The sequence below is a fragment of the Centruroides sculpturatus genome, unplaced genomic scaffold, assembly GCF_000671375.1.
Source record: "Centruroides sculpturatus isolate CEXI.00-Female unplaced genomic scaffold, Cexi_2.0 scaffold113, whole genome shotgun sequence".
Lineage (NCBI taxonomy): Eukaryota > Metazoa > Arthropoda > Arachnida > Scorpiones > Buthidae > Centruroides > Centruroides sculpturatus.
This window is the reverse complement of record NW_019385770.1, coordinates 817,985-890,073: the sequence shown is the minus strand read 5'-3', so window position 1 is coordinate 890,073 and position 72,089 is coordinate 817,985. Positions and strand designations below refer to the sequence as shown.

The 72,089-nt window shown below is 30.7% G+C and overlaps 4 protein-coding genes across 4 annotated transcripts; 3 read left to right on the top strand and 1 right to left on the bottom strand.

Moving 5' to 3' along the window:
- Positions 1 to 24,365: 24,365 nt before the first annotated feature.
- On the bottom strand, positions 24,366 to 29,277 carry LOC111641995. Its single transcript, XM_023388254.1, has 9 exons — positions 29,141 to 29,277; positions 27,273 to 27,296; positions 27,092 to 27,199; positions 26,915 to 27,012; positions 25,801 to 25,924; positions 25,563 to 25,733; positions 24,766 to 24,929; positions 24,568 to 24,695; positions 24,366 to 24,472 (listed from the first exon to the last, which is right to left on the bottom strand). The coding sequence occupies exons 1-8, from the start codon at positions 29,190 to 29,192 to the stop codon at positions 24,585 to 24,587; spliced, it is 852 nt and encodes a 283-aa protein (XP_023244022.1). The 5' UTR covers positions 29,193 to 29,277; the 3' UTR covers positions 24,366 to 24,472; positions 24,568 to 24,584.
- Positions 29,278 to 35,077: 5,800 nt separating this feature from the next.
- Positions 35,078 to 42,816, top strand: LOC111641990. Its single transcript, XM_023388249.1, has 6 exons — positions 35,078 to 35,098; positions 41,950 to 42,013; positions 42,094 to 42,179; positions 42,247 to 42,339; positions 42,629 to 42,701; positions 42,761 to 42,816. Exons 1-6 carry the CDS (start codon positions 35,096 to 35,098, stop codon positions 42,814 to 42,816), a joined length of 375 nt encoding a protein of 124 aa, XP_023244017.1. The 5' UTR covers positions 35,078 to 35,095.
- A 2,708-nt stretch (positions 42,817 to 45,524) lies between these two features.
- LOC111641989 lies at positions 45,525 to 53,444 on the top strand. The gene is made up of 6 exons (XM_023388248.1): positions 45,525 to 45,708; positions 52,578 to 52,641; positions 52,722 to 52,807; positions 52,875 to 52,967; positions 53,257 to 53,329; positions 53,389 to 53,444. Exons 1-6 carry the CDS (start codon positions 45,631 to 45,633, stop codon positions 53,442 to 53,444), a joined length of 450 nt encoding a protein of 149 aa, XP_023244016.1. The 5' UTR covers positions 45,525 to 45,630.
- Positions 53,445 to 62,695: 9,251 nt separating this feature from the next.
- LOC111641988 (organic cation transporter protein-like) lies at positions 62,696 to 68,055 on the top strand. The gene is made up of 9 exons (XM_023388247.1): positions 62,696 to 62,715; positions 64,935 to 65,297; positions 65,364 to 65,467; positions 65,549 to 65,703; positions 65,929 to 66,097; positions 67,117 to 67,331; positions 67,446 to 67,627; positions 67,702 to 67,823; positions 67,936 to 68,055. The coding sequence occupies exons 1-9, from the start codon at positions 62,710 to 62,712 to the stop codon at positions 68,003 to 68,005; spliced, it is 1,386 nt and encodes a 461-aa protein (XP_023244015.1). The 5' UTR covers positions 62,696 to 62,709; the 3' UTR covers positions 68,006 to 68,055.
- The last annotated feature ends 4,034 nt before the right edge of the window (positions 68,056 to 72,089 follow it).

Genomic DNA, 72,089 nt, shown 5'->3' with positions numbered 1-72,089 from the left:
TTCGCGAAATAATTGAAGGTTTACACGCGAAATTATTTAATAAATCGGTTCTGCGGTGGATATACTGAATGATAACCGACTATTCGAAGAGTTTATGTTTGATCGTGTTAAATGGAGATCTGCTCTACCCCCATGAGATAGGTCCGTTGTAGAGATCTCTGTCACAAACGTTACACAGTGAGATTTTCTAACTTTAGCCTGTGAAATTATGCGTGGAATGGTAATTGTGCAGTCATCTTCAAATTCTACACACAACAATCGTCTAAAAGTCTGAATAAATGCTCACTTTTATTGTCCTCTTGCCGGATTTTATAGTGTTTTGTAACTGAAAGATGAAGTCGAGCTTCCAATTTAATAGTTAAAAAAAAAAAAAAAGAAAATGTTAGAGATTCGTCTGTTAAATTTTCTGATTTTAATCTGCCGGAGTTTAGTTTTATTCAACGAAACCTCTGTAAGACGGACACTGAAAGAAACGTAATGCTTGGCCGTTATTCGGAGATTTCTTTTGCACGCATTCAGAAAATAAACGTCTTTAATAAAAGTTGATAGTTTAAAGACGGTCGTTATTCGCAGGTGGCCGTTGTTGGAAGGTTTATTTTGTTTGCATTTCGAAAAGAAACGTTCCTGTAAAAAACGGACAATGTTTTTAGGTGGACTTTGTATTGACTTAGTAAAGAAAGACTCCCCAAAAAGTTAGTGCTATTTACAGGTGGACGTTATTCGGAGGTGTTCGTTGTTTGGAGGTTGTCGACAGTTATTGTTATTTTTGTAATTAACTATATTCAAATAAAATTATTATCAACCGCCCTTTCACTAAACACTAACGAACGTCAATACATTCAAATCCCAATTTAGCGCCTCATTTTGTTTAAAATTGAGGCGCTAAACTGAAGAACTTCGAACATTAAAGAATGGCATTTTATAGAGGTAATGTTATATCGAGATTTGATTATATTAATAGAGCTCATTAACATATATAAAATTTTCATTTAAGTCGGTTTTAGTGTTAGTTTCGGGATCGAACGAACTGTAACGGTATATCGGGGTATGGATATAACATTTAAAATGCTAAATACGACAAATAAACGAGAAAAATAGAAAGATTGTTAATGGTTAAAGCTTGAAGCAATGCAGGAAAGAAAAACGAACGAAAAATGCGGAATTTTTCTTTTTTTTTATGCGGGAAAATACTGAAAAAATTTGCACGTAGTTGGCAACAGAATGCACATTGAAAATGTCAAAGTAGTTTACATTTAAAAGGAGATGAAATCTATCAAGTTGCATGAAGATTGATTTTAGTGTTTAAGGAGAAGTTTCAAAGAAGATTATTCGAAAGACGAGTACATTTCTCTCCCCCCTTTTTCCTGTTCGAAAATTTTTCAAGTGTTGTTAAAATGTAATATAATATAAAAAGTGCGATATTTTATTATAAAAGTTTTATTTAACTTTAACAAAATTCTATCCGAATACATTAGAATAATATCTGTCGACTTTCAAATGGCGACTTTAAGAATTAAAAAAACAGTATTAAAATAATACTACAGTCCTCCATTTAGCGAATGTCAAGTAATACAAAGAAATTAGAAGTATTTTTTTATTAGAAGCAAACTTTATTTGTTATAATTTTGAATTTATTATTGAAATTTGAAGTTTTACAGTTGTAAAGATAGCAGTATACTGTTTAGAACAGTAGGTAGGCTACATTAGTTCGTAAGATAGTCTTATCCTGTCGTGTATCTGCTTATGTTCTCTATTAGATAGTGTATTTGGTAGTGTACTTTATTGCAAAATGTTACGATGCTTTTAGAACAGAATTAGAGTAAACAAAACGTCCCATCTTATCTCACAGAAACTTCATAAGGCCATGTGTTGTATAGCTGTTTTATAGTATAAATATATAAGCTACAAATATGCACATAAATTGATCCACAAAAAAAACAAGTGTTTCTTGAAGGTTACGGTTAAAACTTTATATCTTTTTAAGTAAAACACGTAAAAAATATTTTAAAAATTTTAACAAGAATTTAATAAACTGCATTTAAATACAGCGCCTTCCTGTATATCGCCGCCCTTGTAAAGCACTGACGAACGTCAATACACTCAAATCCCGATTTAGCGCCTCAATTTGTTTTCTTATGAAATTGGCGCTATATCAAGTATGGCGCTAAACTGAAGAACTCCTAACATTAAAGAATGGATATTTATAAATGTAGTGTTATATTGAGGTTCGACTGTATTAATACAGACCCTTTCAGAAATCCTGCGTGCCAATTTCATTACAGTATAGTAGATACTATAATGCTGGATTTCAGAGTACTTTAGTGTAATATAACACGTCATTAGGAAACTGCATGGTAAAGTCTATGCTTTTACTGTTCTACTAGGCACCGGTGATCATTGTATGTAGCATAGTGGAAAACAAGCCTCAGTTTAAAGCCTCACTCTACTAAAATATTACTTAGAACCTCACTCTATGAGGTTACAGTTTAAAACCTCAGTCTACGGGAATGCATTTTAAATGTCAATGATTAATTGACATTTAAAATTGCTGCATTGCTGACATGTCAAATTGCTGCATTAAATAAACATTTACAATGTTCATTGGTGTTCATGTGTTGTTCCAGCCGGATTACCATTCGGTAATCCGGCTATCCCGTATCCGGAATATCCCGTATTATCTATTACCTTTCAGAGAGTGCCGAATTATAGGGTATTACGGGCGCCGGATTAACGAACTTTTACTCCATTTGCATTATTCGTAATAATGAGACAATGTACTGTAGAAATGCGTACAAAATCATTGTCCCTTACGAATAGCGGCCATTTTGTATGTTTCCTTCAGTGGCCGTCGTTTGAAGGTTTGACAGTATAATATTTATCCGCCTTTTCCTTGTTCTTTTCTAAAAGTACATTAAAGATATCGAACTTTTAAGCATTTTTAGTAAGTAATAACATCAATATTTCATTCGCTGCATTTATTCTTACGAGGAATTCAAATTGATCTATATAATTCCGATTTTAAAATACATTTCTCCAACTTTAGCCCTTGTTTTCCCCTCTTTTATTTTCGTAATTATCATTAAGGGAAAGTAAAATGTATTATTTTCTTAACGGTACATTTGAGTTCAGATTAATGTAGCTTATGTTAACTTATGCCAGATGTTAGTTTCTCTGTAATCAATATTCTGCAACGGAATACTTCTCAAGAACTATTCCGTTAAAGAATATTGATTACAGGTTTGGTTTTGCTTATTAAGTACCTTCTAAGAAGAGTTTCTATGAAAACCTGCCCTTATTTACCAGTAGCCGAGTGGAAAAAAACCACTAAAAAATAGTCGTGGGTTCTTACCTTGACAATCCACGTGGAGTTTTCCGTGCTTTCTTTACGTTAGTAACACCTAAATATGGGTCAGTTTCTTATAGTAAGACCTCCTATGTATTATCCCACCCTCAGCACGTGTATCATGGCTGTAAACACAATAAATCAAACCCTATTTAGGTATTACTTACGTAAAGAATACCCGAAAAACTCGTTAGCCAGGCACGAACCCACGACTAGTTCTGAATGGTTTTATCTACTCAGCCACTGGCGAGCACAATATTGATTACAGACCTTCTAAACTCTTCGAACTCTTTGGAGAAAATGGCTATTCTGAATACAAATGCAACCAATCAGCAACTGAAAAACAGAATTTTTCAACTCTCAGACTCATTATAAGTCTCATTAAATTCTCTATAATTTTAATTAGTTAATATACTATAATGACATTTATTTTTCATTATATTCTTAATACTGTAATAAGAGATTCTTTTATAAATTAGTTTTCTTTGAGAACATTTCAATTCTTTGGAGAAAATGACGACTGTTGTGAAGACAAATGCAACCAATCAGCAACTGGAAAAGAGAAGTGTTTGACTCTTCGGTAATGGAAATGGCATTAGGGAGACTCATTATAAGCCTCAATAAATTCTCTAGAATTTTTATTAGTTGCTGTTTTATTATCAAATTTATTATTTAAATAGCAAATAATAGTATTTTCCTCCTTATTTTTTAAAAGTAATTTTCAAGAAAATTTAATGACTTAATACTGTAAAGGCACAATTACTCTGTAATTATATTCTATAAAATTATGTATAAAAATAAAAAAATAAAAAGCTGCAATAAATTTTGTGTATAATTAATCACAATTAACGTCTCAGAACTCGTAATTTTGAAAGTTTGCATTAATATAATTTGTTAAGAATTAAGGAGTTAATTCCTTCATTAATCAAAGTGTAATCGTAATTAAATAAAAATATATATATACTACATTACAGAAGAGTGTATACAGTTAAACTTGTAATAACGGACACCTGTAAAAGGCAGTAATTTTTTAGAAATGGCCGCGTTATACAGGCTGACTGTTAAAGGTTTGATTACTATCGCCTTTCTTTTTGAAATGAATACACGATAACATTTAAAAGCTATTTTTATGTTCTTGTCAGTGTCCGTTGTTTACAAGTTTGACTATATTTTAAATAAGTTTACACTCCTTAACTCTTATATCATCTAAGCAAATTAATTGATTTAGTTAAATGATATCATTAGTGAGTTAATTAATATTTATCTATATAATTGATTTATATAAAGGCATGAATAATTCAGTTGTACTAAATCTAAATTAATGATTAATAATTTAAATTGGTTATGAATTTATATAGAGCTATATAATAAATCCGACATGATTGCATACAAAGGAATGGTGGCATTAATGAGCCAAGCAAGAATAACGTGTGTCTGTCTGTGTCTAATGAAAACTTTACTATGGTTAAATCTAGGTCTATACCTATATTTTTGAAGTGTCTCTATCCGCTTTAGAAACGAAAAAATGATCCAAGATGGCCCCAAAGGAAATTATAAGGGATAAATTTATATGAGAAATCTAGTAGTCGGAAGTCGTGAGTATAGGGTCTTTGTTAATCCAAAATGAAAGTAATACTTATAGAAGGCTGCAAAGAGGTTTATCGGGAGTAATGGCAGATATAACTAGAATAACTAGAAGAGGTTATAGTGTTAACCAACCTTTCTGGGAAACCAGGAATCGAATCCGAATGGTCAAAAATCCACATAAATGTTATTTTGGATGATCTGTCCTTTATATGTCGAGCCTTGTCCCTCTCCATTGAGAACTAAGGTGGAAACATACGATTTTTATACCGTCTTTCCTTCTCATAGGCACGAAAAGACCTAAAAACGTTGTTTTTAGGTCTTTGTCGTGTACATAAAAAGGAAAGACACAAAGGCTCTTAAGGAGGAAAGACACAAGGCCATTTTCGTGCCCATAAGGAGGAAAGATACTAGAAAAATTGGAGAACGTTGTTTATCGTTTGATACGATCTGAAAACTCTTAAGGAGCATTCTAGTATTACCAATGACGTAAACAACAGAAAAGTAAGACTCCGGTGCCAAATCCCACAATCTTCTCGCTGTATTCTTGGGAAATGCTGCAGAGAAATTGCTTCAGGCATTTGAGAGATGGATGAAAGATTATCTTATAATTGCTGACACGGGTGTAGGAAGATATTTGGTTTAATTGGATATGGCAGCGCATCATTTGGGCGATCTGCCAAGGGGAGATGCCACCGGAGAAGATTTTCCACTGTAAACTGTTCCTTATTTACATTTTAGACAGGTAAAAATAACTAGGAAAAATCAACGTAGCCAGCTCGTCAGGCACGAACCCGAAACCTGTGTTTAGCGGTTATATGGAACTTAGTTGCGAGGTATAAAGTAGAGTACATAATGCGTAGATTTAATTTAGAAAATTTACTGCCATACGCAATAAAATTTAACTTATTATACGCACAGGAAGATACCGTCACCACAACATTTACAATTGCTTGCACAGAGACATAACGAGTCGAAATAATGGAAAAATTCTTACAAAAGTTTCTTAAATTTACGAATTTATTATTATAATATTACAGTCAAACCTCCTAACAACGGACACTGACGGGAACGTAAAAAATGGACGTAGTTTGGAGGTGGCAAGTGTTTATCACGTGTAGATGTAAAGTTGAAATCAGTTTATTTTTAAATTAAAAAATGATAAAATTAATATCTTCGAATGGCTTACAAAAACTTATCGATTAAAAAAAATATATATTATTGATTAAAGGAACATAACTATAAAATAATCCTACAAATGCAGATAATATTTTCTCTGATAACGATGCTTTAACGCTAATCGATACACTTATAAATCTTCGATTCTGATAATTTATCTAATTTAAATCAAATGTTATCATTTAAATATAAATTTAGAAGTAATTTTTACTTTAAAATATATAATTAATAAATTTTACATTTAATATAAGAGGTTGCAAATGTACGATAGTGTGTCAGCGTATAAGGCGCATCCCATTTTCTAAAGGCATTTTTTTGATACAAAAATTATATACATTTGCCAGCATGTAAGACACAATCCATTTTCAGATACGATTTTTTGGGAAAAAGTGCGCCTTATACGCCATAAAATGCTGTAGTCTAAGAAATTTGAAGACGTATCATGGTTATCATGGGAATCCCCTTTCAATCTCTTATCGAACCAGATTGGTCATTCTTCCATTCTATCTATCTTTTTATAATATTCATAGGAAAAAAAAATTGGAAAAAAGTAAACATCTTAGTCTTTTTCTATTTTTTCTTCATTTTCCTCTCCTCGTTCACCTCTTTTACTTTTCCTCTCCTCGTTCATCTTTTCCACTTTTTCCCCTCGTTCACCTCTTTCACTTTTTCTTTCCTCATTCACCTCTCACTTTTCCTTTCCTTTTTTATTTCTTTCACTTTCCTTCTTTATCCTTTTCCCTTATCCTTTTCTCATTCATCCCTTCCTTGTTTCATTCATTTCCTTCCTATTCCTTTTTATTTCTTTCACTTTCCTTCTTTATCCTTTTCACTTTTTTTTTCTCATTCATTTCCTCCCTTCCTTTCCTTTTTTATTTCTTTCACTTTCCTTCTTTATCCTTTTCACTTTTCCTTTTCTCATTCATTCCTTTCACTTTTCTTTATCTTCTTTATCCCCGCCACTTATTCCGATTCCTTTACTTGAACGTTTTAATATAAATTAAAATAGTTTAAACTCTTTAATAAGGATAAATAACTTCTAATATCGTTAATTCTTTTGACTTTAAAATATTTAAAATAAAATCGAAAATGTAATAGTATTGAAAATCATGACCCTTTCCTATTCTTTCCTGGTCTTCTTCTATTTACTATCTTTACACTTTCCGAGTCTTCGCGCGGATAAAACCACCGAACACTAATTTAGTAGTGGGTTCGATCCTTGACAATTTTCCGGGTTTCCTCTACTTATCTAACACATAAATAGACACTTTCCTATAGAAAACCTTCTCGTAAAGCACATTTTCTTGGCACGTACTCATCAAACACTGCAATCTTGATTCTTTCCCATACATAATTCATTAAAAAGATTAAAAGAATTATTTAAAAACTTAATTAATTCTTCCAAATTATAATAAATATTTATTATTTTACACAATGGCCACGATTTATAATCATATTTTAATTTAAAATTTTCAGCTATTTTACTCAGTTCTCGAGATTAACGAAAGACAGACACACAGCCGGATGAACAGTAGTGAGAACATCTAGATCTGCAATTTGAATTTCAGTGGCAAAATAAACTAGATATAATTAAAAATAAATAATTTCCTTAATTTAAATTATGCTTTAAACTTAATCAAAATTTTATGTTTATTACCATTTAATTATCTAAACATCATTAAAGATATTTAGTGATACATCCTGTATGCGATATTCATGGAGACAAATGAAAGTACAGTAGAGAAGAATGACGATAATCATTTATTTAATTATTACTCCGAAAGATACATTTTACAATTTTAAGCAAATATTTATACTAAATATTGTAATTCATAATAAATTTTCCATTTGGATAACATTTAATGTTTGTTAATAATTTATTTTTAGAAGGAATATGATTATAATAAATTATTTCTCTTTGTGAATGTTTACAATATCAACACTTCTATAAATTTATTGAAAGAAATTTATATTAATTTTATTTAAATTTTATGAGTAATTTTCACATTTTCTCATTTATCCTATCTGCTTACTATCCTACTGGATCCTTCTCTCTCTTTCTTATCCTCTTTCTCATCCCTTCACTCTCCTCTTTTCTTTAGCCTAGACCAGCGTTTCTCAAAGTGGGCGATAACGCCCCTTTGTGGGCGCTGGAGGCTTTCAAGGGGGCAGTAGAAGGCTCAAAGAGAATTGGGGGCGTTAAGGAAATATAGAGGGGCGACGGCAGACAAATTCTATATATAAAAATTCGACGGAATATTTATAAAATGTTGTCATTTTCTATATTTTTTATTTTTTATTGAAGGTCACAACTTGAATATTTCTAATACATTGACTTTTATTTTAGCTCAGCGTTTCTCAAAGTAAGCAATAACGCCCCCTTNCTTTATTGCAAAATGTTACGATGCTTTTAGAACAGAATTAGAGTAAACAAAACGTCCCATCTTATCTCACAGAAACTTCATAAGGCCATGTGTTGTATAGCTGTTTTATAGTATAAATATATAAGCTACAAATATGCACATAAATTGATCCACAAAAAAAACAAGTGTTTCTTGAAGGTTACGGTTAAAACTTTATATCTTTTTAAGTAAAACACGTAAAAAATATTTTAAAAATTTTAACAAGAATTTAATAAACTGCATTTAAATACAGCGCCTTCCTGTATATCGCCGCCCTTGTAAAGCACTGACGAACGTCAATACACTCAAATCCCGATTTAGCGCCTCAATTTGTTTTCTTATGAAATTGGCGCTATATCAAGTATGGCGCTAAACTGAAGAACTCCTAACATTAAAGAATGGATATTTATAAATGTAGTGTTATATTGAGGTTCGACTGTATTAATACAGACCCTTTCAGAAATCCTGCGTGCCAATTTCATTACAGTATAGTAGATACTATAATGCTGGATTTCAGAGTACTTTAGTGTAATATAACACGTCATTAGGAAACTGCATGGTAAAGTCTATGCTTTTACTGTTCTACTAGGCACCGGTGATCATTGTATGTAGCATAGTGGAAAACAAGCCTCAGTTTAAAGCCTCACTCTACTAAAATATTACTTAGAACCTCACTCTATGAGGTTACAGTTTAAAACCTCAGTCTACGGGAATGCATTTTAAATGTCAATGATTAATTGACATTTAAAATTGCTGCATTGCTGACATGTCAAATTGCTGCATTAAATAAACATTTACAATGTTCATTGGTGTTCATGTGTTGTTCCAGCCGGATTACCATTCGGTAATCCGGCTATCCCGTATCCGGAATATCCCGTATTATCTATTACCTTTCAGAGAGTGCCGAATTATAGGGTATTACGGGCGCCGGATTAACGAACTTTTACTCCATTTGCATTATTCGTAATAATGAGACAATGTACTGTAGAAATGCGTACAAAATCATTGTCCCTTACGAATAGCGGCCATTTTGTATGTTTCCTTCAGTGGCCGTCGTTTGAAGGTTTGACAGTATAATATTTATCCGCCTTTTCCTTGTTCTTTTCTAAAAGTACATTAAAGATATCGAACTTTTAAGCATTTTTAGTAAGTAATAACATCAATATTTCATTCGCTGCATTTATTCTTACGAGGAATTCAAATTGATCTATATAATTCCGATTTTAAAATACATTTCTCCAACTTTAGCCCTTGTTTTCCCCTCTTTTATTTTCGTAATTATCATTAAGGGAAAGTAAAATGTATTATTTTCTTAACGGTACATTTGAGTTCAGATTAATGTAGCTTATGTTAACTTATGCCAGATGTTAGTTTCTCTGTAATCAATATTCTGCAACGGAATACTTCTCAAGAACTATTCCGTTAAAGAATATTGATTACAGGTTTGGTTTTGCTTATTAAGTACCTTCTAAGAAGAGTTTCTATGAAAACCTGCCCTTATTTACCAGTAGCCGAGTGGAAAAAAACCACTAAAAAATAGTCGTGGGTTCTTACCTTGACAATCCACGTGGAGTTTTCCGTGCTTTCTTTACGTTAGTAACACCTAAATATGGGTCAGTTTCTTATAGTAAGACCTCCTATGTATTATCCCACCCTCAGCACGTGTATCATGGCTGTAAACACAATAAATCAAACCCTATTTAGGTATTACTTACGTAAAGAATACCCGAAAAACTCGTTAGCCAGGCACGAACCCACGACTAGTTCTGAATGGTTTTATCTACTCAGCCACTGGCGAGCACAATATTGATTACAGACCTTCTAAACTCTTCGAACTCTTTGGAGAAAATGGCTATTCTGAATACAAATGCAACCAATCAGCAACTGAAAAACAGAATTTTTCAACTCTCAGACTCATTATAAGTCTCATTAAATTCTCTATAATTTTAATTAGTTAATATACTATAATGACATTTATTTTTCATTATATTCTTAATACTGTAATAAGAGATTCTTTTATAAATTAGTTTTCTTTGAGAACATTTCAATTCTTTGGAGAAAATGACGACTGTTGTGAAGACAAATGCAACCAATCAGCAACTGGAAAAGAAAAGTGTTTGACTCTTCGGTAATGGAAATGGCATTAGGGAGACTCATTATAAGCCTCAATAAATTCTCTAGAATTTTTATTAGTTGCTGTTTTATTATCAAATTTATTATTTAAATAGCAAATAATAGTATTTTCCTCCTTATTTTTTAAAAGTAATTTTCAAGAAAATTTAATGACTTAATACTGTAAAGGCACAATTACTCTGTAATTATATTCTATAAAATTATGTATAAAAATAAAAAAATAAAAAGCTGCAATAAATTTTGTGTATAATTAATCACAATTAACGTCTCAGAACTCGTAATTTTGAAAGTTTGCATTAATATAATTTGTTAAGAATTAAGGAGTTAATTCCTTCATTAATCAAAGTGTAATCGTAATTAAATAAAAATATATATATACTACATTACAGAAGAGTGTATACAGTTAAACTTGTAATAACGGACACCTGTAAAAGGCAGTAATTTTTTAGAAATGGCCGCGTTATACAGGCTGACTGTTAAAGGTTTGATTACTATCGCCTTTCTTTTTGAAATGAATACACGATAACATTTAAAAGCTATTTTTATGTTCTTGTCAGTGTCCGTTGTTTACAAGTTTGACTATATTTTAAATAAGTTTACACTCCTTAACTCTTATATCATCTAAGCAAATTAATTGATTTAGTTAAATGATATCATTAGTGAGTTAATTAATATTTATCTATATAATTGATTTATATAAAGGCATGAATAATTCAGTTGTACTAAATCTAAATTAATGATTAATAATTTAAATTGGTTATGAATTTATATAGAGCTATATAATAAATCCGACATGATTGCATACAAAGGAATGGTGGCATTAATGAGCCAAGCAAGAATAACGTGTGTCTGTCTGTGTCTAATGAAAACTTTACTATGGTTAAATCTAGGTCTATACCTATATTTTTGAAGTGTCTCTATCCGCTTTAGAAACGAAAAAATGATCCAAGATGGCCCCAAAGGAAATTATAAGGGATAAATTTATATGAGAAATCTAGTAGTCGGAAGTCGTGAGTATAGGGTCTTTGTTAATCCAAAATGAAAGTAATACTTATAGAAGGCTGCAAAGAGGTTTATCGGGAGTAATGGCAGATATAACTAGAATAACTAGAAGAGGTTATAGTGTTAACCAACCTTTCTGGGAAACCAGGAATCGAATCCGAATGGTCAAAAATCCACATAAATGTTATTTTGGATGATCTGTCCTTTATATGTCGAGCCTTGTCCCTCTCCATTGAGAACTAAGGTGGAAACATACGATTTTTATACCGTCTTTCCTTTTCATAGGCACGAAAAGACCTAAAAACGTTGTTTTTAGGTCTTTGTCGTGTACATAAAAAGGAAAGACACAAAGGCTCTTAAGGAGGAAAGACACAAGGCCATTTTCGTGCCCATAAGGAGGAAAGATACTAGAAAAATTGGAGAACGTTGTTTATCGTTTGATACGATCTGAAAACTCTTAAGGAGCATTCTAGTATTACCAATGACGTAAACAACAGAAAAGTAAGACTCCGGTGCCAAATCCCACAATCTTCTCGCTGTATTCTTGGGAAATGCTGCAGAGAAATTGCTTCAGGCATTTGAGAAATGGATGAAAGATTATCTTATAATTGCTGACACGGGTGTAGGAAGATATTTGGTTTAATTGGATATGGCAGCGCATCATTTGGGCGATCTGCCAAGGGGAGATGCCACCGGAGAAGATTTTCCGCTGTAAACTGTTCCTTATTTACATTTTAGACAGGTAAAAATAACTAGGAAAAATCAACGTAGCCAGCTCGTCAGGCACGAACCCGAAACCTGTGTTTAGCGGTTATATGGAACTTAGTTGCGAGGTATAAAGTAGAGTACATAATGCGTAGATTTAATTTAGAAAATTTACTGCCATACGCAATAAAATTTAACTTATTATACGCACAGGAAGATACCGTCACCACAACATTTACAATTGCTTGCACAGAGACATAACGAGTCGAAATAATGGAAAAATTCTTACAAAAGTTTCTTAAATTTACGAATTTATTATTATAATATTACAGTCAAACCTCCTAACAACGGACACTGACGGGAACGTAAAAAATGGACGTAGTTTGGAGGTGGCAAGTGTTTATCACGTGTAGATGTAAAGTTGAAATCAGTTTATTTTTAAATTAAAAAATGATAAAATTAATATATTCGAATGGCTTACAAAAACTTATCGATTAAAAAAATATATATTATTGATTAAAGGAACATAACTATAAAATAATCCTACAAATGCAGATAATATTTTCTCTGATAACGATGCTTTAACGCTAATCGATACACTTATAAATCTTCGATTCTGATAATTTATCTAATTTAAATCAAATGTTATCATTTAAATATAAATTTAGAAGTAATTTTTACTTTAAAATATATAATTAATAAATTTTACATTTAATATAAGAGGTTGCAAATGTACGATAGTGTGTCAGCGTATAAGGCGCATCCCATTTTCTAAAGGCATTTTTTTGATACAAAAATTATATACATTTGCCAGCATGTAAGACACAATCCATTTTCAGATACGATTTTTTGGGAAAAAGTGCGCCTTATACGCCATAAAATGCTGTAGTCTAAGAAATTTGAAGACGTATCATGGTTATCATGGGAATCCCCTTTCAATCTCTTATCGAACCAGATTGGTCATTCTTCCATTCTATCTATCTTTTTATAATATTCATAGGAAAAAAAAATTGGAAAAAAGTAAACATCTTAGTCTTTTTCTATTTTTTCTTCATTTTCCTCTCCTCGTTCACCTCTTTTACTTTTCCTCTCCTCGTTCATCTTTTCCACTTTTTCCCCTCGTTCACCTCTTTCACTTTTTCTTTCCTCATTCACCTCTCACTTTTCCTTTCCTTTTTTATTTCTTTCACTTTCCTTCTTTATCCTTTTCCCTTATCCTTTTCTCATTCATTTTCTTCCTTCCTTTCCTTTTTCATTTCTTTCACTTTCCTTCTTTATCCTTTTCACTTTTCCTTCTCTCATTCATCCCTTCCTTGTTTCATTCATTTCCTTCCTATTCCTTTTTATTTCTTTCACTTTCCTTCTTTATCCTTTTCACTTTTTTTTTCTCATTCATTTCCTCCCTTCCTTTCCTTTTTTATTTCTTTCACTTTCCTTCTTTATCCTTTTCACTTTTCCTTTTCTCATTCATTCCTTTCACTTTTCTTTATCTTCTTTATCCCCGCCACTTATTCCGATTCCTTTACTTGAACGTTTTAATATAAATTAAAATAGTTTAAACTCTTTAATAAGGATAAATAACTTCTAATATCGTTAATTCTTTTGACTTTAAAATATTTAAAATAAAATCGAAAATGTAATAGTATTGAAAATCATGACCCTTTCCTATTCTTTCCTGGTCTTCTTCTATTTACTATCTTTACACTTTCCGAGTCTTCGCGCGGATAAAACCACCGAACACTAATTTAGTAGTGGGTTCGATCCTTGACAATTTTCCGGGTTTCCTCTACTTATCTAACACATAAATAGACACTTTCCTATAGAAAACCTTCTCGTAAAGCACATTTTCTTGGCACGTACTCATCAAATCACTGCAATCTTGATTCTTTCCCATACATAATTCATTAAAAAGATTAAAAGAATTATTTAAAAACTTAATAAGTAATAAGAAGACAGGATATTAAAACTGTTGCGAAAAGTCTTAAAACTGTATCACTACGTTCAGGTATACCGGAGGGTTGGGTCTATTCATGCATACCTGATAGGTATATTCGAACAGGCGCTTCTGTTTGGTAAAATGAACGTATGATAATAAAAACAATACACCAGCTACATTCAAGTGTCCATAATAGCTCAGCCTATCGAAGAAAATACGAAACTAAAAGAGAACGCTATTCGTTATATACACAGACTTGCAGTATTATAACCACGATCACTAGAATAAGGTTAAAAAAACTCCCGTTAGTAAGTCGGAGCACGTTAGTTACTGCCAAAGCAGGTGTTTGTTAATATAGAAATCGTTTGGTTTTGATATAATAATGATTTCTAAGTGGTGTGTTTCGGGATGTTAAAGTGGCTTTGCCCCTTGTAAAAAAATAAACAAAATACATGGAGAAGGAGGCTTCGAAATCACCAAGAACTCCTTCATTTGGGAACAATTGCAAATGCGAATGACGCTGTTGGGACCTTAACAGAATTGAGAGGATATCCACAAGATTAAAAAAGTCAAAGGATCCATACCTCTAAATGTGACATTTCGCAAGATAGTGACCGGAACGGCTGCCATTAGGTTCCACATTTAGGGTATATTTTGCAAAGATTCAGATGTCAAATTTGTCTTCATTCTTTACCTATAAATGTTGTTAGAATGTTTGCTTACTGTGCTGTACTGTCAGTTAAACATGCGACAGATTTAGCAGAGCACGCAGCGTGATCCCTATAGCGCCTGGGAGTAGGCTTTTGGCTGATTTTGGAGGGAAGGATCACATTTAGAGGTATGATTCCTTTGACTTTTTTGCGCCTATGGGTATACACATGGGTATGCTTTACAGCTCTGTTAATGTCCCGAAAACGAAAACATATGTACTCTTACCTTTATTTCTGAGTTGTATTTTGATAATCGTTGCATTATAAGGACATATGATGTAATTATTAAGAGGTAAANGGAAACATTGCGTTTAATGGTTTCCAGATGATGAGAACAATGTACAGTAAGGGCACAAAGTGTGAGATTCATAGAAAAGTTTTCCTAAGAATATTTCCAATCTTTTTCTCACACAAGAGAAAATGGGTTGGGGGCGTTGGGTATAATTTTATGGAACAAAGGGGGCGGTGGATCGAAAAAGTTTGAGAATCACTGGCCTAGACCCTAGAGTAGGCTCTACTGTATATTCTACTTCACCTAATAATAATAATAATAGTTTTTACATTAATTTAAGATGAAGGAAGATAGCAAAAGCATCCATCATATTCTCACTCTCTACTCTCTTCTTCTGTTATTATTCTTATTAGGAGGAAGAGAGGAAAAGGTAGAACCTGGAGCAGACTCTACCTTCTCCCCCTCCTCCTCCTCCATCTCCTAATAATAATAATAATTTCGATATGAACTGAAAATCAAGGGATGAACAAGAGAATCCACCAGATTCTCATTTTCTTCCTTTTTTTCAGGCTAGATCAGGCTAAATAATAGAGTAGATTCTACATCCTTCTCCTCCTCCTAATAATAATAATAACAATAATATTTTCTATATTGATTTGAAACCAAAGGAGGAAGCAGGAGCACCACCGATACAAAAACTCGGGTGCTCTTGCTTGTCTAAAGGATTACAAAATCCCTTTTCTTTATAAAAATGCTATCCAAAAAATAAAAGACTAAATTGTTCCTCCATGTCAATACTCAATGGTGAAGTGAATGAAACCACTAAACTTGTTCGCACTTGACTAACGGGCTAGACACGTGCAGTTTTGCAGGTGTTCTTCAAGTGTCTAGTAAGTAAATGGGGGTCGATTTCCTATAAAAAGTACATCACTCGTATGTTGCTTGGCCTCATTCCGTCAATTTAATCCCTGCCCCTCCTTGTGAGCGTCTTGCAAAGGATCTCTTTAATTCTTTTAAATGCCAATGGATAATTTCTTAAATCCCTTTCATTTTGATATTTTTACAAATTATAGATTAAAAATAGTAAATTTTAACTTAATAATCTGTATGTAATTAATTATTGATTGAGGCTATAAATCAGCAGTCATGTAATTGAGAGGTTAGTACTTGAAACAACGTGTTAAGTAGATTACTGTATTAATTGTCATTAGTGCATTAACTCAGTTGCCATTAATTATTTTAAATCCAATACTATTGATTTTTCTTTGTAGAAAACTCAGTAAAGTGACCGAAAAAATTGTATAAATGTATAAAAGTTAATTAATATGGTTGCACCTCCATTTAGCGCCATTATTTCTTCGCTTCGGCATCGAGTGTAGCGCTAAACTGAATTATCTCAAACAGTACGAATTATATACAAGTAATTCGCAGAATTTGAAGAGTTCTATATTTAATACAGAAAAACCTCGATATAGCGCTTTTCTGATAGTATAATCCTGGTAACGTAGCAATGAAATTCCGGTAAATACGATCTTATAGGAACAATATTGTTATTACCGAATCACACGACTTTTATACTCCTATACTCGAGTTTGTGTGTGCAGACCTCGCTACTACGCACGATTAAATTCTCATGATTTTAGATAACTCAATTCCACGCCACACTGGCTTTGAAAGCAAAGAAATGGCAACGCTAAATTGAGGTTTGACTATAAAATAGTTAAGTCTGTACCCAACTGTGTGAGTTCGAAAGCCAAACGATTTGACACCCGACAAGATCGTTTGCAATTCATTAACTCATCGATAACGCCGCGCTTTACCGGGGGTGGCGTTATTTAGGGTGGCGCTAAAACGAGGTTCCGCCTTAATTCGCCTTTAATAAGTTTCTACGTAAGTTAAAGAAGTTAAGTAGAATTTTTTCCCAATTAGAACGTTTAATTTTCTTACCGGAAAGGTATAGAAGATGGTAGAGAAATTTCTCTTCCATTTAAAAACTAAGAAGATAATTTATTTTCTTGAAAATGGAGAAATTGCAATCGATATTTGGGATCGATAAGGTCATTTTAGAATAACAAAACTTTCACTGGAGTATCATTTATTTTTCTCTTATTGGTTTCTCTTCCCTACCAAACTAATATTAAGCAAATAAATATTTTTATTGAGGAAATTAGGTTGTCTGGCCTGAATAATTTCTTCAACTTCGATCCATTAGCAACAAATGCTGTAAACGGGAATCTTCTATATCCAACAGCATCAGGTCGAACGTCGTACATAAAGAATAGCCCGCATCTTAACATATATATATTTTAAATAAGATATTTAAATTTTATTCCTCTAAATAAATTTTTTTCCTGAAAAAATCTTAATTTGAATAATATTTTTTATTTCCTTTTTTTTGTATAAATGATCCGCTCTACTGATTTAATTTTTGGATATTTTTTTTAATTAAAAAAATATATATTATTTTACTATAATTTCTTTTTGTGTTTGTCTATCTGTCTACGTGCGTTACGTTAAAAACCTATGCAGACATATACACAGACAAACAGTGGCGTAAAATTAAGTTAAAAATTATATAGATCTATTTTAAGATCAGAGCCTTTTTCTACCCTGCTGGAGCTAAAAGCCTAATGATACTACTACTACAACAAAACTTCGATTTAGCGCTAGTATTTGTTCGCTTCAGAGTGTTAAACCGAAGAACCTTGCACAATATGGATTATAGATACTAATGAGGACACATACTAGTGTGAGTGGAAGTTCCAAAGTCGTATAATTTGGTGATAATTCCATTACAATGCCAAGTCGCAAAACTTCAGACCATTAAATTTTTGTATATTTCAACAGGTGGTTGCCATTTTGAATGCTTTAAACACCGAGAAAACAGGGCAGAAATGGCATTTAAAAGACGTCTGAATATAAATATATTAATTCAATCAAGTTAATTCATTTATTAAAAATTAAATACAGTCAAACCTCGTTATAGCGCCCTCCTATATAGCGCTACCCCCATATAGCACCAACTAATACTCACGAGCATATCTTCTTCTTAAATATTAATCAGACAACGGGCTCTGTGAATTACTAAATGTTCACGGATATTACGTTGCAAGGGAATTGTTACTGCCAAATCGCATAACTTTCAAACTTGCCAAACTTTAAGCTGTTTTATATAATCATTGTCGTCGGTATCCCCCGGTTTATTCATATTCGATTTAGTGCTAATTTCGGCGGCGCTATGTCGAGGTTTTAATGTAGTTTCCACTGTAAGATACATAGTATTGCGATTTACTCGAATCCCTTATCGATTATCTCGATTTAACCCAGCAATGATGTATGAATTAGAACCGGATAATTAGACACTGTATGGCAAAGAACCGGAAGAAGAGGATTTCCATAGGATGTTGGTAAACTAACCTTACATAATATCATAATTTTGGCATTAATAAAGACAATAGAAATGAAACTAATATCAAGTTTTGCCTCTATTACTTACAATACAATTCACTAGCAATTGTATTGTATGTAAGGTGACATCAAAAACAGAGTTCTTAAAATGGATGTTTCTTCTTGAAATCTGCTACAGAAGGTTTATGATCCTCTGAACTTTGACCTGGTCAAACGTCGTACCATAGTTTCCTCTCGTTATACTGTAGTGAAGTCTATTTCTATAGTGAAGTGAACTCTATATTGGAAATTAATAATTTACAGTGTGTCAATTGTTATGCTGGTGAGAGAGGTTTTCTTATATATTACTTTTATATACTGTATAATTCTATACTCTGATGATGCAGCTACGTGTCTAACATATACTATATTTTAAAATAAAGTTATTTTTGTATTCTTACTGATAAGTTTATAAATAATAAAACATTTAAAATGAAATTACTTTTTAACATATTAATATTACAATTGATTATTACATTACACTATACTACATTCAGTACTACAGAATAGATCCAATAAAGTAAAGTTACACGAACAGTACACTAGTGTTAGCCTAGCAGTCATAAATACCTTCAAGAATTTCAATTATCCAATTATATTCATAAAATAATAAAGAATCACACGAGAAAACGGCATAAAAATTCCATTGTGATTATTTATTTCTGATGTGAAAACTTTTATAATCTACGAATTCACAGGTTAAATTTCATCAGTTTAACTTTGTAGTTTCCCATTGTTTAAGTGGATTGCAAAGGATCTACCAATGTTAAATAAATGCTTTCAGCATCGATGTTACAATCAACCTAAACAACATTTAGAGGTGTAAGATGTGCTGATCTCATTTTAACGTTAAATCCTACATTTTCAAATAAATCTTTCTATTTATCAGATGTGCCCAAATGGCTACTCAATATTTTTCTATATTTAAACATTTTTTTTAATTTTTTTTCTTCAGAAGAAAATGGAGAAAATAGATAAGAAGGATTTCCTATTTTTATATCGAATTCCCTGATGAGTACAACTACAAGTAAACAGATAAATAAGTATGTTATATACTTTTGAATTTAAAGTTTCAATGCTTCTTTTCAGCTTTCGTAAGTATTTATTTACAAATTAGGCACCTTAAGTGACATGCAATGCAATAATATTATAAGAGAAACCGTTTCCCTTGCTGATGAATTATTAAATTTTTTTTTAAACTGGACAATATATTGAGGTGTATTCGGTAGCAGTGTAGAAGCATGGATTGGAATAGATGGACTATGTCCTGAGGCACGGAGGACGGCTGCAACATGCTACTGAAGGAAGAGAAAGGATGGGAAACTTTGGTTTAATGAGATACCAAAGAAACAAATGAGCGATTTTTCATGAGGAAATGCAGTCTGGAGGACTTTCTGTGAGAAAATGGCCTTTGTTTAGGTGTTAGAAATGCGAAGTAAATTCCACACAACCAGTACGTTAGGTGATGCACGAACCCACGACTAATTATTGCGTTATATATCCATTTACCACTGGTGGATCATAGACTGCGTAGGACCTATGTATTCCAACATAAAAATACTGCATTAGGTTCGTGTACTGAAATGAAGAATGTAGCTATGAATGGGGTAATGTGACATCTAATAACAGTAGAAAACCAGCCTACAGGCTGAAAATCGATAGAGGAAGAAATATACAGCAGAAAGAATAATAAATAATAATAAAATTTAAAAAAACTTCACACAATATAACGATGGTTTTTGTTAATTAAAGTCTTGGAATAATTTTAAAACAATTCATTCTTTAAAGATTTCCTTGAAGTAAAATTGATTTTAACATTTATTTTAAAAGTATTTTTAGTGTTTAAATATATATACAGATATATATAAATTAAACTTTGGGGCCCTCGCTAGACGTATCCAGAATTAACACGGTTTTCATCTCGTTAGGGGTGGCCCAGAACTCAGTTAACCACTCTCATTAAATTCACTTTTTCTAGATTAACCGACTTTCGAACCATCAACGCTACAGATATTATATTTGTATAGACAAATGGTTTCAGTAAATAGCAATTGTAAATCAAATTCTATACATTTTCATTGTTTACGTTCGAATTCGATCATTTTTCATTTTCTTTTCCTTGCATTCGAGTTGCACGTTTGCTGTAAATTTCATGAAACTTAACGTCCTTTTGTCATGCACAAGACATTCTAGGGCATCAGTGCAGAAAAAAACTGCTTTAATGCTTAGCTAAGAATAATAGAAGTACTGTACTTTAAATTCTCTTGGAACATTTGCATCTGGCTGAATTTTTCCACAGAAAATAAGGAAATCAGCTTAAAAAATATCCGGAAAAAAAAGAAAACCCTTTCCACATTTCAGGAATTAAAGCATTTCCAAAATATCTACGGGATATTTGCTTTAAAAAAACAATTAACACAATGTTTCCTTTATATAATTTTATACTTTATAGTAGAAAAACAAGTTCTACAGAACCAAGTTTTATATTGGAAACCGTGAACTAAAAAAAAACAAAGATAATCAATAAAAATGTCAGCATCTAAAGAAAAGAAAAATCAATAAAAAGTCGTAAAAATAATCAGTAAAAATGCTCATAAGGCTTTAAAAAATAATGTAAAAAAACGAGAAATATAAAATGTGAGGGGTGAAAGACGGGCAAAAATAACTTTGGTGGCACCATCTGTTGCGTATGAAATAAAACAATTTATATATTATTTGTAATTTATTAAAATATTTATTAAATTTAATCGAAAGTAATGTATAAAATTAAAAATAATTTGCGATTTTTTAATATATTTTTATTAACTTATAAAAATAAAATTACTATGTGAAAACGAATGAATTTTTGATGTAACGACAACAATGGTCGCATTCACACGAGACATTGCGCGCAGTTGCAATTGCTCAGCGCCATCTAGAGGTACCCAGAGGAAGTAATGTCAAAAATTTTTTAAAAGACACTCTGTCAGGAATTCCTTTATATCTTATAAAGTATTAGATTTTTATAAATTATAAAAATGTTAGATGGATTTAAAAACTTAATAAGTAATAAGAAGACAGGATATTAAAACTGTTGCGAAAAGTCTTAAAACTGTATCACTACGTTCAGGTATACCGGAGGGTTGGGTCTATTCATGCATACCTGATAGGTATATTCGAACAGGCGCTTCTGTTTGGTAAAATGAACGTATGATAATAAAAACAATACACCAGCTACATTCAAGTGTCCATAATAGCTCAGCCTATCGAAGAAAATACGAAACTAAAAGAGAACGCTATTCGTTATATACACAGACTTGCAGTATTATAACCACGATCACTAGAATAACGTTAAAAAAACTCCCGTTAGTAAGTCGGAGCACGTTAGTTACTGCCAAAGCAGGTGTTTGTTAATATAGAAATCGTTTGGTTTTGATATAATAATGATTTCTAAGTGGTGTGTTTCGGGATGTTAAAGTGGCTTTGCCCCTTGTAAAAAAATAAACAAAATACATGGAGAAGGAGGCTTCGAAATCACCAAGAACTCCTTCATTTGGGAACAATTGCAAATGCGAATGACGCTGTTGGGACCTTAACAGAATTGAGAGGATATCCACAAGATTAAAAAAGTCAAAGGATCCATACCTCTAAATGTGACATTTCGCAAGATAGTGACCGGAACGGCTGCCATTAGGTTCCACATTTAGGGTATATTTTGCAAAGATTCAGATGTCAAATTTGTCTTCATTCTTTACCTATAAATGTTGTTAGAATGTTTGCTTACTGTGCTGTACTGTCAGTTAAACATGCGACAGATTTAGCAGAGCACGCAGCGTGATCCCTATAGCGCCTGGGAGTAGGCTTTTGGCTGATTTTGGAGGAAAGGATCACATTTAGAGGTATGATTCCTTTGACTTTTTTGCGCCTATGGGTATACACATGGGTATGCTTTACAGCTCTGTTAATGTCCCGAAAACGAAAACATATGTACTCTTACCTTTATTTCTGAGTTGTATTTTGATAATCGTTGCATTATAAGGACATATGATGTAATTATTAAGAGGTAAAACATATGGAGAAACGTTTACAACCAACGCTAAGACAGGATATAATTCGTACTATTTTTCCTAGGAGTAGAAATAACCAAAATAAAAAATTACAGGGTTGACCATAACCAAAAGCCATGAAAGACTCCTGCATCCTTTTAAACAGCTGCTGTATTTACTACTGTTATGTGAAAAACACATTTCTCAGTATGTAGAAGATAAGAAATTTGTTATTGTTATAATATCTGATGATATTATAACAGATAGCAATTTGGTCTTAATCACTTTAGGATGTGAAGATCATTACTGACCAACATTCCAGTCAATCGGGGGAGATCAGATAAAGATATTTTCACATGGTAAAAACTGGAATGTCGATTTAAGTGAGGTTATACATCCCTCTCTAGAGTATGCATTAAAAGAACAAACGAATTTTTATTGTGAAACTGTCAGCATTACATCAAAAACTACGATCATATGTTTAATTTTTTCATTTTTTTCTTCTTTCTAACAACATAAAATGCTCTTGAAATTCCGAAACTACTTTTTATGTGTATTTTATTATTATTTGTCATCAGATAAATCAACATTTGAATATCAAAGAAAATTAAAAATATTAAGGTTTACAATATAGAATAACTTACAGCATAATTATGTTACCATACAAAAAATAAAAGAATGTAATATTTTATGTTAACAAGAAATAATATTGTATTTAGTTTTAAACTTGTTATTTTATGAGTTTTTCACTGATTTTTTAATGTAGCCTTTATTATTCAATTTATTTAGTTTTCACTTTGTTTATTATAGATTAAAAGAGACACAAATCTTATTTTATTTTAAAGTAAGCCTTACATTTATAGTTGAATTATCCATGGCGAATTTTTTTCATAAACGGAAATAACTTATTTCTGTAAATATTAGCGTATAGTAAAATCAGCAACTTTCAAAGGACGGACGAACAGACAAACGACAATGAAAATCTATAGGTGGGCTGCAATACCTATACATTCTCATTGTCGTCCGTACTCCTTTCTTAATTACAACACTTTGAGGTTATAGCAAAAACGTGTGAAGTAATTTCTTTTTGAAACGTGTAAAGTTAGGTGCTAGAGCCCAAAATTCGTGCTCATTGGCTTAATGCTTTGTCGAAGGATTCGGTGGATCCATGGGATAAACAAAATAACATATGGACGATGTTCTAGGATGGGTGTCACCTAGGAAGACTTTCTATGACAAATTCTCTTATATTTAAATATTATATGTAAAGAAAGTCCGGGAAACTTCACTCGAATAGCACGTTCGAACCCCCCGTTAACTATTGGAAATTTAATTAAGAATTTTAAATATGAATAATAAACAAACTTTCGAAGAATAAACCATCACCTTAAATAGCGAAATAAATTCAATGTTGTTGGTTAAGTTATGGCAACACAACACTTGGGCGATCTTCCTAGGGGGTATGTCTTCCGGGAGGTCTTTTTAAGGGAAATTGGCCCCTATTTAGGCGTTACAGACGTCCGAGCGAGGCGCGAACCCACGAATTCCCAGTGTTCAGGGTACGAAGACCGCTTGGCCACTGGTGGGCCTCAATATAAATTCAAACGTTTCCAGTCTACATTACAGATTGTCACCAGGTCATTACTAGTGAATGAATTATACAACAATTTTCATTTAGTAATTTATTTCTATTAAATGTAAATTTTACAATTTTATTATTCTGATGCATAGTGTAGATCCTTATTATTCATTGATCATACTTTCGTTGTAGATACTGGAAATATTTCAATGAAATAATATTAAAATTATAAATATTTACTGTATATTCTTTAATGTTTACTAAAATATAAACTAAAAATATATAATTACTTCTTAGAGGTTGTCGTTCAGCAAAACAAATTCCAAGGACGTACTGTGAAGTAAACGTGTAAAGAAGTAAATCCTCCAGCCTTATCATATTCTTTGTTTAAGCATTTGGGAACAGGATCCAAAAATCTCTATAAAAGTAGTGAGTGTTTTGTATTTACAAAATGTTACAAATTGTTATTTTTATTTTTATTTACTTACCGATAATGAATCTTTGTTTGGATGTTCATATCTACTAGTAAATTGAAAATTTCCAAGAAGAGCAAACCCAAAACCTGTTAATTTTTCTCTGTTGTACATCAAAAAGAATGGAAAGAACTTATCGCAATCCATATCTTCTGAGAGATTATACCAATAATGTTGACCTAAAAATAAATAAAATATAAAAAAAACTATGATATACAACAGGGTAATACCATAATGGAGGATGGCTTTATGGAAACAAGATGAATGAGAACAAATCCTCACTGATATCAAACAATGATCATCTTAAATGTTATCCAATTTTATCCTGTAAACTTACTCTATTATAATCCATGATATTTATGGTAAATCATAACAGATGCTATGATAAATTGTGGAAGCTGAAGACAATCGAAACCGAAAATACAATAGCGGAAAGACTGAGCATCTGGCTTACTTTCCAAATAGTGAGCAGACATTCTAATAAATAATAATGGTCAGAAACGTAAAGGCATCGCCTGCCGCTATGGAGAATATGCCGGTATGAAATTCGGAACCAAATTTTTTATGGGTATTTTATTTTAAATATGTCACCCCATCCCTCACTCACTCGATTTCATTGTGGGTCTGGCCGAACTCATAGTGGACACGGAGAAAAGATCCTTTTAGTTAAAGAAATCATCACATAAGCCACCATGGGCAGAAATAAATCCTGGAGTAGGCCTCAATGGACATAAAGAGGATCATTCTTTTTGCTAATTGGTGAAAACCGAAAAGAACTTCTAGTAAATCAGTAAATATAAAATTCAACTTACCCATTGTTCTATAACAGCCTCCTTTAGTCCACTTTTTATCAGTAACATTTTTTTCATATAAAGGAACCTTTAAGGAACTTTCTAATGGATTGATACCATTCTGAAACCATAAACCATTACCAATATTTTTTTCGAATTCGTCATGCGATCGTTCACTTTTGCAGATTGTTTCTATAAATTTTATATTGATTAATACATTATTTATACATATTTAGCAAAAAGATAAAATTAGACTTACGAGGATCCACAAAATAAGCTGTAAGAAAATAAACATCTTCGTCATCGATTTTGTCCAACTGGAACGAAGGGGTCTTGGAATACGGATAATCGGTGTTCATTTGCTTAATGAAATAGGCTGGTATCTACAAATGGATAAGTGCATAATGAAACTTTACAAAATTCCATAAAGATAATAAATCTGGCCGGATAATCGAGAAAGTAAAGAAAGGTCTTAAAGAATCCTTCCGGGCCTGCCGCTTGGAAGAATCAGGCTTAGAGTCATTAGAATTGAGATTAATTGGATAATTTCAAGTTCGATTTAGCGCTACCATTTGTCTTTAAAAACTGGCATTAAATCGAGTGTGCGATGCGATTTAACAGGGATCCGAGTAGAAGTATTTCAAACAATAAGAATTATACAGTATAAAGCTTAGTAACTAAGTGTAGTCACAAGTATAAGAGTTTGAAAGTCATGTAAAGTGATGATAATGTCATTTATAATGAAAAATTTTCCATTTAATTCATGGACACTGAAGGATTCTTTATTTAGTATTTACTGAAATATAATTTAGTACTGAAAGATAATTTAGTAACGATATGAGAGTTACTGAAAGATAATTTAGTAACGATATGAGAGAATGGCGTTATATTGAAGTTTGACTGTATTTCTTTTGAAATAGTAGTGTTTTCTTTTGTTTGATTCTGTAAAACTTTGAAATTTGTTAAAGTATAATACAGAATATTACTTAACAATTAAAGAAATACAATCGAATAGGTAATAATGGCTACCTCTTAACAATGGCCACTTTCAAACAACGACCAAATCTAGAAAATCGGGGTGGTGTTTTCTTAGTCTGGCACCTATCTATGAACCTTTGTGATCCTCGTAAGAGCTCTAACATCTTGAGTTTGAAGAATGAAGAAGTCAGTGATTGAACATGGAATTAAGATTGGGATGATTAGTAGGAACATGGTTAGGATTTGAATAGTAAACGAATAATTTTGTGGATGGACAATGTAACACCGCGTATTGAAAGATAGAACTGGTGTCATAAACCGAATAAAGAGGAAGGTAAATTAAATTAAAATCTTTATTTAATTATCCGTATAAATTATAATTAAACGTGACTTACACCCGTTTGTATTCCTGCTACGTAACCTTTAGAATCATAGATCAATACGATCGCTGAATCTTGTCCTTTGATATAACGATGACCGTAAAACTTTCCACCTATTGAAAATATTAAATTTATATATTGCATTCAAAAATTTAGTTTAATTTCTGATTAAATTATAAAATTATTACTCACCAGAACATTCTCCAGGTAATTTCCTGAATCCCTTTCCTGAAGTCTCTCCAATTGTTAGAGGCATCTTAGCAAAATTAATGGAACTTAAAATATTCATTCCCCAAGTCACTAGTAGTTTTTCAATTGAAAAATTAAATAGTAGTATATACAATTAAATAATATAATAAAATTAAAACGTTACCTCTTAATGTGTCCCATGTTGGCTCTATAAAAAAAAATAATGAAGTCATTAATTAATTCATTTTTAAATTTAATTTTATTGTTTATTTATGTTATACAATTAAATTTATGTGGCATTGTTGGCATTCTGTAGAATAAACCAGTGAACACGCTGGTTCTCACTTTCCCAACGGGCCACATAGAGTTAAATCATGTTTTTACATGACTTAAATTGCAAGTTTATGAGCAATCTGCCGAGTGGGTGTGCCTTCCTAGAGGATTTTCTATGGAAAAATGGCCCCTATTTAGGTGTTTAGGTGTTACAAATGTTCAGAAAACCAGGAAAACTCCACATGGTCATCCCTTTGGCCAGGTGCGAACCCGCGACTACCAGTGTTCAGGGTTTTATGAACTCGATTACTAGTGGGTCTAGATGCTCGAGGCTGAGTGCAATGTCCTGTATAACTTCCCTTTATGTGGGCCTGATAAATTGTAATTTCCAGTTAAATAGTTTCTAATATTTAAAATAAATAGAAAATTTTAAATATTTCATAACAATTTCAACGGTCCTTGTAAAGTGTCTAACCTTCAACCAAGCATAAAATTAAACCGAAATAATTTAATTATTTCGGTTTAATTATTGTTATAATTACACGTAAACAATTTTAAATTAGAGGTTTACTTTATAAAATAATGAAAATTTTTTAACAAAAAAGGTCAGGCTCAATATTTATGACTAGTTTGGGCGGTTGCAGTGTCATCATTCTCAATTTTGCTATAGAAATTACGCTTTAAATAAGCTTAGGAGATAAAACATTATGAAGGGAGAAACTTTTTCTGAATAGAAGGGCATGTCCTACTTTTGGTAGGACGTGTCCTACAAATGGATTCAGTGGAAAAAGTGACCTCCAAGTTGTATACAAACGTAGGATCCCTTACTTTTGTGATGTTATCGCCGCTTTATACTTCTTACGTTGCTGCTTGGTGTCATTTCCAATAAGGGATTCGAACCCACAACTACTGAACACTGGTCGTGGATTCGCGCCTCGCCAACGGACTAAGTATGTGGAGTTTTCTTCACGTTTGTAACGCCTAAATAAGTGCCAATATATAATAAAAGTCATTTTGGAAAGCACCCCCTCGGCAGATCGTCCACGTGTAGCCTGCCTTAATTAAATAAACTAAACCAAACCCATTTACAACTAATTTTCGACCCCTAAAAACTAATTTTAATCCCTTTCAAGGTATCAAATTGAAGCAAATTTAGTTTCTTCAAGAGATCAGTTTTATCATTCCCCATTAAAAGAACACTACTCTAGAGAATAGAATATACTATAATCTATTGTTTTATAACAAACTATAGTTTTTATAAAATTATTATTATTTTTTTAGATAAAAATCATTAATTAAAAGCTAATTTAATGTATTTTTTTTATTGTATAAAATGCCAGGAAGCTTAATTATTTTATTATTAGAATATCCTTTCGGTGTTAGGTAACTACATTTTAATACGGATATAATGTATTAAATATATGTGTGAATATTAACCTTGAAATGACTTTTATCTCCAATTTTTTTGTAAAAATATAATATTTTAATATTTATTAAAGAAAAAATTTAGTAAATGGCAAGCTACAGGCTTCATTTACTTTTTAAAAATTAATTTAAATTTAAATATACAGTCGAACCTGTTAAAACGTCCACCTTTATAAAGTGGTCAGTTTCACGTACCTTTTAGTGGCCTTCGTGTTAAATTTTAACTTAAGAATAAATAAATATAAAATCTATTTGCTACAATAAATTCTTAATATCACTTTTAAAATTAAATTAAAATAAAGTGTATAACGTATAGTGTTTTATACTTAAAAAAATGTAATTATAATTAGTTACCTGCCATGCAGAATGTAAAAAAACAACTGAAAATTATCCAACGTAAAGACATTTTGTTCTGTTCGAGTAGTTTTAAAGACTTTACTGAAAGTCAGGGAAGGAGAACGTTCCATATTTATATCCTCTCTTTAACCGGAAATGACTTGCAAGATGACTCACTACACCACGAGATCTGCAGATAAAATACAACGTAGTTAAAATATTTTATAAATTATCGCAGAATTTAATTCTTTTATGAATAAATGACGTACTTTACACTATAAATATATACAGTCGAACCTCTAATATCGACTATACCTGTAAATGGCTGCCATTTTCAGGTATGCTTCTCCTGTAAAATAACCTGTAAACAATTACCTTCAGTGGCAGTTGTTTAGATGTTTGACTTTATATATGATAACTATAAAGTGGGATTTTCAGGAGGGGTGTTTCAATATTATAACTATAATGAGACAAAATATTTATTTATTTAAACTATTCTATTCATAGCACGTGGCAGTTGTTGGGTTTTTCAGTTGCAAAATCATAGTGTGGATAAGAACATTGATAGTTGGTCGCAGGTTCGCACCTCACCGTGGCTGGCCAGCTGCAGTTTTCTCGAGTTTTCTTTACGTGTCTACTAACACAACGGGGGTAGTTTCTGATAGGTCGTTGGTTCGCACCTCACCAAGCCAGCTGAAGTTTTCCAGGGTTTTATTCACTGAATAGATGCCAGTTTCTCATAGAAAGTCTTCCCAGGAGGCACTTACCCATAACAGATTACTCATGCGTTTCATTGTCTTTTATCTCAATGCAATGGGTTACAAAAATTTGCTTACATCTGAGTATAAGTAATCAGAGTAGTGTCAAAATATTTATATTTTATTATAATTAAGCTATAAATTTATAATAAAATTTAATTGTGCCCCCTTGAAATGTGACTCAGAGTTCATTCACACGCGATGCCATATTTTTAGAGAGTCGAGGTTTATCCTTATCGTGAGAAAAACATGATTTGTGACGGAGGTCATCCAACATAAGACGAAAGAATTTAAAATTTTGAAATCTTATAGCCTATTATTTTATATTTTAATTACATTTAAACGTTAAGAATGACTTCCTAATAAAATTTAAAGAGTAATTTGTTAGCTTATCCTGATTAATTTAAAATTATAGGGCATAATACGTCATACAGGTCATTCACAATCATAAGAGGAAGTGATGAAAGCATGACGTAAGAGGAAGTGATGCGAGCACGAGATTCGACGATCTATGAAATAGAAGCTTGGGGTCAAAATTATGTAAATGACCTCGTCATAAATTATTCTTATTATTTTAAAAAAAATTGTTTAAAATACAATTAGTCAGTGACTCATTCAGGTGACAATTTGATGTGTCATGAACGAAAATTACGACAGTTTACACTGAGAAATTCTAGAAGTGTATAATGGGGCGCAACATATTTGTGATAAATCACCCCCAAAAATTTCTAGTGTCTTCGACCTCTCGGATTCGAATTTTTGAGGGAACACTGGGATTCACGATCCCTAGTGTTCATGGGTTATTGATGCCAAATAGGCGTCAATAAAACATTCAGTCGACACCCCTATAACATTGTTGATTATTCCGCTTTATATGAATTCCATGTTGTACGAGTCACTTAGATTTTACAAATACATGTTTCGGGCTGTGAACGGCTGACGTATTTGTAAAATCTAAGTGACTCGTACAACATGGAATTCATATAAACGGAATAATCAACAGTGTTATAGGGGGTCGACTGTATTTATAGAAGGAATTAGTAAAAATGTTTTGTTTTATTTAACCAAAATAAATAATAAATCGTTAAATAAGAATTTTAATCAATAACTCATTTAAAAGTTTAAATTATTTTAATTAATTCTACGTTGAGTATTCCAAGTGTTTTGATTAGTATTAACAGACAATTGATTTAGTAGAATGATTCATTTGTGTAGATAAATCTTCGAAACAATTAATAAAACTCTTTTGTACAATAAGAATAGAAATTTATTTAATTTATACGCGAATAAAGTTTAATATCCAAAACAAATTTATAATTAAAGATAATTAACATTTAGACAATAGAATATAGAAATATTCGAAGATTTTATATAAAGTAATGAAGTAGAGATATTTTGGAAGTGATTAGTGGCTCATTATACCTTCATGGGACTCAGGCAAATTTGAATTAGGGGGCTCCATATACAGGCATTTTCAGGCAAATTTGAATTAGGGGACTCCATATACAGGCATTTTCAGGCAAATTTGAATTAGGGGGCTCTATATACAGGCATTTTCTTTTGAGGGTATTTTTTGGAGGAAGTAATTTCTGATAATAGATTGGCTTGGGGTCTCCTGTTAATGGGCGCACCAGGCTATTGCCGTTTTGCCCATAGGATAACGCGATACTGGAATCGGTAAAAGAAAATTGCAACATTGGAGCAATTTGCTTCTACCATTTGAAGCAATGCTGCATTTGGAGCATTGGAGCATTGCTCCAGTGTAGCAACAAGTATTGTCAGACAACAATTTCAAGTACTGGGAATTGAAGGTTGAGTCAGAATATAAAATACAAATTCAAAACACTATGGCTTTAAAGAGCAATCGAAAATATCGCTATTCCTCACTTACATATGTTAAATTTGCTTATAATAGGTAAAGTTCAGGCCACATATGTTATTCATTGTTACATATTTATGCCACATTTTTAAAATTATTATTTAACATAAATTACAATTGATAGTGTGTTTTTGGGCACTATATTATAGGCAAAGCATATCTGAAGAGTTGAGAAAATGACGGAGAGGGGAGGACGAGAAGTGTGTGACAAATAGCTGTATGTATACAACAATCGCGGTACACGTGTTTCTTACGTGGATTCTATCAGTTTACTTTAAAAAAAACTCATTTAGTGTCAAGAAAACAAAGAAAATAATGTATGAGAAATAGAGAGCTAATGAGTTTTTGATACCAACAATCGATTCTGCAATTTAATAGCAGAGAAGTAATCTTCTAACAAGACCTTATTCTGATTAAATCTAATTATTATAGTGTCAAAGTAACAGGGTACGAAATGGAATCGTAACCCATTTACTTCCAAAAATTTCTTCTAATTACTACTAGCATAAAAATAATCTCAAATATTTTATTCGACTGCTTTTTTGGCCAATAAAAACAAACACATAAGTACTGGGAAAGGGACGAGTATAAAATTAAGAAAAAAAAAGTTAAATCCTTCGTTAAAATCCTATTAAATATCACTTTATTGATATTTTTTCCTCCCTTATAGACTTGAAGATACATCGAAGATAACTATTATACACAATTCTGAAGATATTGGTCATAAACAATTGCCTTTTTCACGTGTTAATTTACAAAAAAAATTTTATTTTTCTAAAATTTTAAATTAATTAATATCACATTAAATTTAACAATAATTATTTGTGAAATATTAGAATTAGTTTGAAAATATTTCTTAACAATATTTTCAAAAGCTTAAGAACCAATCAAGAATTTTTTTTCTTTGTAATTTGAAGTAATTCCCGAGATGACACAAAAATACATTTTGAAATATGATTTTAATTAACGATGGAGAAAAATAATTGGGAGATATATAATTAAATATATTCTCAAATTTCTAATAAAGTTTGTGTTTATTAATAATATTTTCAGAGGGTGAAGTCAAGTTAACCGCTCGTGTAAAACTGTAGAATATTAAACAAAAGAGCGACATAAAACTGTTTATATTCAATAAAAACGTATTGATAGTTCAGTATAAACACAATTAAAAGTAAAATCAACAGGGACGAGGAAGGATGTTCCCTATTTTAGTATCATTGTCTAGATCAGTGTTCCGCGATCAGTATTCCGCAACCAGTGTGCCGTCACAAGGTGAAGGGTGTGACGTAAACTTTTACATGATTCTATTAATTTCAGGCTTTATTTATATATATTTATATCACAGTTGTTGTGTTTCTTATGCTTCTATTTCATTCACTGATGAAATAAGATGATGTTAAAGCAATAAAACATATATGTCGTCCCAGTACTCACTTATTCTTTTGGAGTTATATATTGGACTCACACAGATCTTGAGCAACTCCAAATGAAAACGAGAACAACACTTACTAAGCATGAACAACATTATCCTAAATCAGCCATAAAAATATTAATTTTTTCACCTAAAACTGGCGGACTTGGCCTGATCGACATAGTTAATCTACACTACAAACAAATACAGACATTGCGAGAGTTTTTCTACAAAAAACAAGAAACATCACAGTTACAAAAAGCAGTAATTCTAGCAGATTCAAATAATACACTATTAAATTTACATTCACAACGTATGGACACGACACAACATATAAATAGCATAGACACCATTAAGCAATCATGGGTGCGAAAGGTACTCCATGGCAGACATCCCTATGACCTGCCCCAGGATTTTGTTGAAAAAACTGCGTCAAAGAGCTAGTTAGCTCGGGGATGACTCTTTGGGGAGACGGAAGGATTTATGATTGCCATGCAGGATCAGGACATAAATACTAAAAACTACAGAAAACACGTACTCAAAGATACAACAATCACAAACGACACATGCAGAAAATGTCACATCATGCCAGAAACCATACAACACATCACATCTGGTTGCAAGCTCTTGGTAGACAGATAATTTACATAGACATAATCAAGTAGCAAATACATCAAGAGCTTGCAAAGAAACACAAATTATTAGACATCCATGAACCATACTACAAATACGTTCAACAGACAGTATTGGAAAACAACACGCACAAAATGTACTACAACAGCCATAATCACAGATAAAACAATTTACCACAACAGACAAGACATCACACTCATTGACAAACACAATAAAATCATATACATTATAGACATATCTGTTCTAAATACTCACAATGTACAAAACACATGCAGTGAAAAAATCAGCAAGTACAGTACACAGAACTCGCCCAGGAAATAAAGCATGTACGGAGGATGGATGGAGGGTGCTTATTGTACTTGTCGTTCTCTCCTCTAAAGGTGTCATACCACACACGCTACACAAAAGCCTGGGAACATTAAAATTGAATAGAAACACACATCACACTACAGAAGGCCACTACATTGAATGCATGTCATATTGTTAGGAAATTCCTGAATACAGACACACACACTGACACACTTATTTAATTTTTGTCTTGTTTTGGTTACTATTCTTTGACTCTGGTCCGGCACAGTACACAGCCATCGGTGTCTCGAGTATAACTCACAAAACTCAACATAATAATAATAGGTTTATGGCATTACGAAATTCCACTAATAGTATCATATCATAAGTTTTTGAGGGGAATAACATTTTGGTGTGCCGAGTTGAATCATTTCGAGTCATAGGTGTGCCGCGAGTAGAAAAAGGTTGCGGAACACTGGTCTAGATTACAGGAACGAGGAAGGATATTCCCTATTTTAGTATCATTCTCAGGATTACATGGATAAAATAAAGGAAAACTGTAGAGAGAAGGATGCTAAAATTATATAAAAACATATTCTGTATATATAGACTTTATTGTGATCTAAGTGACGGAAGATATGACTATTTTACTGAAAAGTAAGGAAAATGTCGTAGTAACCACTCGGTATACAAGCAATAATTTTTTCTAATAATTTATAAATTTCCTCACCCCACTTTTTATCTAATTCTTTTTTTTCTTTAAAAAATGGATTGGGATTAAACAGAAACACGAGAAAATGAAAGATACCCGATACCTGAGCTTTCATATTAAAGTGATTTCTTCTTTAAATTCAAAGTAATTATAAAGTTTCAAGTTTTCTCAGAACATTAAACTATTTATTAATAATAATTCTTGACTTAAAGAATCATATTTTAAGTAAAGAAGAAAAAGAAGAAGAAGAAGAAGAAGCGATGAAGGACGTTTATTGAAAAATCTTGTTGTCATGGTTAGTTCACTTAAGAGATTTTATTACTTTTTACACGCATGACATTATGTTATGTATATATTTAAAATTATTCTACTAAATGTTTTTTTAAACAGTTTTAGTCTCATCATCCTTCTATATTGAATTTAATGATTTAAAACCCCATATTGACTCGAGCTAAGTTACATTATCCTGTTTGACATAATGGGGATCCTATTTAATAGATCATCTAAAATATTTCCTACGCAGAGATTTTAAAAAATTGCAAACACTAGTAGAATTATAATTACTATACTAAATCATTTGAATTGTAAAAAGATGCATTTCAAAACACGGTTTTGCCCAATAAGGTGACAGTTTACATTACTTATTACGAAGAGGAATTTCTGAATGTTGAAAAAAAATCGTGTTTTACAATCAGAAGATGTATTTTTATTCACTAAATAGATAGGATAACATACTTTCACCAATCATTTTCATAAATTTTAAGCGAATTTACAAGAAAAATGGGAGTTGATGCTAAAATTTAAAAGATAAGAATCTGAATAACTTACATAAAAACTTAAAGATTAACATATTATGTAATAATCGTATTAAGAAAAAAAAAGATTGTTCTATTTTATAAAATTAACGAAAAGAAAACGTCATTATAGATTCTTGTTAATTTACTTTATCATTTCTGGATCACACATTTTTATGTTTAACTTTTTATCGTTTCAAAATTAATATTATTATTCGGGTTTTTAAATTTAATAGTTTATAACTTAACATTTNTAATTGTAAGATATTTTAGTTAATTTATATTTTAATTTTGTTTATTTAATTAAATTAAATAGAATATAGGAGATACAGAACTAAAGGGGTTTCATTCGAATATATCGAGACTATGTGCTGTTTTTTATGTAATTTTTATGCCTCTCTACTGTTCTGTATTAGACTTTTAAGCCTTACACTTTCCTGTATGCTATTTTTAAGTCTTTCTATATCAAGTTTCTGTTTTTCCCTCATCTAAACACCCACCAATAAGTTAAAGCTAATAAAGACTAAATTAGTCGTGGGTTCGTACCTCACCAACAGGATAGCAGCATGAAGTTATCCGGTTTTAATACGTTTTTATGACTAAAATCGGAGTGGTTTCTTATAGAAATTCCCCCTGGGAAGCATTCTATTGACAGATCGCCTACGTATTGTGTAGCATCCCATCAACCCACTCTCTCATCTAAACGTACTTCAAAGTATTTTTGTGAATAAACTCCTTACCCCCTCAATAAATTCTTCTCGATTCATCTAAGAATATATTTAATTTTTGTCTTTAAAAACATATTAAAATAATTTTTCTATCGCAAATTCGAATATAATGCGCAGCATCAGTTTGGTTTAAAAGTCGAACGTTTTGTTGAATAAATTAAACATGGAGACGAGAAAATACCTCAAATTAATATTTAGAATTAATTAAATGCATTTAGTTACTCTGTATTTTCGATTAAATATGATTTTTAATAATTATTACATGCAACATCATCAAAACTTTGGATCTTCGTTTAGATATTTTATGAATTCTTCGATCAAAAACGGATTAAAGATCTTTCCCGATTTATATTTTTGTCTTTAATTGTTCATTAAACTTTCATATATATATATATATTTTTTATCTATAATTAAAGAAGAACGTGTAATTTGATATTCTTCTCATTAGAATAAAATAATAAAAGACAATGATAAAAATAAAAGAAAAGTTTCTTATTACGTCCTTTCATGNTTTAAAGTATGGACTGTCTGTACTAATATGAACATATGGTAACTAATAAAATAGAAGTACTAAAGTTATGTAGTGTGTCATATAAGTGGGATTTAGTTACTACTAAACTTTGTTAACCTAAAATAAAATACGAAATAAAACTTATACACTTTCAATCTTAACAAGTCGTAATCTAATACAATTTAAACATTTTCGACTTACTTTTGCCAATTATAGAAAAATTTCTTAACAAAGTAAAATTCCAAGTTTTCTTCAAGCAATTTGAATATTCTATTGTAGAAGAAGCACACAAACAAATGATGCACATGAGAACCAAGAAGATTGGAACAACAATGCCTTCTATTGAAATCAGATCTTCCTAACCACTTAAAGCTAGGGAGTGCAGTAACAGTTTATCTAATGACCCTGCCTAGATTATCCAAAGACTCCTGTGTGTAATTTGTAGCATATTTTGCTTTGGTCTGGAGATCTGTTTATCCAATTGGAAGAGGTTGGAGAGAGTTAAAATATATTGGAGGTAAAGCATCATTATAAGGTTATCAGATGGATATAAGGATAATAGGTAAGAATATGATACTAACAAGGAACTGTATAGTCTTCCAAGCCTGAGGAATCAGAAGAGAAATTACAGTAAAATAAAATATATTTGGTCTCACTTGGCAATAGCAGAAATTGATACATTATATCAAAATTATGTTGGATTGGTAAAGTAAATAACAGAAGAAAGTAGATCAATCAAGTCTTGATACTTATCTTGTGGAAATGGATAGAAAGGTAGAGAATATTGTAATGGTGAGATATACAAATTATTGGAAAGCCCGAAACCAAGAGTGAACAGATAGATAGCAGGAAAGAGTTGAACAGACAATTTCAGTTACATAAACAGATTATTTTAGAAAATATAATTTAAACCCTTACGTTTTTGGATTAATTGGATATCCTTTTTCGTCATATATAACAGGCTCTTTCCTAAGTTCGGGTTCATAGTAATGAGCTAGATGTTTCCTTCTAAACAATATTGGAGAAAGTCCAAATTCTTCAAATGATTTATGATAACAGAGGCCCAAAAGAGCCTTAATACCACCTATTGAATAATACAATAACTATTAATAAACATTTATAGTATAATTATAATTATTATAAATTTTAGTGTAAGTAAAGCTATTTTGTGTGATATATTAAAATATATCACAAAAAATATGTAATATAATAATATTTAGTATTTCATTTTATTATTTTATCAGAGAATTTCCTTAAATTTATATAATAATAAATTAATTAATTAAATAAAAATAAAATATCGCGGCGAATAATAAATTAATTAACACTTAATGTAAACAATGGCTTCATACAATAATTTAGCCTTTGGAATAATTTAGAATTAAGAAATTGTTTTTTAAATTTAATAAAATAAATTAGTAAAATCGTTAATTTAAATTTATTTATTAAGGAATTTTATATAATACTTATTGTTATAATAACAGTGTTTATAACGCTCCTCAGACAGAAGTCTTAATGTGACTGATAATCAGTTGAAAGTAAGATTTTAATTGATCAGTTAGATCGATTATCGATCTCATGATCAATTTGAACATCAGCCTGACTGATTATTATCAGTATTATTGTCAAATTGACTATCAGCAGTATCATCGTTGTAATTGGTCATCAGTTGTATGTGAAAATCTTAGGGGCTGGAGACGGTTAACAACGTACAAACTTTCCTTTTGGAGGGGAAGTGACGTGTTTTTTTAAATTAAAAAATGATTAAAAATGGAGCCGAAATTAGGAAGATGTTTATAAATTATTGCAGTGTTTAAAAAGTAAGTTTAACACTTAATAATAATAGTGACAGGTTTGAGTTTACTATATTGTATATATAGTGCAAACAAGGTAACTTCGACAATATAGATTAAACAAATGACTTAATACATGGTAGATGACACGGAATTGTTCTTAACTATAACCACATTTGGCACATTGATTAATTTAACAAAAATGAAACTCGTGTTTGTGATAATTTAATAACTTTCTGGATAAGTAATATTGATTTTACTTACACTAAACGAGAGGGAAAGCTTTTAAGAAGCATCATTTTAACATTTTTCTATATAACAAGTTGTTATCTATAAACAAACCTAACGAGAATATTTTCCTTATTAATTTTATAAATATTTGATATTAATAAAATTAAATATTCGTGTTACGTGTCTCGATTTCTCGACTAAATACACAGTTAAGGGAAGAATAAATTGGGAAGAATTCAAGAAACGTCTCTACTTAGGCTTACTCGCGAGGAAAGAAAGGGAGAGGTTCAGTATATTGTGATTTGGGTGTAGACATGCTCATGAGGAAAGCAAGGAAGAGATACAGCAGATTATGTTTTGGGTACAGATGTACTCGTGAGAAAAGCAAGAGAAGAGATTCAGGTAGGTGTAGGTTTAATTATAAATGTTTTCTAAAAATTAACCTCTCATGGAAAAAAACATGATAATAAAGATTTATTTTTGTATATTTTTATTTCTATGGATAAAGAGAGGGCTAAAACTATTTTTGTGTCATCTTACCTTTCTAGAACAAGAAGCTTTCTGAAGTTCTTGAACCATAGAAGAAGAAATTAGAAACAAAACTAGCGTTTTTTTCTGTATTTAAATTATAAGGGAATGTTGTAAGAAATTTTATAATTTTGTGTTGCTTATATAGAATTTACACTTATCTCTAGGATAAAATTAATTATATAAGTAAACTGAAAATTCTGCATTAAGACATCAGAATTTTCCAACGTTATCTTATAATTTTATTTGCGTGTTAAATTTTAACTCTATTATCTTTATGTAATTAAAATAGAAACTATAAATTGTATCTAGTACCTTTTGTTGTTTTGAATTACATAATTTTAATATTTTCTTCCTTTCTCTTCTTTAAAAAATACAAGAGTTAATTATAATAAAAGAAGAAATTTAATATGAAGTATTAATTTTTTCATTTACTAGAATTAAAAAAAGTTAAAGGTTTTTGTAAAAGTTAAAAAATATCTCTTATTATTTTAAGATGTTTTTAGAGAAACACATAATAAAAATTCACAGGAATTATATTCTTTATTTCGTAATCAATATAAATTTTGATTTTTATTTTTACTCACTTCTTACCTGCTGATTTCTTTGCTTCTCTCCTCTTACCTGCTGACTTATCTGCTTCTCTCCTCTTACCTGCTGATTTCTTTGCTTCTCTCCTCTTACCTGCTGACTTATCTGCTTCTCTCCTCTTACCTGCTGACTTCTTTGCTTCTCTTCTCTTACCTGCTGACTTATCTGCTTCTCTTCTCTTACCTGCTGACTTATCTGCTTCTCTCCTCTTACCTGCTGACTTCTTTGCTTCTCTTCTCTTACCTGCTGACTTATCTGCTTCTCTTCTCTTACCTGCTGACTTATCTGCTTCTCTCCTCTTACCTGCTGACTTCTTTGCTTCTCTTCTCTTACCTGCTGACTTATCTGCTTCTCTTCTCTTACCTGCTGACTTATCTGCTTCTCTCCTCTTACCTGCTGACTTATCTGCTTCTCTCCTCTTACCTGCTGACTTCTTTGCTTCTCTCCTCTTACCTGCTGACTTCTTTGTTACTCACTTATTTGTTTCTCACTTCTTACTAACACCTTAGTTTTTCTATTCTTATTGTTTTCTTGCACTAAAACCTTACTCTCTCTTATTGATATTAATTTTTACAAAATACAAGTGATGAGTTCCCGAGATAGAGGCTTGCGAGTACAGTTCTTTGATTTTCACCTCGAACAAAGGCTTCAACATTTATAATAAAAACATTATATAAAAGTGATGTAAATTAAAATTTTCGTCTATTCCGTGGCCAAAACAGTCTATTTTTTGTGTGTGTATTTCTGTGACTTTCAGAGAAGGATGAATCTTTTATATTCGTGTTTGATTTGGGTTCTTTATTATCTCAGGGTTTTTCAAACCTACAAATAAAAACACTATTCGAACTCTGAAATTGGCAGTGAAGCAAACGTGGCATTAAATTAAAGTACCGTGTAAAATAATTAAATTAAATAAGAGTTAAAGTGTGTAGTTTAGTCTGACAAGAGTGACAAGTTATTATGTAGACTCTGAAAACGTAAAAGTAGTATAATTGGTAATAACCATCACGCGCCGCCATATTTATAAAAGGATCACATTTATAAATATTAAACAATTACGACTTCAGGATCGATAAGAATTATTATTTTAGGATTTACAATGACACATTTCACCTTAATGAGAATAAACAATAACAAATAATTGCTTTTATGAGAGATTATTGAAGGACATTGAAATCGATTTAGTTTCCAATATGGCCGAAGAAACTGATCAGTATTATTGTCAAATTGATTATCAGCAGTATCATCGTTGTAATTGGTCATCAGTTGTATGTGAAAATCTTAGGGGCTGGAGACGGTTAACAACGTACAAACTTTCCTTTTGGAGGGGAAGTGACGTGTTTTTTTAAATTAAAAAATGATTAAAAATGGAGCCGAAATTAGGAAGATGTTTATAAATTATTGCAGTGTTTAAAAAGTAAGTTTAACACTTAATAATAATAGTGACAGGTTTGAGTTTACTATATTGTATATATAGTGCAAACAAGGTAACTTCGACAATATAGATTAAACAAATGACTTAATACATGGTAGATGACACGGAATTGTTCTTAACTATAACCACATTTGGCACATTGATTAATTTAACAAAAATGAAACTCGTGTTTGTGATAATTTAATAACTTTCTGGATAAGTAATATTGATTTTACTTACACTAAACGAGAGGGAAAGCTNCTGATACCTTTTCCTGCTGATCCCACTGAAACCTCTTCCTGCTGATTCCACTGATACCTCTTCCTGCTGATCCCACTGAAACCTCTTCCTGCTGATCCCACTGAAACCTTTTTACTGGTCTTACTGAAACTTACTTTAATCGAACATACGCTGTATATTTAATCTGGTGTTTCTTAATTCCTAATTTAGTTATTAACAAGAAAGATTTAAAAATTAATTTTTAAAAACATTTTAAAATAAAAATAAAGTTAAAGTTGTAAAATTAAATTATAAATATAAATGTTTTTTTTTACAGATTTTATATTCCGTATTGTTCATTGTTGGCACTTATCACATATGTTTAACAGATAATCCTCCAGGTAAGACTTTTGTTATAATTTTTACTAATTTTATTAATTTAAACATATTTAATTGATTAATTAAATTAATTTTTAAATAGCTCTTCTAGCATTTTCTATTGTTTTTATAATTTTATCAGCAATCTGTGTGATATTCTCAATCTTACTGTTGATTGCATTGTCAAAGGTAAATATACGATTTTTTTTTAAATTATTAAATTAAATTTACAAATTAATTTAAATGAATTTTATAGAAAAACACTATCTTGTTAATCCCTTGGCTGGTTTCTGTATCGATTGCTACTTTTCTGGATATTGGATTGTCATTTTTCATCATAAAAGATGCCGTAAGTGCCTTTGTTTATGTAAGGAATACCTTATTGTATATTATTATTAAGACTTAAACGATATATTTTAATGTTTATATACGACGAAACCTCGATTTTACATCACTGGAAAGTGCTTGAAACAAAATCGTACAGTTGGTAATTCACATATAATGAAGGATTCTGTATTATTTGTTAAGAGAGATCTGTTCGTTGGGGGGCTTTACCAGGGTGGCGATATATCGAGGTTTCATTTTGACTATGTGATCATCCATTTATGTAACTAACGAATTTAAATGTATTTTTCTAGATTTTCGATCCGTTTCTAGCAATATTATTTATCATAGATTTGTTCATTTGTGCTCTAAATGTAAGTGTTTTAAGTAAATTTATCTATTAATTTAATTTGTTTTTCTTTATTTATGTTAAATTTATTTTCTAGATATACAGCTTCCTCTGTGTTTTATCATTGTACCAGGAATTAACATTACAGATTAATAATGATAACATGAGAAATCAGGTTTGTATGCATAATATAATAAACAATAAACAGTTAATCGTTGTACAGTTAAACCTTACTGCAGGTTACTGGTTACTGCAGGAATTAAAAAAATAATAATAATATCTTATTTATAACAGAAATTCATTAAAAATTAGTAAGAGATAATATTTTAAAAAGATAAAAATTGAATTTCTTAAAATCTTTTTATATCTGAGATCATTGGATAGAATAAATTTAACAAGGTATTTTCACGAAAAATTTATGAAATAAATATGAAAGAGTTCAATAAACCATGCAGCTCTCTATTAAAATATTTTTCATATTTCAATAACTTCAATTATATAGATTATAAATTAAAATTGGTAGTTGATCACGGGTTCGTTCACTCGTGAAGAAGGGATTGGACACGTGTTGTTTTTCAGTGTCTGACACCTGAATATGAACTAGTTGCACGTAGAAAGTCCTTTCAAATGGTAGATCCTTGGCCGTTCTTTAAAATGCATTCCAGTGTTTTCAACCTTTTCCAGTGTCATCTCTAAGTTGAAAATTTCTCACCAGGCTGAAGTACCATTGATGAACTCTAGTATGTGTAGCTCTACCCTATCGTCTTATTCCATCAGTTCAATTTATTATGCAATCATTATCAAGTGCTAAAATAATTAATGAAACACTTCAAAAGTCGTAATATTATGTAAAACAGGAACACGCAAAGAGATCATTTGCATACGTATGAATTAATCGCCTTGTAAATCGTATGGGGATTATTAATTTGATCATTTGTTTTTGCAATTAAGTATGAAGAATTAATTGTTAATTTATATAAATGACTTATATAATGTTATTTTTCAGATAAATCAGAAAGCTGATAGTTACCAAAAATACACTCGAAGTGTCTCTCCGAATCCATCATCAGAACCTCCGACTTTAAGTGATGTCAACAGAAAGACATCACTCCTTTCAGCAAAATCTAATCCTTACACTGAATTAACTGTAATTTCGGAAGAAAGAAGTCAAACCGATCATAACGAAACAAATCAATTGTCCACACAAAATACTGTACCCACTCTAAAACTAAAGATTTTACCATTAAAATGGGAAAATATTAAGGTATTTCTCACCAGAAAAATAAAATAAATCCATGTATTAATTAAATTAATATATTAAGAAGCTGTCTGTTAGCATAGTGTTGTTTGAAGCAGTGAAGTTACTCAAATTGATTGATTTATTTTTCTTTTATGAATTTAGCCATTTCTACAGATTATGAAATACATTAAATTTAAAATTTCCATTAAATTGTAATTAAATGATATTTAAATAAAGAGAAGTTTATTATTATTTATTATTAATTACCATTACTTTTAATGACAATAAGCTGAAATAAAATGGGTCGACACGTTCGGCTAGCTGAGATGATAAAGGACCCAGAACCTCAAAAAGGCCAGTCAAAACCTCAGAAATATTCACGGTCCTCGATGTACGGCATTGTGGGCATGGATAAACATATTTTCACAAAGAATTGAACATTGGTAAAACAGAAAATCAGTCGTATCATACTCAAATGTTATATTATATTACAATGTTATAGTAAAGTAGGAGCATTAATATACTATACTGTACACTCGTGGCTTCGCCGCAGGAGAAAAAGCAGGTCGTGGTTTGGTATGCCCGATAGATAGTGGCCCGAAGGTCTTCAGGCATGATTCCTTCAGATTTCTTTCTAAGGAGTTACATTAAAGTGTTGCAGTGTAAATGTAAAACACTTTACATTTCACAAATTCCACCATATTTTGATTTTCTCCACGCATCAATCCATGTTGTATTCATATTAAAAGTTTATTTTGCAGATATCTGCTTTCAGTTCATAATAACTGTTTTTTTTAAATGGAATTAATACTGTAATATATGTCTTCATACGCGGTCATTTTTCATCATAAAAGATGCCGTAAGTGCCTTTGTTTATGTAAGGAATACCTTATTGTATATTATTATTAAGACTTAAACGATATATTTTAATGTTTATATACGACGAAACCTCGATTTTACATCACTGGAAAGTGCTTGAAACAAAATCGTACAGTTGGTAATTCACATATAATGAAGGATTCTGTATTATTTGTTAAGAGAGATCTGTTCGTTGGGGGGCTTTACCAGGGTGGCGATATATCGAGGTTTCATTTTGACTATGTGATCATCCATTTATGTAACTAACGAATTTAAATGTATTTTTCTAGATTTTCGATCCGTTTCTAGCAATATTATTTATCATAGATTTGTTCATTTGTGCTCTAAATGTAAGTGTTTTAAGTAAATTTATCTATTAATTTAATTTGTTTTTCTTTATTTATGTTAAATTTATTTTCTAGATATACAGCTTCCTCTGTGTTTTAATGGACTCATTTTTATACGATGTTTTAGTGATTAAANTATTAAATCTTAAATAAAATTAAAATAAAAAATAAATATTTATTATAATACAATTTTAAAACAACAAAAGAAAGTTTCCTTTCATTTAAATTTTATTAATGACAATATAAATAAACAATAAAATAGCTAAGCTCACTTTTTACATTATTCCAAACAATTTACTCTATATCCTGTAAAATAAATAAATGTTATGAGGTTTAACACTATAAAAATATCGAAATTATCAAATTTATTATTGTTATTTACTAAAATAAAGTAATATCAAGTGAATAGGGATGACAGCGACCAATCATTTTCCATCTTTCACGCGACATCTAGTTAATAAGTAGGAGGAGAACACGTGGTTGTGTCAGTCGCATTGGTTCTCCTCTTTACATCTTTACTTCATGATGCCTTTGCTTAAGTCATGTTGTTGCTGGAGAAGTGTTAGAAGTGGGAGTATTGCCAGTGGAATATACACAGCTGTAAGTACTGTTTTCAGTTCTATATAGGGACCTCATAAAAAAAAAATATTCACTTCGATCGACCCCTTTAAAATTTTTCGTAATATAACGTGTAAACTATTTATTAATTTCGTATATGATAGATATTATTTGAAAATTATTTCATTTTTCATTGACCTTTTCAGTCCCTCGATCCCTTTCAAAATTCCATTGACGTCAAGGGATCCTTGTCTTATATCATTTGGTGATGGTAAGGCCCTTTACGTGTTGTAGTTTAGGGCCACTCCATTTTTATATGTATCATTATTTGGTGAAGGGTAAGGGCATGTTTTATGTTATAGCTTAGGGCCATAAGTTTAAATTAATTTATGCTTTGTAATTCTAAAGAAAACCAGAAAAGTGTTCCAGTACTAGTGTTTAGAGGTATTATCCACTCGGCTACTAGTAGCGTATAGAAGCAATTTTTGAAATTATTACGTATGGATCCAGAAGGGGAGATTTACATACTTGTAAAGAAGAATGTCAGCTTTCTAACAAGTATCGAACGATAAATAACAAATGGCTTTTACTTTTTCTTTCTATATTAATTAACTAATGATCGATGCAATTATTTGTACTACATTAACTGAATCCTTGAATAAATCTTTCTTAATGCGTACAAAAATTTAGTAAATTCATCTGTAAACGTGTAGTAATTGATCGAAATAATCTCCCTTGCATTTACTTTGATTATTCAGATGTAGAAGATTAATGTTTGAAAGATCTTTTATTCAGGTAATCTTCAATTTCAAGAAGAATTTAACGCTTATTTTGAGATTTATTTCTGATAATTACTTGTTATTTAATGCATTTTTAAGAAATTTTTCTGTAAAATTCATACTTATTTTTAAAAATGAATATTTTATGATCTACATTTTTCCTTTGGGTAGAAGGGATGGTATTAGAAGTCAGTCTAACGTATAAACTTTTGGGTACCAGTTGCTTCTGCATTAATAAAACCGTGGCCTTTATAAAACGGAAAATTTCGGCTAGTTTCATTATGTTTCGTTTTAACCAGGTTTTACTACATTTACATTCAAACTTTACATTATAAAAGTAGGTTAAATTCAGATACATTAAATGGATTTAAATGAAAATAATTCTGATGAATGTATAAATATTTAAGCTCTTAACATGCATAATACATGACAGCATGAATATTGTTAATTATTCTTTGAAATCTTCGAAATTTCAACGTTTGAAACCTTGAAGAATAAAGAGAGCAACAATTCACCTGTTGTAAAATTTGTTAAATAATATGCAATATACTGTAATATCTCGAACTTTCTTAATGTCATGCAATATTTTAAATTACTGCATTATTTAGATGAATTATATTCAGAAAACTTCGATGCATGAATTTATAAATAACAGCAATAACGAAGAAGACACTTGAAGACCCTTATGCCTGCTACAATAGACATTGCTCCAGATCTACAATGTCTGATATCTTTTGATGAATTATCTTGTTTATGAGAATTTCTCTATATATTTTTTTATTTATTTACTCATCATTCATTTACGCTAGTCGATCCAACTTAGGGTCACATTTTATCAATATAATTAAGATCCAGAAGAAGATTGGCTGGCAATTGTGCCATAGGAGCACTTGTGAGGAATTTTTTTTAGCACGCAACATGCTATAAATTTCGTTTATTTCTTACTCTAAAATATTTAAAATAATAATTATTAACTCTGTAAGGCCCTCAAATTCAAACTTAGGTATATAATTCTCATTAAGTTACTTCAATTTAGCACCAATCTCGATTTAATGCCAGTTTTAAAGGTAAACAAATGCTGGCATTAAATCGAAATTTGAAAATGTATATCTTTGTAACTTAGTATATTACACGAGAATTCAATTTGATAAATTATATATGAAACATTTAAATCGATTTATTTGAAGATAAATAATCTTGAGATATTATATTATTGTGTTTAATGTATACTAATTAAAGATATTTAATAATTAAGTAAATGATATAAATTATTATGATGTTAACTTACTAATTCGTTTTGAAAGCAACAAATTAAAACATTGATTAAAAATTCTTATGGATAAAGAAATTATTTTCGAGTCGAACCTGTAATAACGGACATTAACTCATAACTTTTGTTTGTTCTGAATAAAAATGCGTTGAAAACAACCCTCAAACAACGGACATTTTTATATGTTTCCATCAGTGGCCGTTGTTCGGAGGTTTGTTCGTATTTATTTCTATTTATAGAGAAATTTAATAAATAAATTATATTTAAATCAAGTGAATTTGTCGCATCTTTCTTAAACAATAGAAGAAAAGAGTTGGAGGAAAAAAATTTTTTCTGTTTAAAATTACGAATTGTTTACTGTTTTCCATTTTAATTTTTGAGAAAATTTTGTATATTTTTACATAATTCTTTTTGTTTAACTTTACAAATTTTCTTTGAAGAAAATTAAATCAACTTAGTTAAATTCCCTATGTCTTGTGTACTCTCTCTCTCTTTCTCTCCATGTCGCGACTTGTTTATTGTAGGAAAATAAGATTAGTTATATTTTTCTTGTATATATTAAGAGCTGCTAAAAACTATTAGCGTAGTCTTCTGAGGATTCCCTATTATTCTTCAATATTATATAATAAAACAAAGATCATTTAATGCATCCGCAATGAAACAAAAAATGTTTTATGTTGTCTATTTTGTGTATATTTGTACTTAGAAGAGAGATGGAAGATGTAGAAAGAGAATTAAACACTTCAAGGAAGGATCAACTCCAAAAAACTCCAGACTATAGATATGTACTGTGTGGTATCTATAATAAAATATCCAGCAACGAGTTGCGTAACTTTTCCGGTAAGAGTTAAAATTGTGTATGGAGCCATTTATTAAAATACATTTTATATCATTACTTATTAAAAAATGGCAAAAAAACCGAGGATTGAGGCGAGTTTTATAATAAAATTGCAAACGAGTAAATTCTTTATTAATACCGACCCTACTAGAGATACAACACGCGATCCTTTCTATCTCCTCACCCCCTTGACCTTTATCCATGAAAATTTGAGAATATCGATCCAGCTTAAAAGAAAATCTTCCTGCAAAATTTCAGAAATTTTTGACAAAAGGCACAGGAGTTATTAAATTTCAAAGTGGATAGATAAAATAGTGCCCATAACAACACATCAATAACTTCTCTGTTATATAACAGCCAGGAAACAAAATCATTTCAGAATATCTTTTATGTATATTTGTTTGAATCGTTCGGTTCAGGAGGGGACCTTCAAAATTTAACTATTCGTGTGAAAAAATTATAACTAGCTAGAGCAATAAATAATTAAATTGTCTGTTCATAAATGTTAGTAAAACAGTGTGCCCCGTTTGTTCCCTCTGAACACATTTCTAACTGACTCAGACCCTAAACAGTATTTTTTCACGATTTGAAGAATATTTATTTGAAGAATGTCCGTGTAATTCCTATTTTAAACGATTTTAATAGAATTCTCCATCTTTTATCCTCCTACTCCTCCTGAAGTTAAGCTCATTTTCTGAGATTTTCTATTCGAAATTGACTTCATATAGTTTAATATATTTAATAAATTTGTTCCCCCCTTATGCAATTGTAAACTAAAATCTTGTAGGAGGGTGTTAAATCCCAAATTCCATTATATCAAGTAATTTTATGCGTTTATTAAAATATATATATATTCGAAATAGAAATTATTCATGAATTTCCGAACGTGAAACTACTTCCATATAATTTACAATTCTTATTGTCATGTTATTTTAATATTTCAGCAGCGAAACCGAATGTATATAAACATGAAATTTTAAGATTTTATAGCAATTTTTAGGAAGAATCTCTTCAAAAATTTTCATAGAAAAAAAAATATATATATATATATATATGTAAGTTACTTTCCTCTTGCGAATATTTTTCTAAAATGTTTACGATGTGCTGAGAAAATGAAGGCGAAGTAAATGACAATTTTAAAGGGAATTACATTAAAACCTGTATTCGGCGGACACTGTATATAGCGTACACCCGTTCATAACAGATGAAACATATAAATTACAGGAGTATTAAGGTATTATTACTTTAATTAATTACCATTTAAATAGGGTAAAAAGGTTTTCCTCCCTCTTTGAATATCGCTCGTGTTGAGTTGCCTTATTTTATCAGACCAAAACGAGCCTTATATAAAGCCTTAACTTTCATAAATTTAAATGTAATTTCTATTATAATAAATGTCAAATATTCATTTATATAGAAGCTATAGAAGGTTACGATGAATGTCCTATAACATTGTAATTTGCCCGAACACTGGAAAAAAATTATGTCCAGATTAGTTACAAATATATTTAATTTCTTTCATCTAGTATTAGGATTTCGGTCTCTAATTTCAGATAAACGGAAACAAAATAAATGATTGTAATTCTAGTTAATACGTATGTATAACTGATCTATACACAGATGACTTCTTTCATCCAATTTGAACCTTAATAACTTCTGTGTCTTTTGTCGAAATTTTATGAAATTTTGCAGGGAGATTTGTGTATTAGGGAAGTTGATGCTGTTAAATTTTGGTGGTTAAAGGTCGAGGGAATGAGAAGATAGAAGTGGTGCCATTATGTGCCATATCTAGAACGGGGTCGGATTTAATTAATAGTTTTTACTCGTTATTAACATTTACAAATATTTATTTAAAGATAAAACTTATCTCTACTCTCAAAATTAAGTTTTTTTGTCATTTTATGATAATAAATAATAAAAAAATATGATAACAGATGGAGCCATACGCGATTTTAACTCTTGCCGGGAAAGTTACGCAACTCGTCTTCGGCTATTTTTAGAATTAATTTGACATAAATTAGCACAAAGAATTTTTATTTTTAATGTAAAAAACTCTGTTAATTTTATTTTGTGGCTTAAATGAAGGTTGCTGGATCCAATTGAAGATGCTGTGACCTCATCCTATGAGATGCTGTGCCTCACCTAATTTTTAGATGGGCGAGGTGAATATTTTAAAGGCGATTTCCCAACTTTCCGGTACACTAGGCTTTAATAGTGGCCCTAGTTAGATGTTACACACTTTAAATTTTATAACATTCTGATACAGAAGCTAGAGAGAGGGAAAAAAGAAGAGGAAGAAGTAGAAAAGGGGTGGTGCATCATCTTATTCTCTGATCGAAGTAGAATGGACTCATTTTTATACGATGTTTTAGTGATTAAAAATTATTTTATAACACGAATAAGAAAATACACGTTTTCTTACTTAATTTTTCTTTTTACTTTTAATCCGATTATCGTTTTTTACCGTCCAATTATCGAGTAATTTACATAATTATAGTCGTATTAATTAAGTAAATAATTATTAAGAAGTCTAAGCTCAAAAATCATATTTGCAGGCACATAAAAAAATTAATTTCTTTACGTGTTTTTTTTAAATGATTGCAATAAATGAAACTTCTTTGAATTTCTAGTGTTTCTTATATCTATTTTTTTAATATTTTACATCAGCCTACCAGTGGCCGAATGGACAAAACTACTAAACATTGGTCGCGGGTGCAATTTTCTGAATTTTATTCACGTCATAATACGAGCCAGTGTGTCCCATAGAAAACCTCCCAGAAGACACCCCTTTTACGTGTTACATTGCCGTATCCTATTAAACATTTTACATTACTTTATGAAAGTGCATTTTTCATCTTCTATCACATCATTTATTACAACAGTTTTCAGGACAATGATAAAACATTCAAGAAGATAAATGATAAGGTTTCATTAAGATGAGTAAGACAGGTTTTCTTAGGATCAGTAAAGCAGGGTTTCATCAGAATTAATATAGCAAATTTCTGCAGAACATACTAGAATACTATGGGTGTTTTTAGAAGATAAAACTTATGTGTATATTGAAAATAATACAACTACTTGTGTATAGTGTACAATAGAGAAAATATGGATTCTTGTATCCAGTCCATTTAATTTGTTGTCAAGATATTCTCTAATTGGTATTTCCCAATTAGAGTAATTCCCTGGATTATAGTTTAGGGTATTATGAATTTTAACAGAGAATTGCTAATTATCGCTATAAAAATAGGTAAGAAGGAGCTAAATTAAACTATTTGATTGATGATTCTTAAACTCATTTATCATCATTAATAATATAATGGAGAATTTGTCAAAAATTTACAAAGTTATTATTATGTAAATAGTTTACATTACATAATAATTTATAAGTTATATAATAAAATTATTATTATATTATGGTATAATTAGTTATATTTAAAATCAATTATCATTTGGGTCAAACTCTACTATATTAATTACACTTAAAAATATACTTAACCTAGTGTTATTTAATTTCAAGTGTAATAGCAATAACCTTTTAAAAATATAGCAAAGCAATGTTCGAGTGTAAGAACAAGTTTTAGTAAGAACTTTTAAAAAGTTTCTACTGAAACCTCTTCTTGCTGATCCCACTGAAGCCTCTTCTTGCTGATCGCACTGAAATCTGTTCCTTCTGATCCCACTGAAACCTCTTCTTGCTGATCCCACTGAAACCTCTTCCTGCTGATTCCACTGATACCTTTTCCTGCTGATCCCACTGAAACCTCTTCCTGCTGATTCCACTGATACCTCTTCCTGCTGATCCCACTGAAACCTCTTCCTGCTGATCCCACTGAAACCTTTTTACTGGTCTTACTGAAACTTACTTTAATCGAACATACGCTGTATATTTAATCTGGTGTTTCTTAATTCCTAATTTAGTTATTAACAAGAAAGATTTAAAAATTAATTTTTAAAAACATTTTAAAATAAAAATAAAGTTAAAGTTGTAAAATTAAATTATAAATATAAATGTTTTTTTTTACAGATTTTATATTCCGTATTGTTCATTGTTGGCACTTATCACATATGTTTAACAGATAATCCTCCAGGTAAGACTTTTGTTATAATTTTTACTAATTTTATTAATTTAAACATATTTAATTGATTAATTAAATTAATTTTTAAATAGCTCTTCTAGCATTTTCTATTGTTTTTATAATTTTATCAGCAATCTGTGTGATATTCTCAATCTTACTGTTGATTGCATTGTCAAAGGTAAATATACGATTTTTTTTTAAATTATTAAATTAAATTTACAAATTAATTTAAATGAATTTTATAGAAAAACACTATCTTGTTAATCCCTTGGCTGGTTTCTGTATCGATTGCTACTTTTCTGGATATTGGATTGTCATTTTTCATCATAAAAGATGCCGTAAGTGCCTTTGTTTATGTAAGGAATACCTTATTGTATATTATTATTAAGACTTAAACGATATATTTTAATGTTTATATACGACGAAACCTCGATTTTACATCACTGGAAAGTGCTTGAAACAAAATCGTACAGTTGGTAATTCACATATAATGAAGGATTCTGTATTATTTGTTAAGAGAGATCTGTTCGTTGGGGGGCTTTACCAGGGTGGCGATATATCGAGGTTTCATTTTGACTATGTGATCATCCATTTATGTAACTAACGAATTTAAATGTATTTTTCTAGATTTTCGATCCGTTTCTAGCAATATTATTTATCATAGATTTGTTCATTTGTGCTCTAAATGTAAGTGTTTTAAGTAAATTTATCTATTAATTTAATTTGTTTTTCTTTATTTATGTTAAATTTATTTTCTAGATATACAGCTTCCTCTGTGTTTTATCATTGTACCAGGAATTAACATTACAGATTAATAATGATAACATGAGAAATCAGGTTTGTATGCATAATATAATAAACAATAAACAGTTAATCGTTGTACAGTTAAACCTTACTGCAGGTTACTGGTTACTGCAGGAATTAAAAAAATAATAATAATATCTTATTTATAACAGAAATTCATTAAAAATTAGTAAGAGATAATATTTTAAAAAGATAAAAATTGAATTTCTTAAAATCTTTTTATATCTGAGATCATTGGATAGAATAAATTTAACAAGGTATTTTCACGAAAAATTTATGAAATAAATATGAAAGAGTTCAATAAACCATGCAGCTCTCTATTAAAATATTTTTCATATTTCAATAACTTCAATTATATAGATTATAAATTAAAATTGGTAGTTGATCACGGGTTCGTTCACTCGTGAAGAAGGGATTGGACACGTGTTGTTTTTCAGTGTCTGACACCTGAATATGAACTAGTTGCACGTAGAAAGTCCTTTCAAATGGTAGATCCTTGGCCGTTCTTTAAAATGCATTCCAGTGTTTTCAACCTTTTCCAGTGTCATCTCTAAGTTGAAAATTTCTCACCAGGCTGAAGTACCATTGATGAACTCTAGTATGTGTAGCTCTACCCTATCGTCTTATTCCATCAGTTCAATTTATTATGCAATCATTATCAAGTGCTAAAATAATTAATGAAACACTTCAAAAGTCGTAATATTATGTAAAACAGGAACACGCAAAGAGATCATTTGCATACGTATGAATTAATCGCCTTGTAAATCGTATGGGGATTATTAATTTGATCATTTGTTTTTGCAATTAAGTATGAAGAATTAATTGTTAATTTATATAAATGACTTATATAATGTTATTTTTCAGATAAATCAGAAAGCTGATAGTTACCAAAAATACACTCGAAGTGTCTCTCCGAATCCATCATCAGAACCTCCGACTTTAAGTGATGTCAACAGAAAGACATCACTCCTTTCAGCAAAATCTAATCCTTACACTGAATTAACTGTAATTTCGGAAGAAAGAAGTCAAACCGATCATAACGAAACAAATCAATTGTCCACACAAAATACTGTACCCACTCTAAAACTAAAGATTTTACCATTAAAATGGGAAAATATTAAGGTATTTCTCACCAGAAAAATAAAATAAATCCATGTATTAATTAAATTAATATATTAAGAAGCTGTCTGTTAGCATAGTGTTGTTTGAAGCAGTGAAGTTACTCAAATTGATTGATTTATTTTTCTTTTATGAATTTAGCCATTTCTACAGATTATGAAATACATTAAATTTAAAATTTCCATTAAATTGTAATTAAATGATATTTAAATAAAGAGAAGTTTATTATTATTTATTATTAATTACCATTACTTTTAATGACAATAAGCTGAAATAAAATGGGTCGACACGTTCGGCTAGCTGAGATGATAAAGGACCCAGAACCTCAAAAAGGCCAGTCAAAACCTCAGAAATATTCACGGTCCTCGATGTACGGCATTGTGGGCATGGATAAACATATTTTCACAAAGAATTGAACATTGGTAAAACAGAAAATCAGTCGTATCATACTCAAATGTTATATTATATTACAATGTTATAGTAAAGTAGGAGCATTAATATACTATACTGTACACTCGTGGCTTCGCCGCAGGAGAAAAAGCAGGTCGTGGTTTGGTATGCCCGATAGATAGTGGCCCGAAGGTCTTCAGGCATGATTCCTTCAGATTTCTTTCTAAGGAGTTACATTAAAGTGTTGCAGTGTAAATGTAAAACACTTTACATTTCACAAATTCCACCATATTTTGATTTTCTCCACGCATCAATCCATGTTGTATTCATATTAAAAGTTTATTTTGCAGATATCTGCTTTCAGTTCATAATAACTGTTTTTTTTAAATGGAATTAATACTGTAATATATGTCTTCATACGCGTATTTAAGATATACTTCACTTTATGTGAATGCAGCCATCTTTTATCAGTTCCAGCTAGCTACTTAAAGGTAGTGTAAATGAAACCCGCTACTAAATGCGATGTCAAAACACCAAACATATTTGAAAACAGCGATACTGTAAAGGGCGTTCATCAGAACAATACTCAACAGCTCCGGAACTATTTAGCAGATAGAACAGTTCCGAAATTGCTAAATTGTACTCCTATAAATTCCCACTGTCTTCAGTCCGTCTATCTTTCCTTAATCTTGAGAACAGATTAAGGAGATAGACCCAATTTTGGAGATAGACACGTGAAGTACTGTACAATGATACTGAAGGATATATATGTTACGTTAACAACAAATACTCAAAAGTATGGTAAGCTACAACCAGAGAAACGACATATTATCTATAGGTTCATAATTTAGTTTTTGGGTGCATTTCATGAAGATAACTTATGTATGATTTATTATTGGGCTAAAATTTTCACGTTGCAGATATTAACACAAATTTTACGAAATTTTAAATGATTAAAATTAGAAACAATTGCACGTTTCAGACATACCACGTACATAATTCCATAAATTCAATTTTATTTTTAAATCAATGCATATACAACTGACAATACAAAGCTAAATCACTTAAGTGATATTCAATATATTTATATGTATACAGAAATGTAATTTTCATGAATAAATACATCTTAGATACATATATAATTTAGCCAAATATGTTAATAATATTGGAAAATATCCAAGATTATTTACATTATTGTATAATTTCTTATCAAATAAATAACTAAACACATACTGATAATTGTATTTGTATGAATTATTAAATACATATTTATACATTATGAATTTATGTATTTCATTTACAATCCATTTCTCGTAAGTGTATAATTTAATACTTTAATTGAACTTATTCAATAATTTTAATTACTGCAGGCATGAAACTAGTTAGGGGAGCATTTCTTACTAATGCTTTCTCGCTTGTCACCCTCTGCCAATCCCCACTACTACTACTATTAAGGAAAGAGATAGGCTGAACTCAATGGTATAGTCCAAAAGAAAGAAGAGCTAGATAATTGGTGGGAAAGGAAGAGGTGGGGTGGAGTGGGAAAAATTGAGGTAGAGAAGGAGGGAAAGTGAAAGAGATTGTCAACCCCCTCTTCTCACTTGAGTTTAAAAGTGAATTTAATGTCAAGAAATCAATGTCACAAAGAATTGAGTATAGAAACAGAAAAATAGGCCCTTCATACTCATACACTAGGCTACATGAGAAGATTCGAAGTAAGAAAGAATAAAATACTTGTTCACCGATTCTTTCATTGTGTAATCTCGGTTTGCTTATGACATATCTCAGTAAACCAATTTATCTGTTATACATATACATCTATATCTACAATTTATTTATTATACCTCAGTATACATCTATATCTACAATTTATCTATATTAAGACATCTATATGGGTTATCCACACTGAAATTAATAGCTAAAGCCTCAGAGTTAAAGCCAGAAAAATTAACATTTTCTGGCATCATTCCTAAAATCCTTAAATCTATATGCAATGATTTGTTTAGTTTATCTAACTATTCTTCATTTTTGAAACTTTACTTTTCTGTTAAGGTGCTTCAACTAAAACGTTCTTTCAATTTCTATGACAAAATAACCAAAAAACATAAAGTTATGTGTAAATCAATTATTTTCTAAACAGGTAAACCTAAATTTCTACTTTCTCCACTTATATTAATATATAAGTATTGTATTTTCTTCACGTGTTCAACACCTGAATAGATGCCAGTTTCTCATAGAAAGTCCTCCAGAGTAACAAATCTTGGTAAATCTGTTAGTCTTATTCTATCAATCGTATAATTCTTAAGAATGCATGCTTAAATCTCGTCTAATTTAACGCCGAATATCTCGTTGCAGTTCCCTTTAGTACCATTCATGATATCGTGAATTCCCTTTAAAGTATTAAATGACTTATACAGACCACGGACCATCTGCAAATAGAACAAAAAATAAAAAAATCAATCTCTATTATATACAAACTACTACCATGCTAAATTTCGGTTCTTAATCATTACCCCTGAGATATTAAACGAAGGTTTTACCCAGAAAAATATATATTCACTGCCTATGATAAATGAGACTAACCGAATGTTTTTTTAATTGTTTGTATGTTATTCTTTATCTTTAACTTGTCTTTTCGAGTTCAAAAGAAAAACACACTTTTTTCCCCTCACAATATGGCGGTTTGTTCTATAATGAAGTTACTTTCAGCTTCAAGTAGCAACAGAGCGTTGCCGCTTCATACGTAATTAACATAAATATATAATAAAATTTATATCTTAATACAGCAGACTGTGTTAATTCGAACTGGATTGTGGCTCATTTGGTTTATTCGAATTAATATATCGTTAAACTTATTTGTTGTTGTTCTGTAGCATCCAGTAATGGACTCGTTTTAACTTAAAATGTTTAAGGCCTTCACTCTGAGTTCGAATTAACGAGAATGTACTGTATTTAAAACAATGGAGAGGTTTTTTTTAATCTTAATTATGTAGAAAATTATTAGATAAATGTTAAAAAAAATACCTGAATGGGAATATCTTTAGTTACAATTAACATATCTCCGCAATTGAATCCAATGGCATTTTCACGAAAGAATTTCATGAAACAAATCAGCTAAATTGAAAAATAATTCTTGAATATTCTCCTGTAAATAAAAATACAAGAGAAAATATAAGAAGCACCAAACCTTAATTTTATGCGTTATCCGTGAAGATTTCATATTCATTTTTCGGATTTCTTGAAAGTTATCGTAGATCTGAAAATATTTAAAGTAATGTTAAATTTAAATAATAATAATAATTTCATTAATTAAATAAACTACATGACTTACGGAACTAATACCCATTGAAATCACAAACATACCATAAAGCGCGACGAGAATGAAGATGATCGTTACTACATCAAGTACCCATTGGGATTTCAGATTCATAGTTTTAAAAACGGTGTTATAAACGAAGGATCCGAGTAAGAGGCCAGTAAAACCATAACAGAGAGCAAACATATCTTTCCAAGTATCGTTAACATCATCAACAAAACGATACATTTCAGCATGTTCAGACATGATGCAATTGATCTGATATTCGTTACTATTAATATTTGTTAAATATAATCGCTCGGAAAGACTATCGAACACTTTCTTCGCCGAAACGGTAATGATAAATATCATCATACATACAGACATCAACAGAGCTAACTCGTACATGAAGCTAATGTTTAAAATAACAGCGCATACAATACCCCTGAGTGTTGTTGAACCAGATTCGATACCTTCGGCAACAAAACCCGAAAACATTGTATTTCCTGTCATAAGAAACAGAAAGTACAGGCCAGAAGAAGCAAGCATATAATCTTGAATGTGTCGTAACATTTCCTGCCTATTATTTGGTATTGTGATAGGTATTTTGTCGAATTTTCTTGTTTTCAATACAAAATACCCTACACTTGCTCCAAAAGACTCAATAAAATATGCGATGTGAACAAAGAGGGCATTGTTACTCTTACCTATTCTGTTTTTAAGAACGCATCGAAAGAAATTTACATTGTAATTAGGGAGACGAGATAGGTTACTTCCAATTACAATACAAGAATGAGCTAAAAATATTAACTGAATGAATATTGAATAAACTAACAAAACCCTACGCTTACGTTTGCTTACCGAAATGCATTTACAAGGACGAACCGCGATCCCACCTAACATGTCTGCTACGGCAAAGGTTGGCCTAAAAAAGCAATAAAAGCATTTAGACTCCATATTCTTTCTGACTTACGATACTATTTTTAATTTTTAACCCAGTAATGGCCGGTTGGATAATAACCGCGGGTTCGTGCCTGACCAACGGGCTAACCACATTTACCTTCCCGAATGCTTTTACGTTTCTAACATCTGATTACGAGGTAGCTTTCTGGTATGTCCTTCAGGAAGGCACTATTTACTACCCCTTATTTATGAAGCACCACGAATGTTTATCTATCGAATTAGATTAGAATATATGCATTTAAAACAACGTACATACAGCATAACAATTAATATTTACTTTATCGATATTATATATCTTTAATTCTTAGTTACCATAAAATATACATTACTCACACAATAGAATTTTAGTAAACAACAATTCTCATTATTTATTTACAGGTAAAATTAAATCGTATTTAAATTACATACTGTAACAAAACTACTTTTGTTAACTATAAATATATGTCCCTGTGTGTACTAATAGCGTCATTTCTAATCGTATCCATCACGGTGTTAAAGGAGATGGTATAATATGCTGTTCATAGATTGGACGATCTGTTGCTATAAATAAGGTAACAGACCGCCCCCCGAATTCTTCTTCAATACCAGATTGCTATGGTATACTGTGGTATATATGGTAATAAAAACCACAAACTTCAACAAATTCCAGAAAAATTCCGAGATTGTAAGATTTGTTGCGCTTTTTTAAACCAAGTTATTTAATTAACGTCATAATAATGTATTTTGTGGACACAAACTTGCAACCAAGTTTGTGTACAAAAAATGTTCAGTAATTTTACCCACTCAGGAAATACCTAGTGTAAACTTGAAAATTAAGATATTCAAATGGAGAGAATTGGGAAGCAGCATCTTGTCTGGCCATAAATCAGCCCTTGCATTGCCAGCAATTCTCTCGTCTTCCAGAAAATAACTTTATTGCAAAGAGGCAAACAGCACTCCTAAAATGTACTAAAATTAATTGACAAGACTAAAGTGCCTTCGAGGCAGTTTACATACCTGTATTAAGAGAACATCTAGTAAAATAGTAGAAAAATAAACCAAAAACTTAAAACACAGTAGGATACTTGCATACCGAGATAAACGAATTCATGAAATAAATTTCTTTCTTCAATACGCGCCTCAGCAAACAAAATGATCAGTGGAACATATATACATAAGTGGAATATGTCGCCTATTACAGTTGAATTTATAAAAGGCACACCATCACCTAGTCTAAGTAATGGGCTGGAAGAAAGGAAGGACTTTCAGAATTCCTAGACATGGTCCCCAGTCTAAGAAAGACATGCAGTACGCAGCAAACTTTGCAACTTCATCTGATAATTTGCATTCATCATAGTCTACTAAATAATTCAAAAGTACAGATTATGTACATCTTTCCTCTAAAACAAGAAAAAGGTTCATACTCAGTAAAATTGCACTTTATTTTTTATTTTATAAATCGGGTTGCAGTCATATTTAAAGTAATTAAACTATGATATTGTAATCTTGCAATGATTACAAGATGGCTGGCAAGCTCCATGTGACTTTTCTAAAACCTTACATACAGTGGCTCCCGTATACTTATAACATTTTCTAATAAATTTGCTGCATACGTACGTATTATTACTTACATATATAATATTTTTGTAGGTTTGTTGGTTATTATCTAGTGTGCTATGCATAGGTATTGAATGAGCACCTTAATCTTGAAGTGGAAATTGAAACCTAAGGTTCGTATCAAACGAATTTTAAGCAATTACTGTCTCAACTACAATATTAGATTTTACCAATAAGTAGATGTAGATTGTTAGTAATGAGTCAGGAATACGTCATAGAATATTTTATTTAAGAATAATAATTATGATGACAATTGTAAGTTTTGAAAGCGACATGTCAGCAGCTAGATTCATAAATATCAGACATATAAAAGACAATCTATAAGTAAAAGGTGTTGAAAAACTTCTGTTAATTTATGTCACATTTATTTATTTATAATAATAGAAGAATTTCAACATTTCCAGTCATAATCAGGTTAGTTTTATTTTAATAATAACGAAGAAGATAACGCTAAGTTAAGAAGAAATTGTTTACAATTATTAACAAAATAAATTTCTCTTTCAAGGTAATTTAATGATTAATTCATTTAATATCGTGTTTTAAATCTGTGTGAAATGAAATCGTTATACAGTAGAGCATCGATTATCCGATACAATTGGACACTCGGGTTATCCGGGTTGGTCGGATAACTGAAAAAATCGGATAATCGAAAAGAATGAAAAAATACATTATTAGTATAGTATATTAGCATATTAGTATATCCTATGTAATTAGTATATTAGTATATCGCTATTAACATACTTCACGTTGAATTTTCATCGATGTTAAGCCTAATAAAATTTTTTTAAAAATAATAATCGTACCTATTGTATCGTTAAAAAATATTTTTAAATCATTTTATTGCTCACAAAACAAACGACCACTCATAGTTAGAAAATTAAATCTCGTTTAAATACTGGCCTCCCTTTCATGGTCTAGCTAGCGTTGCCAGCTAAAACACGCAAAAATTTAACAAAAATAATATTAAAGTAGCCAAGACATAGCCAAATATTGTAGTCCCACATCACTAGTGGACATTTGAAATTTTTAGGTTAACCGATGTGACGGTTAATCGGGGTTCGGATAATCGATGCTCTACTGTATTTATTTTCTTCTGTCCGAAAATTAAATCTTACTTTATATAATACAAAGAAGTATAATATAAACATAGAAATATATAGTATAGCAGTATTACTTTGAATATTTAATAATTTTAAATAGAAAGTTTTTTATAATTCAAATTAATTCATGTGTTTCGTAATAAGGAATTTTTTCTAAAATTCAAAGTTTTATATAAGTGGAAATTTTAATAGAAGAAATCAATAGAGTGATAAAAAGAACTTAATTTACATTTGTGCTAAATTTTTCTAAAAATTCAAATCATTCTACGTAGTAATATCTTTTATATTATTACAGAATATCCTTGAGCTGCTACGTGTAAATGTTAATAATTATGTTTTAAAACAAGATACTTTCATAAAACAAAAATAGATGAATTTGATATTTAAATATTTTTATACTTCTATAAATGAGAAATGGAGAAAATGCCTACTTATTGTATTCACTTACATACATAAATGAATACAATAAATATTTTTATTGCATTTTTATGTAATTACATTTTTATGTATTTTTAAGAATGCAATTATGAACTAAATGCATTTTCATAATACAAAAAGTTATTCAAGAATATCTTACACACCGAAGTATAAGATATTTTAGAATAAACGGTGATGTTAAAGATGCCCAGTATCTACCTATGCACCCAGTAGTGAAGTAAAGAATAATAATTAATTAAAAGAAGACACGGTTTCTGAATAAGTCAATTATGTTATTGCTAATTTTTTTTGTAGAATCCTATTTCACTTTTATATTATACAAAGTCAATGATGAATACCATGAATACAATAGAAGAGAGTAACGGATCGCCTAAAATGGAGGTAAGAATTATATTTATTAATGTGGGGATAATTTTTCCTTTTTTTCATTGTTGCAAACGATAAATGTAATATTGGGTAGAATTTGGATATGATTATAGTGTTACGACTCTATAAAAACAATTTAATCGAAATTATATAAATTTCTATATGAAACACATTACAACAAAGCATTCAAATTGTTATAAAAATTCGTTGAATATTTGAAAAAAAACGTGTAAATCAATGTGAAATTTTTAAAGTAATTGGGCTACAACTTCAAAAAAGTGTAGACCTTTAAATTATCATTGTCGTCCGTCCGGCTGTCTTTTCTTAATCTCGAGAAAGGTGTAAGATAGATTAAATTAGAGACAACTTATGGAAAGCACAAAAACAGGAGACACGGTTTACTATAAAGTATCTTTCGACGCAAACCGTAACTCACGTTATTGAAATTCAAAAAATTTTCCCGAAAAGAAGTTACAGAGACGACTCGCATGACTATTGCTAACAGGAAAAGTATGATGTACAAGGACAAGATAATACAGTTGTAATTTGAGGCAGAAAGTCAGAGTTTTATTTACCGCATGTGATTTATAGTCTTATAATAAAAAAAGTTTATCTGCATCGTGGATGAGCAAAAAGAATGGGTTGCGCTATTAGCGAGGTAGCCAATGCTCTTTGGTTTTCTTGTATAACGGTTTCGAGATCATAAAAGAAATACTTAAATTACAGACAGACGTCTACACCAAGTACGCATTGTGGGAGCCCATGGTTGATGCAACAACGTGAGGCGCAGCCGGTGGCTAACCAGGTTAGTAACTACACACAAAAAAAGCAACTTTGAGGTAAATTACATCAGACTTCAATATGTGCGTCGTTGTACTTATCAGTCAACTCACGTACACTGCATCCGTTGGGTTTGGCAGTCGCCGAACCAGTCTAGTGTCACTAGTAATACAGTACCTAGGTATCAAGCAAAGCGCCTCATCTCCGCCAAAAAAACACCGAAATTGGACAGTGGATAACTGGTGCAGTGTTATGTGGTCAGATGAATTTTATTTTTTAAATATTTTTGGTAGCTTTATCGAAATAGCATAGCAGCAAAGAGGAATACGTTTTAAAGGGTCAATGTTAAAAGTCAAATAAGAAGAGTCAGCTACATCAACGAGTCATACGAATTTCAAAGCAACAGACAGGTGGTTTTTCGTACGTAAAATTAACATTTAAGAGGGTACACGGTGAAATAACAGTGCTTACATTACGAGCGCCAAAGAGTAGAAATCAACTAACAAGTAAGTTGCCTGAAATGCTGCAAAAATTTTACCTCTGATCTAACGTACAATGCGAATGAAACGAAACTGTTTTACCTTGCAGCTCCAGATGGTTACCTGAGTTACAAATCTGAAGTGCTGTGTGTTGAAAAAAGGCAATGGATTCGCATTGCGCTACTGTAACAAGTCAGGAAGTAATAAACGAAAAATATTAGTTATTGAAAAGCACTTCAATATGCTTTAGAGGTTTCACAATAGACTGTTTCCCAGTTGGAATTATGCATGAATTACTTCCAAAATTTTTCTAAAATGGTCTAACATCGTTTACAAAAACACACAAAATTATTTTTAAGGTTACTATTTTACAGGCATTACAGTATATAGCTGATAGTTGAAAAACAGTAAGCTGTAACGCAATTTGAAGCTGCTTTTCTCATTGGGGCTTTAAGATTTTAGAACAGGAAATGAGAGATATAATCGATAATCACAGTGAAATTTCTCCCGAAGTCCTGAAGTACAAAATGTTAGAAATCAGAAAAAAATTTTAACATGAATAACAACTTTGTATGTTGCAATAAAAATGAGAATTGTGTTGATACAATTATTGAACAAGTTGTTTCGGAAAAAACACCTAAATTTAATGAAGGTAATGATAGTGGTGGAGACGATACTCCTGATTAGGACTAGTAACTAGAATGCCAGAAAATTTAATCTTGCACTAAGACGATATTTTACGTAAAATGGAAATGAAGGAGGTCATTTTCCCTATAGTTAATCGGGGACTCCTTGTCTTTCATCTATCTAACTTCGTTCTTGAGATTAAGGAAAGATAGTGGAAATTTGTAGGTTTACAACTTTTTCAAATTAATGCCCAAAAATAATTATTTGAGATTGAATACTTCTATTGTTTCACTCTACAATACGTAATATGTTCCCTCTATTAAATACTAAAATTGTATGTTTTGATAGGAAACATCGAAAAACTTTCAAGATTTCACAGATCTTATCGGTGGATTTGGAAGATGGCAAAAAACTTTAATCGGGATATCAGTATGGAATGTCGCTGTCTTTGCAATATGCAATTTAAATTGGCCATTCTTGGCATATAGAGTGGATTATTGGTGTGCGAGAACATCAAAATACATGAACATGTCCGTGGAAGAATGGAAAAATATCAGCGCACCCATGGAGATAAGAAACGGGAGAACAACACATAGTCGATGTGAAATATACGATATTAACGATGAGAAATATGAAAAGAACTTTTCCAATATTCCTTGTCGTTCGTGGGAATACGATCATTCACAATACAGATATAGTGTCATTGAAAAGGTAAGAATAAAAGATTTTTCTTAAATGTATATCTGAAATTTAACTTTATTTAATTCAAATTTTCAGTGGGATTTAGTTTGTGAAAATTCTTGGTTGAGTTCACTGGCTGGCTCTTCTTACTTCGTGGGATTCTTCGTTTCCGGTATCGTATCTGGCCAGATATCCGATAGGTGTGAAAACTTCTCATTTTGATTTTTATGAAAATGCTTTAATTTTATAGCAATATATTAATTATATCAATATTTACGTAGATATGGAAGAAGACCAGTAATAATATCGGGTCTCGTGCTTCACATTACTTTTGGAATTCTTTGCTCATTTTCTCCATATTACTGGATGTTCATTGTATCTCGTTTTTTCTTCTCTGCAGGAATCTCTGCCTCTAATCTAACTTACAGAATATACGGTAAGTCATGAATTAAATTCATACACTTAATAGAATGGTAACAATACAATGTAAATATAACTTTATGTTCTTACTTAATATACTGTATTAACTTCACTTCATTCAAAAAAAATGACCTGTATTTAATAACTATGGATGAACCATTTGAAAGTTTAGATCTAATATTTTTTGTATATACCGTCGTTTTTGTATTCTTTAACAATAATAAACGATCTTTGTGTATAGTTATGGAAGTGGTTGGACCAACACACAGAGAAAAAGTCATAGTAATTAACAGTTTAGCCTATTGCATTGGGATGCTTATGATTACCGGAGTATCTTGGTTTCTCAAAGATTCGACTTATATTCAGTTATTCTGCTCTTTGCCGGCTATTCTCACTCTCATATTTATCAGGTAATGGTTATTTAATGTGTTAATTGTTTTTATATTTTATGAAAATATGTTTTGGATTAGTTTAATACCGGAGTCTCCAAGATGGCTGCTAACTCACGGTAGACTACGTAAAGCCGAAGAGGTTATACGTAACATAATGAAGAAGAATAAAAGGCATAACGACGATTTAACCGAAATTATTGAAAAACTTCATTGGAAAATTATAAAGGTAAATTGATTTTAATAATAAATAAGTTAAGCTTTACACTGAATAACGATGCTTTGAAATAATACAATAATTAGTTATTAATTAATTAATTAAAAAAGTAATTATTTTATTACGTTTTTTGTGAAAACTAAGTAATGCAATAGTTTGGTTTTAATATTTTTGTGCCTGAGATAAGGGGTTTAAAGGTTTTGTCTTATGTGATTACCTCTAGTAAATCGAAAAGGAGATAGTTTTAATATGGTTTATTGGATCATGTATAATACAATCGTCCCGTACATGTTATTAAATGATTTATATATATATAGGGATGTTTTTTATTAACACGTGAAAAACTTTTTTGACTCTTCTGGATCCGCCATTGGCCGAATTTCTCATAGTTTAAAATAAATATTTACAATAATTAATGTATACGAAAACATTTTTTTACTAAATATGATGTTGTATATGATTTTCCTGTTACAGAATGACAAGAGGAAGAAAATAAACTTTTTCCATTTGATCAAAAATAAAACGTTACGTAAAATTACTTTCATCATGTACATCTTATGGTAACCATTTGTTATTTGTTGACGTATTAAGTAATTTTTCATTAATAAAAAATAATTCTGTTTATTTTTTTTAATTTCAAAAGGTAATGAATTGCTATGCATCTGTCAATTACAATATAATACGATATCATTAAATTATTTTATTAATTAATAAGACGTCATTGTTTATAAAAATGGAGTGAACACATACTAATAAATGGCCTTTCTTTTGTTGAAACTTATTGTAATTTATTATGTACATTAAGTTCTTTTATTTCTTTTAGGTCAGTGATAATGTTCGACGCCTACGTATTGGCTTTGAATGCTGATATGACAGGAGGAAACATCTTTCTTCTTTTTCTTTTATTTTCCTTATTACAAGCTTGCGTTTCTGCTGTGTTAAGCATTATTTTACCACGCTTTGGAAGGAGAAGTATTTTGATGTTTGGATTCCTTTCAGTGGGCATTACATCGTTACTCATAACAGCCGTTCCAAACGGTAAATCTGGAATCAATAATACTAATCATTAACAATATGAAATAATAGTTTTGTTTTGAAACGTCCAGGCTTTTTTATTTTATCACGATTCTGAACATTAAAATTTCTAAACAGATCTTGTATGGCTTAGGATTGTCTTCGTAGTGTTATGCAGATTTTGTACATCGATTACAATAACTACAATGTATGGATTTACTTTAGAATTATATCCTACTGTAATTCGTAACGTCGGTATTGGATCGTGTTCTACAGTCTCTAGAATCGGATCAATCGCTTCACATTTCATGAAAGATCTTGTACGACTTCACTTTCATTTTTAATATTAATTAAGTTATTTATACTAGTTTACAGTATAATGTTATTGTTACAGAGTGAAAAGGTAAATTGGAGCATTCCCTTTGTGACAGTAGGAGTATTGACTGTTACCTCTGGTTTGTTCATTTTGCCTTTACGCGAGACCAAAAGTACTCGTTTGAACGATACCGTTATGAAGTAAGAAATTATTAATGATTATTTTAGAAAATATAATCGATTTAAGTAAGAGTTATTGAAACATGTTTGATATAATGAAAATATAAGAAAATATATAATTATATTTTTGCAGTAATACAGCAGAAAATGAAGAGACATTGAAAAAATTAGACAAGAAGAATAAAGAAAAATTACTACATTAATATGAGAAAATTACTTAATATTAAAAATGCACACCAAGGATTGCACGAGAGAATACTTCAAAATGAAAACTTTATTCATGGCGAGAAGAAGGAAAACATTAGAATGATTAAATTAATATTAATAACAATATTATACATTTAATTAGTTAGAATTAGAACTAATATGTATAGAAATGTAATATAAAAGTGTATATGTATAAAAAAGTAAAATTAATGTGTACGGAATTCCTATTGATATTCTTGGGTGCGATGCACTATACTATCCAAGTTAGAAGTATATTAATGCAATTGTCGAGTTTTGTCGCAATTGGTCGAATCGCTTAGGTGTACATAGTAAACAAACAAACAAACAAATATCCTCATTTATATGTATATAGATTAATTAGTATTCTAAACAATAAAGAATAAATATTTGATTGGTTATTAAACTGTAAGAAAGGCTTTGTTAAGTAAATAAGAAACAAGTATTGTGAAGTGGTTTTGATTTAAAACGATTTTGAAATGATAAAAGAATCAAACAATATCGATTGTAACAAAGAATAGAAAGTAGAAAAAGAAAATGTTCGAAACGAAATGTTTGTTATTAAAAAAGAATATAAAATAAATCTAGCATACAGTTGCATAAATTTCCTGGCTGTTATAAGATTTCATTTAAAAACTAACCTTTATATTATGATATATAATAAATAAATCATATTGTGTGGGGCGCCAGGTGTTACGAAATTACGAGATTTTGTTATAGAAAATTTTTTAATTTTTAATAATCATTGGAAAGGTACGTTTGCTCTAACTTATGGAATCAGAAGCTTATTACTTGGAACCAGCGCCGTAACTAGTCTTTTATGCGCCCGGTGCAAGCTTCTGTAACTACGCCCCAAAACTATGACCCAAAACTTGGTCAAGGTCATTTCTGCGCCCTCCAGGGTTTGCGCCTTGTGCGTGGGCATTTCTGGCACCGCCCTAGTCACCGCACTGCTTGGAACCTTCATTTATATCAATGTTTTCAAAACTCCAAATCTAAAGCTCAATATGTATTTGATAAAGGTTCGATTATTTATATTCTTTTAATGCTTTATTGTATACCAGCTGATGAACCCGGCGTTGCCCGGGAAAAAGTAACAATAGCGAAGATTAAGATTATTACATTATAGCCAATCTTACCCATTTTCTCAGAATGCAAGAATTAGGTTGTCCTGTTTCCAGACTAATTAGAAAATATTTAGATGGGTCTAAAATTATTTTTGATTTCTCGTAAAAACGCAAAAAACCGCATCTGCGCCTGTAAATCATGCACGTCGCTTTCTCTCAACACTTCAATTGTTTCTTAACCACTTTCATTGTTAACATTTTCATTGTTAACACTCTCTCCCCGTAAGGTAAATTTCGAAAAATTCCTTCTTACTGTAAGTTGTCATGACGCACCCTAACTGTGTATCAAATTTCAACCTTCAACTCCTAACCGTTTGGGATCTGCGCATTCTTATTACTACTCGAAGTGGCTATTTCAAAGGGCAATTTTGGTAACTAAAAATAATATTGTCGACGATATCAACTTTAATATTCAAAAGGAAATTCAGAACTGGCAAGAGCTCGTCCTGTTTTAAGTTTGGGCATTGTATGAAATTTAAATCGAATCAACTTTTTATTAAAAAATACACTAAGTACACTTTACACAGTTTTTACACTTTACCTTATTTTCGATTTACAGTAGAGCCTCGATTATCCGACTCAATTGGGGACTGGGGTTGGTCGGATATTCGAAAAGTATGAAAAAATCCATTAGTGTAGTATATTATTATATCCCATGTAATCAGTATATTAGAATATAGCTATTAACCTACTTCGCGTTGAATTTTCATCGATGTTAAGCCTAACAACAATTTTTTAAAATAATAATCGTCGCTATTGTATCGTTAAAAATGAGAAAATTAAGCCTCATTTAAATACCGGCTCCCTTTTATGGTCGAATGAGTGTTGCCAGCTAAAACACGTAAAAATAATATTAAAGTAGCCAAGACATAGCCAAATATTGTAGCGCCACATTACTAGCGGACATTTGAAATTTGCCGACTAGGACGGTCGGTTAATCGGGGGTCGGATAATCGAAACTCTACTGTAATTTGTTTGTATGTATAATAAATTTTTAACGTATAATAAATTTACATAATAGCACAAGTTAATAGTTGTATTATTATGTCAGTTTTGTTCCTCGTCATTTATTTAACTAAATATAAACTCGGCGTTTTTAAAAACACTTAATAGAACATTAAACACCTTCCATCGCTGAGAAATGTTTATTTAATAAAACACTAACGTTTTCAGCCTCATGGAATACACCATTCTCAGGTGTAAATGAGTTCGAACGTATTTTATTAAATAAACATTTCTCAGCGATGGAAGGTGTTTAATGTTTTATTGTAATTTATTTATCCATAAACCTGGTTTCGGGTTTAAATAAAAGCTTTTCCATTGTTATAATAAAATTCATATAGAAATTATGAAATCGAACTCGAAGGTTATATATCTTTCAATAAAAAGAAAACATTCGACCTCACAGCGATGCGATCTAGTGTTCTTGTAGTGATTGCAGCGCCCCTGGTAGTAACATTTGTCTCTAGTTGATTTCAGCAACGACCAAAAATAGGTAGTCGAAAGACCAGTTAATCTACCGACTCTGCTCCAGTGTTAGCAGCGATGAATCGTTCCATCTGTAATGGACTTCGTGCCATCAACTAATGAACCAGAAAACGAAGACGATGAATGTATCTTCTGTAACGGAAAATTCTCCGAAGACGAACGAAGGAAAATTTGGATTCAATGCTTCGGCTGTTCTCTATGGGCTCACCTCGATTGTACCAGAGCAGAGAAAGAAAATTATATTTGTATTTTTGTAAATAGACTCCAAGCAGGAATGACACGCACATAATCTTAAAAATATGGTTTTTATAGTTAAAAATAACCATGTTTTATGAAGTCTAATTAGTTTTTCAATGGTTTAAATTACCTATTCCATATTACCCTCCATTTGTGACTTTTTAAAAATAAATTTGTTTTTATAACAACAAAATAAATAGTATTTTTTTTACAAGTGACTGTTCATTACAATTACTTATATGTACTCGTGATAATTTTGGGATTTTTACTCACAAACCAGTAAAGTTATTTTTAGAAATGTAAATGGTATTCCATAATACCCTCCTCTCCTCTACATTTGTGCTTTTATGTATTCCAGTCTGCATCCAACGATATTCCAGAATATAAATTTATATTATTTACGTATTTCAATACACTAAAGTTTTTTTTTAACGCGACGTTTAATTATATTTTCTTTATACTTCTTTCAATTTTACAATTATATTTACTACAATCTTAGAACCAAGAAGATTCTTTATTCTTTACTTTCGTGTTTTTTCCAGCTTCCGTTTTGTTTCGGCTGTGTAACGCACCGGTACATAAAACTTTATATCAGTGCTTCCCAACCTTTTTTGTGCTACGCCCCACCTAAGCTTTTCTAAAATTCTTATGTCCCCCTTACAGCGGCTATACGATTAACTTAAAACTCTGGGCGAGTCCATTTTCAAATTGCGCCCCTTATAGCACATTCGCGAAATTGTAATTACAAATAAGAAAACTAAAAAAAATACCGATGATAAGATAAACAAAAAGTAACGAATGTGATAAAAATTTACTTTATTGACACGTAAATCGATGTATATAACATAATAAGCTATCTAATATTACTAAGATAAAAATTCTTTCTTCAAATGACCTATCTTCTCCGCTCTAGTATGAAATAACAATAAGCAGCTAAAGTGTCTTTTTATGATCGACTGATAAAATTGTAAAGGGTGGTGAGGCCTCAGAGTTCAGCTTACGGCTTCGAAATGCCTAAATCCGGCGCTGTGTAAAGCCGGATGCACACATGCGGCGCGGCAATCCGCTTACATTTCGGCGCATGCGTACAGTATTCAAGATGGCGAACGATACCGATATTGTCGTTATCCACGTGTTTACAAATTTTGTTTTGTACGGCTCGCTTTATTTAGTTAGAAGATTCGAACGAAGATTTTGGATTAGAAATATT

Excerpts from the sequence above, each read along its gene's own strand:
- LOC111641995 (XM_023388254.1), bottom strand. The coding sequence starts at position 29,192 with ATGTCTTTACGTTGGATAATTTTCAGTTGTTTTTTTACATTCTGCATG. Across the intron at positions 27,200-27,272 it reads AACATGGGACACATTAAGAG|TGACTTGGGGAATGAATATT; the intron begins GTAACGTTTTAA and ends AAAAACTACTAG. Across the intron at positions 25,734-25,800 it reads AGCTTATTTTGTGGATCCTC|AAACAATCTGCAAAAGTGAA; the intron begins GTAAGTCTAATT and ends TAAAATTTATAG.
- LOC111641989 (XM_023388248.1), top strand. The coding sequence starts at position 45,631 with ATGATGCCTTTGCTTAAGTCATGTTGTTGCTGGAGAAGTGTTAGAAGT. Across the intron at positions 45,709-52,577 it reads CCAGTGGAATATACACAGCT|ATTTTATATTCCGTATTGTT; the intron begins GTAAGTACTGTT and ends TTTTTTTTACAG. Across the intron at positions 52,642-52,721 it reads TTTAACAGATAATCCTCCAG|CTCTTCTAGCATTTTCTATT; the intron begins GTAAGACTTTTG and ends ATTTTTAAATAG.
- LOC111641990 (XM_023388249.1), top strand. Across the intron at positions 42,180-42,246 it reads TGTTGATTGCATTGTCAAAG|AAAAACACTATCTTGTTAAT; the intron begins GTAAATATACGA and ends TGAATTTTATAG. Across the intron at positions 42,340-42,628 it reads TTTTCATCATAAAAGATGCC|ATTTTCGATCCGTTTCTAGC; the intron begins GTAAGTGCCTTT and ends GTATTTTTCTAG.
- LOC111641988 (XM_023388247.1), top strand. Across the intron at positions 65,298-65,363 it reads GATATAGTGTCATTGAAAAG|TGGGATTTAGTTTGTGAAAA; the intron begins GTAAGAATAAAA and ends TCAAATTTTCAG. Across the intron at positions 65,468-65,548 it reads TCTGGCCAGATATCCGATAG|ATATGGAAGAAGACCAGTAA; the intron begins GTGTGAAAACTT and ends ATATTTACGTAG.